Raw genomic sequence first — 72,089 nt, 5'->3', positions numbered from 1 at the left:
TGTATTCCTGCTTCCAGATTGTCTCACAGTCCTCAACTTTCATTCAATAGTCCATTCTCTTCCAACAGAAAACTAAAACCAAGAATTTCCTTAAATAGCCACCTTTGCTTCTTTATAGGCTGAAAGTAGGCAATACTGCTTCCATCTTGAAGACAAATCCAGACTGACAGCCTAGCTAAAACAGTCACAATCCCCCCTAGCCCAACGTCTGCAGAGCTCCCAAGCCTATCCATTCAAGCCAGTGTTTAAAAGTTTACCACATTCAGTTTTAAATTTTCAGGTTTATCCACCAATTAATTTTTTTTCGTTTTTGTCATCTTTACTATCTTGTAAATTCACCCACTTATTCAGAAACATATGCCTATTATGCCCCCAGGAACTGGGACAGACACCAAAGATTTGGCAGCAAGAAGACTCTGCCTGAAGGCAGTCCTCAGCGCAATGAATGTCATGCAGAGGAAAGACATTAGGCTCGGGTTTTTCAGGTACTGCTCTGGCCATTATGAGGAAAATGAGGAGAGAGGATTAGAGAAAGTTAAGGTAGGAAGATATTCCTACATCCAACTATATAAAGTGGAAGTAAAAGAAAAAGAAGAAGATGGGGTGAATCAAGTTACATTTACACAAGGCCCACAGACCCAGTTAGTGGATTGAATTGGAAGGAAAACCAAGATGACTTAAGGCTGACAAATGACTTCACATACACAAGTGCTACCTGCTGAGGGAAACACTAGATACAGGGCAGGTTCAGGAAACCCGCAGGACTAGAGACTTGGGGCAGATGGGAACTAGTCAGTTGAGAAAAAAACAATAAGGACACAATAGGGCAACAAAAGGACTCAACTCTTAGTGGAACCCCTGGGGTTGTAAAATTGAAGCTACCTACTAACCTGGGTGCTGAGAGACTTGGTGTCATGAAGTAAATGAGACCTCAGTTCATGGATACTGACTGATAAGATGGATACTGACTGATCAGATGGATACTGACTGATCAGATGGATACTGACTGATCAGATGGATACTGACTGATCAGGATGGTGGGGACTGGGTTGTGTATGCATGGGTCATCACAGGAAATGTTCAATGACAACAACTCTTTTTTTTTGAGATAGGGTCTCTCTCTGTACAGCCCTGGCTGTCTTGAAGCTTACTTTGTAGAACAGGCTGGCCTTGAACTCACAGAGCTGCTCCTGCTTCTACCTCCTGAGTGCTGGGATTAAATACGAGCACCTCCATGGCCCGACAGTGACTCTTGATGCCAACTTTTTCAGAAGCAGTACAAATCTTACACATTTTTGTCATTGTTAACTATCCAAAAAAAATCTTCCTTGCAAAAATACAATTTACACTCTAGTAAACAATTGAGAACTTCGATTAAATGTAAGTAGTGAAGCACACCTTTAATCCCAGCACTCGGGAGGCAGAGGCAGGTGGATATCTGTGAGTACCAGTACAGCCTGGTCTACAAGAGCCAGTTCCAGGACAGCCTCCAAAGCCATAGAGAAACCCTGTATCAAAACAAAACAAAATAAATGTTAAGTAGTAGAGTTGGAGAGATGGCTCTTCCGAAGGCCCCAAGTTTGGTTCTCAGCACCATGGCCAGTGACAAGTGTCTGTAACTCCAGCTCCAGGGTATCTGATGGCTCTGGTCTCTGAAGGCGCCTACACTCACATGTGCATACCCACAAAAAGACAAGCATACACATAATTAAAAACAATAAAAATAAGTCTTTTTAGAATGGCGATAGTAGGAATTTTGGTAACCATTACAGATTATATGTAACAAATACATTTAGTACATAAACATCTCCACTCTTTGCGGGGGGGGGTCCCTCTGAGGCCACGAAAGCCATCAGAGTGTTGATCAGTGAGAGGCAAGAAGCTCAGGTCAATATAACTCAGTAGCCAGTGTTTATGAATTTGAGAGTCTGACCCTAACTAGTTTATTTTAGGCTCGCTCTCTCTCTCTCTCTCTCTCTCTCTCTCTCTCTCTCTCTCTCTCTCTCTCTCTGTTCTCAGTTGGCCAACACCTAACCCCACCCCTTGTTTCCTTCCTTCCTCCAATAAACTCCACATGGGTTAATAAGTCTCTTGGTTCATGTTCCATCTGTTTAAACAAAAGAACAACATTAAGCACACTTCATTTTGATGAAAAAATTTCCTGGGGCTAATTAACTAAATTCTGTGTGCAAATAAAGCTTGAGATATGACTATACTGAAACCCTTTGTAAAGTACATGTGACCTCTTCCATAAAGAGGGGTTCTATAGATTGAGAACAATAAGCTCATGATAAGGGTCTGGGTGAAAAACAGAAAACAGGTTATGCATCTGTTTGTTTGTGTGTTTAACACTCCTGGCTCCCTTAGTGCTTATCTGTTAGCACAAGGACCTCTGTGCCTTCCACACCTCCTAGTCACATTCAACTTCTAAGTGATTGTTCAGGAAGAAAGAGACTAGCTTTCCTGTTGTTGATAACAAAATAGCACAGACTGGGTATGTTATAAATAAAGAGTTTTATTTTAGCTCAAGGTTCTATAACAAAATTGAAGGACCACAGCTGCTCATGTACTTTCTGCTGGTGGCATTCTGAGGCAGCAGAGGGCGTTACATAGCAAGAGACAAAGTGTCCTGGAGACCTAGCTAAACTGGATTATGATAATCCTACTATTAAGATAACCTATTAGTTCATTCCTCTACTAAACAAGGACAGAGCCATGTTGCCTCTTTAATGTCCCATCTGACTCCATTTAACAGCATCTCATGATGGGATCAAATTTACACATGAGTCTCAGAAAGAACAAACCATGGCAGCTCGTTTGGTTCATGGATGTTGAGATGTCTCTGCGTGTGTCATATATACTCCGTATTTGTCACTGGTGAGTCCTAGATGAAAGTTGGTAGGTAGGTCATTTTAAGCCATCATGGTGGGGATGCCCCATGGTGGAACTGAAGCAGATGCTCACATCATAATGACACTCAGAAAGCACAGAGAAATGGATGCACACCACTATTCAATACCTTCTCCATTTACATTGTCCAGGGTCCCAGCCAAGAAATGGTGCTACCTGCAGAAGGCAGGTTTGCCCAACTCAATTCATATAACCAAGCTCTCTCAGGAGCCACATCCTGTGGCTAGGGAACCAGAGAGATGTGGGAAAGTCTTAAGTCTGAAGTACTTTTCCCTCCCCGGAAGGTGTATTCAACTCCCACGCCACCCTGTGAGGTCTGTTTGCTCTTCTGACCATTTTACTTTAGGAAGCTTTGATTTGAAAATGAGACAAATGGTTTCACCGTTGTCATCAATAGCAAGAGGGGATAAAAAGAAACCTATTTAAATGACTTTTAAATATGCACAAGGAGAACCATCGGGTCTGCCCTCTTTCTCTCCTCTGTCCATCTTGTGCAGATAGCCTGTCACATCAGTGTCATGGCCACAGGCAGTGCCACATCAGCAGATGCCAAAGACAGCCCCAGGAAGTGGGGCCAACAGTGGCATGAGCTCTTGCCCTCACACAATCTTGCTTTGTTGGGAAAGTGACTCAGTAAAGGGTCTTTAAGGTGGCTTTCTCCAGCAGCCCGAGATGGGATACTCTGGGGAGCAGCAGACAGAAAGAAGTGACAATCCAATTTAAAAGAAACCTGCAAGAGGGTGTAAATTGGTATAGTCTCTTCAGATACATTTTGTTTTAATACACCAAAATTTGAAATGTAGGTTCCTTTTGACCTAGCAATTTTCTTTCTAGGACACTCATTACACAATTGTCCAGATATATCTGCAGGTATAATTGCAGATACACTTTGTAATTTGACATTTGCAATATGGAAAATGGCAAATTAAGCATGCATCAAGAGGAATGTCTAAATAAATTATGATTCATCATTACAGTGGAGAATACTGTTCAGAAAGTACAGAGCATGGAGAGCATGCCATGGAGGAAAAGGTTCTGCAAACACTGCTGTGCTGCCCGTATAGGGTGCACACCACTATAATCCTAGCACTCAGGAGGCAGAGGCAGGCTGATCTCTGAGTATGAGGCCAACCTGGTCTACACAGAGTCCCAGGGCTGCTATCTCAAGGCTAAATAACAGAGATCCTCGTCTTTAAAAATAATACAGGGCGTTTATATAAAATGGACAGATGTATAACTATGTTTGGATGTAAAAGACAAGAATAGTATATGTCAGGCTGTTCATAATTCTGGGGAATGGGCCGGGGTTGGATCTGGCACAGCATAACCCTTCACTCATTACTATATAGTTTTCTTTCATGAAAGCTCTAATTGAAGTACATGGTATTTATAGTTTTTGAGACTAGTTGGTCTCATACTTTTAAGATATTTCTTATAGAAAAATTGAGCAAATCAGACACAGACACTCTAGCAAACAAAGTTTTAAGCATGTAATTTCATGTTGCATTTTAGACCTTTCAGAGAAATAAAATTCAATGTAATAAATGAGAGAACTGTGAACATTTTACTTTGAGATTTATGCTATCCATTTGATCTTAACTTATTCTACCTCATAAACACATACTGGGTTTCAACTTTACCAATATATCCTTAGTTATCATTCCTAGTCTGGTCCATGATTTCTGTCCATGATTTCTGGACCCCTGCCTGATTGGCATTTCAATCAATGCTTTTAACCCTGAGGTTGGCATCACATGAAACACCTGCTTTTCTGCGGAGAGCCCCAGTCTCCTCTCTTGAGTGCATCTGGAATCCATCATGCAGTGTTCTTATCAGGCTCTATAACTGGTGGGCAGGGGCTCTGTGGTGTGTCACACTGTTTGTAAGTTCAGGCTCCCACTCAGGTGGCATCATCCCTACTATACCACCTGTAATAATGGTCCTGGTGCACACCATGGTGGTGGCTGTATCTCCCCACACTCCACCTCCTCCTTTCCACAACTCCAGTAGGCCATAAGCTCTTCAGATCCAAGATTTGGGTTTATTCATCTCAGGACCAACATCCTGCCACAGTACAATAGGTACCAATAGATTCCTATTTTCCTGTGAACAAACAGAAGTAACCAGTCTTATTTCTAGAAGGTTCTCTTCTTCCCGTCCTCTCACCCACTCACCCCCCATTCTCTTCAGTATTCCTCCCTGGTTGATAATTCAGTTGAAGAAGCCTTGGCATAGCTAATTTGCCACTTCTCAGATGAGAGCAGTCTTTTCAAACTCAGTCATGAATGGAATTTAAAGGACTTTATTTTGATATATTCAGTGGTTTTCAAAGAAAACTTGAAAAATTCAAAACTATCAGAACTGAATACTCCAGTGGGCCCTAAAATTCCACTGGGCTCTTACCAAAACAGCAGACATGAGCATTTATGAATCACTGGAGGGTTAAAGACCAAGTCCCTTAATTATCATTCTTAAATATTATCTCACAAGGAGTGCACAGGCAGTAGGAACATAATCATGTCATTTATAAATCACTTTGTAATAGCTCCCTGTGATTTCAGCTTATTAGGGCTGTTATTATCCTGTTACTCAGAGGTCATTAGCACATTCTTCGAGCAGTATAGATCACATAATTCCAAGTGACAAGGGGAGAACATGAAGCATCTCCATTATGATGTCTTTTGAAAAGGACTGACACAACCTTCTCCTAGCGTGAGAACTAACCCTATGAAGTCTGAAGATGCCAGGCCCCTTTTTCCACTAAAGGAACTACTGCAGGTATTGTGGCTTACTTAAAGGGAATATTAACATTTGCAATCTGCTTTCCTCTGTGCCAGGCACCATACTAAATAAAGCCTTTACTATAATTTGCAAAAGCCCCTTTGAAATAAGCTTATTTTACAGATGAGAAAATTGAGACTCCGCGGAAGTCAAGTAACAAATGTACCTAAGGTTCCCTAGATGCTGAAAGGGGACCGGGACATGATGAATATGAAAACATCCCCAGCAGGCCTCCTGTGAGGATGGCCTCATGCCAGATGATACCACTGGCTGCAGAGAGACTGAGAAGACCACACACCTCTTTCAGGACTGTCAGACCAGTGACTGGTGACAACAGAACTCTGAGGGTTTCGATTTGGGGTCTTTCTGAGGGACAGTTGACATGTGTTGTATATAATTCCAGGGTTCCCCAAGGGGTGGGCCACGACTTTCCTGGACCTCTGATCCTACATTTCAGTTCCTTACCCTCATCCCCTCCAAGCCTCCTTCTTCCTGCCTCTCCTGTTCACAAGGTTGATGACTATAGATTTCTCTTCATGCCCAGCTCTATCCTGATGCCAGGTGTGGTACCCTGAGGCCAGCCTGTGCTACCTAACAAGATCCTGGCTCAAAACAACACAAAAATTCTGCTGCTGAGACCCTATGATAGCCAGATTGGAACCAAGTCATCTGACCTCATAATCTTCCTTCTTGGCACACTGCTCCTTTTCCAGACAGAACAATGGATAGAAGATGTCTACATATCACTGTAAAGCTCATCTCTTCTTACACCAAACGTCTGCAGAGCTATTAAGTACAAACCACATTGTACATGCTTTGGCCAAGATTCTGAAGAGAAGGCAACCTGGGCTCTCGCTAATAATCTACAATAGCAGCCTCTACACACAGCTTCTGCACTTTGGGCACTGAGACATTTACTTATTACTCTTAACTCTCTAACCTACTCTCCAGCTCACATGCTTTTTCTGCCTGTTCATGGCACACTGCCTACTACTTAAAATGGGACTTGAGTATATCCATGCAGCACTGTTAGGTGAATGTGGTCATCACCATTATCGGGAAATTACATCATGTTGACATACTGCTACTGCAGTAGGGACTTCTACTCTACTGTAGGGTCTCCTTTCTCCCCGAATGGCTACTACAAACTTCATGTCCTCCCTCAAGGAACTTTATGCTTTTAGTTTCTTATGGGAAAATATAGCATATAAAAAATACAATAGTGAACTTACCTCTCTAGGATTTCTTATAGTACATTAAAAAAAACACTTTAGAAAGCTAGGGAGACCAGAAGAGCTCAGAAGTTTCTGGAGAGTTTGTCACTGTATTACAAAGTCATAGGCAAAACACTAACAAGGCCTCCCAAGGCCTAATGGATATATCAAATGAGCACAGACTGGTGTTTAAGAAGTACATCAATGAGAACTCCAAAACATGCATTTTAGACTATATTTCTGTTTTCATAGTAATAAAACAAATGCTGAGATAAATATTTACTCTTTATGCTTCACCAAGAGCATTCTCATAGTCATTCCTTCTTCTGTCTCCTTACTGACAAGCTCACAGCAGATGTCTTCCCTGTGAGGAAGGGATGAGTCCATGCCCAGGGCTTCTGTAGGAGTCAGAAGCTCAGAGCTAAATGTCTTGACCTCACAGACCAAAAAACAAATAGTAACACTACAGAAAATGCACCAAGATACAGAAAATAGCTAATGTATTTTTAAAATAAAATACTTTCTAATAGCAGGAAAGAGAACAAAGGTAACAGCAGCTAAGGAGCTGTAGAGATGGCTCATCTGTTAAGAGCATGTGCAGCCTTGGGAGAAAGGAAAAGGCCTTGGGGTGGGGTGGAACTAATATGTATCTTTTGATATGTTGAAGATCTTGGGATATTCCTACTCAACATTTGTCATATGGAGTATATATATACAGTTGTGGTTTGCTGACTGGTGAGGACACTGGGCAATTCATCATGAAACAATTCCACAGAATAGACTTATGTGACCCTACACAACGCAAGTCAGTCTCTTAATGTAGTCAAGAGATGTGGTAAATAAAGCATGCTAAGCCACAGCAAACTTACCTTTACAAGTAAAAGTATACACTAAGTAATAAAAATGTACAGTGATAATATCATTCTCCAGTTATTAGGTACTGTAACTGTACCATCACTCTTGTATCTACCTGGAAGTATGATAAGTTTGCATATATGAATATAACATCAAACATGTGAGGGATGCACTGAGCTATGACACCATGGTGCCTTTGTTGTCAGTAGGGAATTTTGAGCTAGCTTTGATTCTTTTGGAACCACTGTGGTAAGTCATTGATCAAATAGCTGTATATGCCATCACAATGCTGTCCTTAGCAGATGATGGCCTGGTGAGTTAACTACAACCATAGCCAGACCCCTTCCCCCAGGGTGTGACACCAATTTCTAACCCCACACATAAGTCACATAGTAAAATTATTTTTCATAGATTATTATTAAATATATATTGACAGAGTTTATAAAATTTGTGTTGACTTACATAGGGGTAGGGTATTGTAGTGCCAAAAGTTAGAATAAATTATTATAGATAAGTTACTTAAACATATATTAATATAGTCAGGGTTAGTATCCTACCTATAATCCCAACACTCAAGAAGTAGAGGCAGGAAGATTGTAGATTTAAGGCCTACAAATTCATGTCTCAAAAACAAAACAACCAGTTGTGGGATCTCTCTCTCTCTCTCTCTCTCTCTCTCTCTCTCTCTGTATGTGTGTGTGTGTGTGTATACACTGAATTGGTTACTTTCTGTTGCTATGATAACATACAATGATCAAAAACAACCTACAGATGAAAGCATTAGAGTTTATAATACCAGAGGTATAAAAGTCCCAAAATGGAGAAAACATGGCAGCAAGCAGCAGAAGCAGAAAGCTGAGTGGCCACATTCCAACTACCAAGAGACACACAGAAGAGAGGCAAGCAGGAAGTGTGGCAAAGCTAGGAACTCTCAAAGCCCATCGCCAGTGATGTACTTGCTCCACCAAGGCCCCACGTCCTAAAAGTTTCCAAACTTCCCCAAACAGTGCCAAGAAACTGGGAACTAGGTGTTCAAATACACAAGTCTATGCATGCATCTGTCATTCAAATGAACCACCACACACATACATTTATGTATAAATACAAAATTAACTGTATGTGTCCTATGATTTTATCATTATAAAACTATAATAAATTTCCAAAGTAAGTACAACACAAGAAAGAAAAATAGTTTAAACGCTTTTAAGTACAATGAGAAGCAGAGAATAATTAACTTCCTTTGAATTAATTCCATATTAAGTTTTTAATAGAGCTTCTAAGGATTTGCCATGAGGAGAACTATCTTGGAAAGACCATGGGTTTACTATGCTCAGGTATTTGAAGGATGTTGGGAAGATGAAAGAACTAGGATTGGTAAACTGAAATCACCACAGCAACAGTAATGACACTACAGGACTCCTAACGCACTCCATCTGTGCTAGGCTTCAACCTCTGGTCCAATGACGGATGCTAGGCCACTAGAAGGCTATTGCTTTTCGCCACTGCTGGCATCTCAGTTTCATTGATCTGAAGAGTCAAGTGAGAATCCATGGGTAAAAGCTCTACAACAGTAGCTCTTTCAGCCATTCTTGCTTTCTAATGTAATAGGCTGCCTCTGGGGAAAGTGATGGTGTTGGCAGCGAAAGTATTCAAATTGAAGCTGGGAAATATGAGAGAGTCAAGCTTGCCTTAAAGTCTTCCAGCCATTGGCTTCTACGTATTGTGGAGTGGTGACATCACATGAAACCAAGGGAAGATTCACCCAGATGTGTAAATAAATGGCTTGAGGTAAACAGTTGCACTTGCTATAAATACTTATTCTAGAAGAAGAAATCAAACTTCATTTTAAATAATGTTGTGTTCTTTTCATCACCAGGATGATACATTACAGGGGATTGGGATTTCCAAGAATGCACAAATAAATGCCAAAGGAAAAAGTCTTCACTTAAGAAAAACTTTAAGTGAAACCTCAAGATGCAATTCTATAACACCATCAAAAGAAATTTTTAAAAGAATAGGAGGATGGTAGACCTTAACTTAGATGGGTGCGTCCACCTTAAGATATGAAAAAAATCACCTGGTGGGACATAAAATTCAAGGACGCAGCATAAGTATACTCAAAATCTTCCAATAAAGAAGCTGACACCAAATCATCCCCAAACTGAACCCATAGTAAAACTGCTCCTCTGTGTTCCTTTCACAGAGAGCAACAGCACCCATGATTTCATGCTATCATTGCCAGGGCAGAAGTACGTGGCCACTTTTGACAAACTTCCTTCTTGTTGTTCAGGGCATCCGCCCCCTCCTGACACTGTTCATACTCTCCCTTCACAAAGAGCATGGTAGTCTCAACCTCTGGCATTTCCTCTTTAATAAACAGCAACTTGTGAGTAGCAGGAAAAACATCATTACACTCATTTCCTTTAGTCATGAAGTAATTTAGTTGCCATGGTAATCTTTGGGAAACTTGAAAAGTACTTTGGATGGGTCATTTCTAAAGCTCATTTCTAAGATTCTAGAACTTTAAAAAGTCCTGGAGGACAAAAAAGTGAAAATGCTTTCCTGTTCAATATAACTTCAGACTCAGCAACTGAAGTCAAGCTCTTCAAAATGTGACATCCATTACCTGACAATGACCGCTTCCTCACCTCCTATCCCATAATCATCCCAGTCTATCCAGACCTACCCAGCAGAGTGAAAGCAGTAACTTGAGTCTCTTTGGCAGTGACAAAATTCATGCATGAGATAAGCACTTTCCCATAATTGCCCCCAAAGCTTTTCACAATGAACACAGTCATTCTTACCAGCAATGACGCTTTAACAAAGGAACAGTGGCAAGTCAGAATTCAATACATTCAGACTGCTACCTCAAGGAAGCCACCATCCAACAGGAGCTTCTAATGATTCACAGTTCTAACTTCTCAGGGTTCAAAGCATTTCAGAAACACTCAAAAGACTTTTTAGCAAACAGGTACTTTGACAACCGACCTTTAATCTTCTCTTCACAGCATCATCCAACCATTAGCCATGGATAATATGTGAGCATTTCTCAAATATGATTCCATGGACCAAAGATTGTCAAAAGGCTTTTCATTTAAAGAAAGACTATTGTTGAATTCACAGACTTTGACTATACCCTGGATCCTTTGTGAAAGAATTTAAGTAATTAAAATAAATAGTTTTGTTAGAGTTGAATGAGTAGTCACATACCATTTGTTTCTTTCTTTCCTAAGGGTCTCTCTTGGCCATGTCAGAATAAGATAACAAAAACCACAGCAGAAAAGGCTTCATGGTAGAAAATGTACTGCACTGAGAGACAGGAGACTACTTTAGTCTTCTGCAGACCACATGTCCACTCTGTTGCTTAATAGGAGGACTGAACTACATAAAGACGTTGGCTCAAGTCAATGGACAATACAAGATGAAGTTGGGTGAAGTGAGGCTGCCCAAATCATGCTTTATACAAATTCACTCCTAGGAGGAGATAACCTACTGAGAGATCTAAGCAAATGAGAGAGAAGACAGTGATATATTTTGAAAAGTTCATTGAACTATAAATCAGAGCAGTGACTTGGAGGTCAGTCAATGGATCAGTGGCCTTGATGCTCAGCAGAGTGAGAACGATGAAAAGACTAGGATGTCTTTAAGTGGTATTCCAGATGGTGATTTAGGCTATTTGTGCTGCTACTACTACAGAATACTTGAGGCTGGGTAACTTATAAAAAGGAGAATTTTACTTCTCATAGTTCTGAAGGCTGGGTATAAGACCAAGACACCAGAAAGTTTAGTGTTTGATAAAGTCCTGGTCTTTTCTCCTATCATGGAGTTTTGTTATCTTATCTCCTAATGAGAAGTTGTCAAAACAAAGCTACAGGGTTATAAGAGATTTCTATACCACTCCCCTGAGGCAATATTCGCAAAGAGAAGGCCAGTGGATTTGTTAGAACAGTGGAGGGATGGGGGGGGCGGCTGGCATCTTTCCTTGGCGCGGCATTATGCTTCCTTTTTTTCAGTTCATAACATGGATCAAATGGACAATGGCTGTGGTTGCTGTTGGTGAGGGAGTTGGCTTTAAACAGACACTTGAACATGATGAAATTACCTTGGAAATGATACCACTTCCCTCTCCCAAGTTTTCCCTGGCAATTCTTAACAGTCATTCATTCACTCATTCACTAGCCTCTAGTCATTTACTTACGTAACATGCTCTATGATTAGTAATGGAAACTTGCTGGTGAGCAGGATAGGACTGGTGCTCCCGGTGAAAAGCTCTTGATAGAGGCTCTCTCTCCCTGTTTGAGACATTTTGACCTATACACACCTTGGAGGTCAGAAGCCTTGACTTCCTGGAATTCAATGAGAATGAAGACACAACGTATCCAAACTTATGGGACACACAGAAAGCAGTGCTCAGAGGAAAGTTCACAGCACTAAGTGCCCACATGAATAAACTGGAGAACAGTCACACTAGAGAATTAAACAGGAATGCAGGGATGGTTCAACATTAGAAAATCCATCAATGTAATCCACCATATAAACAAACTACAAAAGAAAAACCACATGATCATCTCACTAGATGCTGAAAAAGCCTTTGACAAAATCCAGCACCCCTTCATGATGAAGGTCCTAGAGAGATCAGGGATAACAGGAACATACTTGAACATAATAAAAGCAATATACAAGAAACCAACAGCTAACATCAAGCTAAATGGAGAGAAACTCAATGCAATTCTTCTAAAATCAGGAAGAAGACAAGACTGTCCACTCTCTCCATATCTCTTCAATATTGTACTTGAAGTTGTAGCTACAGCAAGAAGACAACAAAAGGAGATCAAGGGGATACAAATAGGAAAAGAAGAAGTCAAGCTTTCACTATTTGCATTATATGATAGTTTACATAAGTGACCTGAAAAACTCTGCAAGGGAACTCCTAGAGCTGATAAACGCCTTCAGCAAAGTGGCAGGATACAAGGTTAACTCAAAAAAATCAGTAGTCCTATTATATACAGATGACAAAGCGGCTGAGAAAGAAATCAGAGAAACACCACCCTTTACAATAGCCATAAACAGCATCAAATATCTGGGGATAACGTTGACCAAAGAAATGAAAGATCTGTATATCAAGAACTTTGAGTCTCTAAAGAAAGAAATCAAAGAGGATACCAGAAAATAGAAAGATCTCCCTTGCTCTTGGATTGCTAGGATCAACATAATAAAAATGACAATCTTGCCAAAAGTAATCTACAGATTCAATGAAATCCCTATCAAAATTCCGGCACAATTCTTCACAGACCTTGAAATAACAATAATCAACTTTATATGGAAAAACAAAAGGCCCAGGATAGCCAAAACAACCCTATACAATAAAGGAACTTCAGGAGGCATCACCACACCTGACTTCAAGCTCTATTACAAAGCTATAGTCCTGAAAACAGCCTGTTATTGGCACAAAAATAGACAGGTAGACCAGTGGAATCGAATTGAAGGCCTGATTTTAGCCAACACACCTATGAACACTTGATTTTGACAAAGAAGCCAAAATTATACAATGGAAAAAGGAAAGCATCTTCACCAAATGGTGCTGGCATAACTGGATATTGGCATGCAGAAGACTGCAGATAGATCCATGTCTATTGCCTTGCACAAAACTTAAGTCCAAATGCATCAAAGACCTCAACATAAATCCAACCACACTGAAACTCTTAGAAGAGAAAGTGGGAGATACTCTTCAACGAGTTGGTACAGGAGACCACTTCCTGAAAATAACACCAGTAGCACAGACACTGAGATTGACAATTAACAAATGTGACCTCCTGAAACTAAGAAGCTTCTGTAAGGCAAAGGACACAGTCAACAAGACAAAAAGGCAGTCCACAGAATGGGAAAAGATATTCACTAACCCCACATCTGGCAGAGGCTAATCTCCAAAATTTACAAAGAACTCAAGAAGCAAGTCTCCAAAACACCAAAGGATGCAATTAAAACGTGAGGTAAAGAACTAAATAGAGAATTCTCAATAGGGGAGTCTAAAATGGCTGAAAGACACTTAAGAAAGTGCTCAACATCCTTAATCATCAGGGAAATGCAAATCAAAACAACTCTGAGATACCATCTTACTCCTGTCAGAATGGCTAAAATCAAAAATACCTAAGACAGTTTATGCTGGAAAGGAATGTGGAGAGAGGGGAACATTCCACTGCTGGTGGGAGTGCCAACTCGTACACCCACTTTGGAAAGCAGTATGGAGATTCCTCAGGAAAATGGGAATCAATCTACCACAAGACCCAGCAATTCCACTCTTAGGCATATATCCAAAAGATGCCCATTCATACAACAAGGGCATCTGCTCCACTATGTCCATAGCAGCATTATTTGTAATAGCCAGAACCTGGAAGCAACCTAGATGCCCTCAACTGAAGAGTGGATAGAGAAATTTGGTACATTTACACAATGGAGTATTACTCAGCAGAAAAAAACAATGGAATCTTGAAATTCACAGGTAAATGGATGGCACTAGAAGAAACCATCCTGAGTGAGGTAACACAGTCACAAAAAGACAAACATGGTATGTACTCTCTCATATATGAATTTTATACATGGATCAGGATAGTTCCAGTCTGCAATGCCACTGACAGAGAGTCTGGGAAACAGGAAAGAACCTAAGAGAGATATGCATTTTATCCCAAGAGAAGAGGAATGAGGCAAGATCTCCTGAACAGAATGGGAACACGGCGGGAGGTGTGTGTGGGGGGAGTGGGAGCTGAGAAGAAGAGAGGGGCAGAAGAGGAGGAGAGAGTAGGCCATGGGGGAACAGGAAGGTTGAGTGGGGGTAGGATAGGGGAGAACAGGATGAGAAATACTATATAGAGTCAGTCATAGGTTTGAAGAGAGATCTGGCACCAGTGAGACCTCTAGCGATCTAAAAGGATGACACCAACTGGCAAGCTAAGCAATAGTGGAGGGACTACCTTAAATGCCCATTCCTGATAATGAACTTGACATCTACCTTATATGCCATCCTAGGACCTTCATCCAGTGACTGATGGAAGCAGAGGCAAGCACCCACAATTAAACACTGAACCCACAGAATCCAGTGACAGAGAGAGAGGAATGATGAGCAAATTGGCAAAGAATGGGCAGGCAAAACCAGCAGATACAGATGATCTGAACAAGGAGGAGCTCTTGGACCCCAGACCGATAGCTGGAAGGCCAACATGGGACTGATCCAGACCCCCTGAGTGTGAGAGTCAGTGAGGAGGCCTGGTCAGCCTATGGGGCCCTGTGCAGTGATAGATCAGTATTTATCCCTAGCATACAAACGGACTTCGTGTGTTCATAACACAAAGAGGGATGCTCTCTCAGCCTGGACTCTTAGGGGAGGGCCTGGACCATGCCCTGAGCAAAATGACAGACTCTAGATATCCCATATGTGGAAGGAAGTGGGTATAGGGTGGGAGGCTGGGGAGGGGATGGTGGGGGGTGGTGCGGGAGGAGGGGAGGGAGAGGGAACTGGGATTGACGTGTGAAGCAAGCTATTTAAAATTAAAGTAATAATAAAAAATGAAAATGAAAAAAAAGTGGCCAGTAGGAGGTTCATAAAACTGTCTGATTTCTGTTTCTCCCTGACTTTTACCTGAATTCTTTTGGTTGTGGAAATCTTAGAATACTTACGTGCCACTAAGGATCCTACTAGAGATTCAAGACCTACAACAAATATTACCCTGGACTGTTGGAGCCTTCCTGTTCCCCACAAAGCAGGACAGTGCTCCATGTCCTGTTAGAACACCAGCCTGCTTGGTCTTAAGAACTGAATCCTGAATCTTAGTCTCCATTTAGATGCTTCCTTAGTCTGTGAACTAAGATAGGTTGCTCACCACAGCCTTAGAGTCTGACCTACAAAAAGGGGGGTGAGGATGATCAAATGGGATGACACACTGGGAGCCTTTGAAAACCAGGGAGCATTTCCTAGGTCCTCTTATGATACTTGTCCCCAGGCATCCATCAGACTGTGGGCTTGGACATTCTACCTGTTCTACTGTGATGAACGTGAATTGTGAACTCCATTCTGAAATACTAACTAAATAAATAACTCCTTCTTCAAACACGTGAATCCAGCTATCACATCACATAATAGCCCTTCCAGGACGTGTCCTCTGGTCTCCATAGTTAGCAACACTGCCTCTTAGATATTCTTTGTTTGTTTCAATAATGGCACTGTCTCACACAACCAGCTTCAGATTTTTCCTGATTACTCCTTCCATCCTCCTCTATAATCTCCCAGTGAGCTGCTCTAATGCAAATGCTGCTTCTACAGGAAGTGAGGCAAGGAGGGCAGGTAGAGGCTATAGAGTTCCATGAGGGTTCCCGGGACACATGCTCCATGAAGAGGGCACTGTTGCCTGAACAAACCTCATTAGCTTTCCAGCTGCCTCGTGTGTGGATCTTTCTATTGACAGTGATTATGCAAATGTGGTATTTGTTTTAATGAGCACATCAGGTGTGTTTGGCTGTGTCATTATATATGATTGACTGTGGTATTAAAGTAACAACTTGGTGACAACTGCATAAGACAATCTAGAGGTGTGAAAATAAAGATCTGGCAATTTTCTAACAGTGGCACAACCACCCTGGGCAAAAACATCCTAATTCTGTAAATTAGTTCCCATGGCGTGAAGTATAAATTCAGATATTCAGAATTCACACCTAGGGATCTCTTCTGTCAAATTCCCCTGGCAGACTGAGAATGGCTTGAGACTCAAGATAACTACAGGTTTGTTTTGGCTCATGGTTCAGGGGTTTCAGCCATGGTTAACTGACCCCCCTCCCATTTTTACTCCTACAGCGAGTCAGAAACATGATGGTGGGAGGAGACAGTGGAGGAAAACTGCTTTCTTGTGGTGACTAAAAGGTAGACAGACAGAGAGTTTGTCAGGACAGGGTCAGGGCACAGAAAAGATTTTCAAAGGCATGTCCCCTCACACTCCACTTCCTCCATCCAGGCCCTACATTTACCAGCCCACTCAGCCGAAAACTCGTCAATGCATTAAACTAGAGATGAGATCAACATTCTTAGGATTCAACAAACTGTCAGTTATACCACTATATATGAACAAAACTTCAACACATGGACTTTTAGACCATTTCATATCTAAGTCACGACAATGGCCATTTGCCTTAAGAGAAGCTAAATGATGATGAACAATGATACAGTGGTGTAAGATAATAAACACTTGCCCCCAACTAGGTTTGTGTGTGTGTGTGTGTATGTGTGTGTGTGTGTGTGTGTGTGTGTGTGTGTGTGTGTGTGTGTTTGTTTTGTTTGTTTTTTTGGTCATGGTATTTCATTGCAGCAATAGAAACTGTAACTAAACCTACTTCATGGAATCTTTTAAATTTTTAATGAGATACAACCCTTAAAGGACTTAGCATAGTACACAGACCAACACATTATGTATGTTATTAGAGGTAAGGACCACCAAATATGTTTGCTCCCTGTTCTTTGTCCTATTTGACCAAGAGAATGCTTGGCTGTAGATTCAGCTTCCTATTTTTCTCTCGTCTCCTGCCTGTCTCCCTATCAACTCCCTCTCCAGATGTATTCTGTAATTAAAGATTCACACAACAAAACTGCTGCATCATCTTCTTGCAGACTTTGACAGCAGTCTGGCAGGATCTTCAGAGGAAATGATTAATATGGAAGATCCTTTGTCCTTTCATCACTTATGGATGGGTATGGAGGAAGGGTGGCCCAAGGTAGGAGCAGCTCCGGCCATTCTCTGAAACACAGACAATGAAAGAAATACCTTGTGACTGACTCCATCACCAAGACAACAGAGTAGGCTCATGTCCATTTATGTCCATTTTCATGTCTTCAATTCCATCCCATCTCCTCTTTGTTGCCCTCACCCTCCCTGCCACAACGCACAGTAGTTGATATCTCATGAAAACCACATGAGGTTGCTAGTGAAGGAGAAATAACATGGGCTACCACATGACCATTTGTCTTCCTATTCCTGACAGCAGAAAAAGATACAATGGAAAATGCACTAACAACAAAACCGACGGATCCTCTTCATCCTTGTGGCGTGTTGTGTCCGAAGGGTTATTACAGCTCCTGTGGTCACACAGACACACTCAGACCCATCATCCAGAGAGACTGAGAGCTAACAGGGCAGCAAGCCCACCTGACCTTTAGTCTTATCCTCCTTCCAACTACCTCCAAGTCCTTTATAGCTTTGTGGTGAGTATTGGTAGAAATGGGAAGAGAATGCCTTGATCTTGACAAGTTCTTGTGGATAATTTCTGCTTGCTTAATTCACTTTATAAGATGGCAGACTTTTCATGTCTACTTCCCTATGAATTAAGTCATGGACTAAAGGGGAATCCAAGACTGACCACCTGTGACTAGGCACAAATTTAGCCTATCCCCTCCTGGGTCATTCTGTTTGTTCCTTACTTAGGTTTTACTATATTTTAGTGTAAATAATAAAGGCTTTATTGAAGCTAGAAAATCTGAAAGTTTTTAGTATAGTTTGTCTTTAAGATCCATAGGTAATCAAAATAAACCTTTTAATAATTAAAGGTATCAACCTCTCACTCACAAAAACTTTAATCAGTATTTCTAATGAAATAAAATGATTTGATTGTTCACTTACATGTCATAGGAGTAGATGTTTTCAAACTAGTTTGTTCAAAAACATGCAAAAGGTCAAAATAACTCACTGACAGTTGCGAATCAGATATAATTTCCAAATGCCAACAAGGAGTTGAAGTGAGCAACCATAGAAGTGATACAATGTGAAGTAAGGCCTGGCCTGGCGAGGCCTTGCCAAGCAGGCAGTGAAGTGACACCCCACCTCTCATGGCACAAAAGCAGCTCGTCATATGCTACTACGTTCTCAATCTAAGAACAGCATCTAACAAGCTTATTTTAGAATCTGATTCATTATCATTTTTAGGAAATTTAATGGTCTTAAGCCTTTTCTATACCATGTGTGACTGCAACTAATTAAAGTTCACATCTTTCGCAGAAAGGTGGGACATCGGTTCTAATTTTATGTGCTAGTGCGATCGAGGACACAAAGCATCAGATTGTAGATCAGGAGACCTTGGTTCTATTCTGAGCTTGGTCATTGACTTCTGGCTTTTCTTAATGCCATGATTTTTCCACTCATTATATATGGGTATTAGTGCCTGGCTTTGTCAGGTGTCATTAGAATGAAGTATGCCATCATTATTCATTTAAAAACCACTGGGTGGTTTTGGAGACAGAGCCATCAGCAAAGTGCTTGCTGGACAATAAGGACTTGAGTTCAACCCCTGCCACCTAGATTAAAGAAATCCAAGCATGCCAGGACAGCCGTTGTGCTTCATCTGATTCTTTGCAACTGTTTGGTCTTCCCCACGACAGCTTGCATAGTGCCCTCCAATACTATGAGAGCCAGCCCTCAACTTATCCCTAGTGGTGCAGTAGCGATGCTTTTATCTTGGTGGTAACCAACAGCTATCTAATTGGACTAAAGCTTCACTCAATAGTATGGGATTCATGTCTGATGCTGTAAATCTAGCTAACATCCATGGCTGATGAGATCATGGACGCTAGAGGAGAACTTGAATTCTCACCAGTACAGTTACCTAAACAAGACCCACACAGTGATCATATTGGTCAACATGCCAGCACAAACAGGAGGAATTCCACGAGGATCTACCCCTAGACGAAGAGCCACCGATAATCAGTGGATTTCAAAGGGAGAAGGAATCCTTTTTTCCATAGATTATCCAAGCCCAAGTGGTCAGCCCTAAACACATGTACATACAAACAACACAAAATGAACTCAGGTGGTGTATGATAGATGGCAGATAGATGTAACCCACACATACACATACAAACATAGAAACACATTCACGGAAAAAAAGACAGGGAACTGCTGAGTACATATTGGGTTTTTGCTTTTTTGGGTTTTTTTTGGTTTTTTTTTTTTTTTGGTTTTTACGAAACAGGGTTTCTCTGTATTGTTTCAGAGGCCATCGGTCCAGCCCGGCCTCGAACTCACAGAGATCCGCCTGCCTCTGCCTCCCGAGTGCTGGGATTAAAGGCGTGTGCCACCACCGCCCGGCTTTAAATCAATATCTCATTATTTTATATGTATGAGTGTTTTTGCCCATATAATGTCTTTGTACCACCTGTAAGTCTGCTACCTGTGGAGGTCACAAGAGGGCATTGGCTCTCTGGGAACTGGAGTTATAGAGACCATGCAGATGCTGGGAATCGAACCTGGGTCTTCTGGAAAAACAGCCAGTGATCTCCTGGGACACCACTCCAGCACTCAAAATATTTTTATTGTTCTAGGAGTACTCAGTGGTAGAACACCTGCATAGTATGAAGGAGACCCTGGATTTGATCCCCAAATTCTAGTATCCATTAATTTATACATGTTTTTCCGAAACTACTGAACTATTTACTAAATATTTATAGTATGTAAGAACTATACTAACTATAATGACAAACAAAAATATCCTTCACCAAACCCATGGCATAGAAAAAGATAGAGGTCATGTTCATCACCTCATCCTGTTTCTAAGCCTAGCATAGGACTCAGTGTGAGCCCCCCAAGGCACACTAGAGAACAGACCCTGTCCCCTGACTTCTCTAACAGTCATAAGGGCAGTTTCCAGCCCTCAAGAAGCAGGTGACCAAGGAGAATAAGCCCCAAGATGAGGCCACAGAATCCCACAAACCCTGAGCTTGCCCCAAGATGGGCTGCAAAAATCCCACCAATCCCAGTCCATTCTGGAAAGTTCTGCCCACCCCCCAAACTCTATAAAAAGCCTGCCTCTACTCAGTGTTCTGCTGCTTCTGTCAGGAGCCGAGACAATGCCATTCTCCTTGGTTCCTGCCTCCCAATATATCTCTCGTGTGAGGTTTGTTGTGCAGTGTGACTTCGTGGTATTTCTTGGTTCCCAACTGCCATTCTGCTCAGAGCTGTAACACTTACACTCAGTACTCAGTACTTCTATGTATGAGTTGTTAAGGAGTGTGCATTTGGTTTTGTTTCAGGCAGGATTTTGTTATATATACCAGGCTGGCCTTAAGCTCACTAGGTAGTCAAGCAAAATTAGTGGCTATCCTGTCTTGGCTTCCCCATGATGGAATTACAGGCATGTACAACCATGCTCAGCTCTCATTTTTGCACATAGGCATGTGTGTGTGTGTGTGTGTGTGATGTGAATTTATGCACACACATTTGTATGTGGGAATGTGGGTGTATGCATACTATAGCACATACATCAAGTCAGAAGACAATCTTACATACCAGTCCTTGACTTCTACTCCATTTGAGACAGGGTCCCTTGTTCACCACTGTGGATGCCAGGCTACCTGGCCTGAAAGCGTCTGGGATTCTCCAGCCTTCATCCCCTGTTCATCCCCTGTCTATCCATGGAATTCTGTGACTAGAGATGTTTGTTCTATACAAGCTCTGGAGATTTGAACTCAAGTCCTCATGCTTGAGTGGCAAATGTTTTTACCCATGAACCACCTGCCTGGCCCATCCATTCACTCACTTTGAAGAATTTCCTGCAGACATTTGAAATGGGAATAAGCCAACGTTTGTTAAAAGTACAGGCAGTGATTGTCATATACAATCAGACCTGAAAACTACCCATATAACTCTGGGCACAGAGCTCCCTTGTTTATACGATGACAATTTGTGTAAGTCATCAAATAATAGCCTCAGGCTAGTGCATGTGAGTGGGATTTCCAAATATTTTAAAAAGGCATTTTTCTGGGCAAGCTTCTGAATCATTTCCTGCATCATCTCCAAAGCAACCCTCATCATTTACCTTTGAGATGGCTCTGTGTTGCTCTGAGTTGTAGGCCTTTGGTTTGGGTAACCAGAGTGCTTCCGGATACACTGCTGTTTTACAGCTCTGAGGCTGCAGCATCAACATTTTAAAAACCTAGGTTCCCAAGACACCAAGACATCTTCCCAGTTTTCTAACCTTGATGTTTGCTTCTTTCACTATTCTTTTTCACTTGCCATACTATTTTGACTACTCAAACAGACACATACACCAAAAAATTGAAAGATTACCCAGGTTTCCTTTCAAGAAAGTGCTGGTTCTAGAAGACAGTAGAAATACATTAACATATCCCTTAGGAAGTTATTTAAGACTCAGGTTAACCTATAATTACTAAGTAGTATTTCTAAAATCTTCGGCGTGGGAAACTATAAAACCAAAGACTACAAAGAGCCAGAATGAGCTGCCCCTGAAGACTGGCACTCCCCAGCAGCAGGGACCGTCATGTTGGCAGGGGTGGGAGTGGCATCTCACAGCAGTGGCTAACTGCTGGTCTGGCCAGGTTCACGAACATTTCCTGCCTGGACATTTGATTCTGGAGCTTGGATTCTTGGTTTTTTTGTGTTTGTTTGGTTGGTTGGTTTTTGGTTTTTCGAGACAGGATTTCTCTGTATTGTTTTGGACCCTGTCCTGGAACTTGCTCTGTAGACCAGGCTGGTCTCGAACTCACAGAGATCCGCCTGCCTCTGCCTCCCGAGTGCTGGGATTAAAGGTGTGTGCCACCAACGCCCGGCTGGAGCTTGGATTCTTACAACCATGGGTTTCAGGGCTCTGATCATTGAAGCTACATTCTCAGTCTACTTTGCTACAGTGAAAGGGGAGAGAGGGAGATGGGAGGGGGAGGGAGAGGAGAAGAATGGGAGAAGGACAAACAGTCATGATTGCCCAGGGAGAATTTGATTAAAGAACCCTAAGAAAGTGTCTTTACCAATTGTAAAAAACAAAACCCCCAACTTGTATTTCTAGGCCTAACCCCACCACTACCACCCCCAAATCCTCAGTATTTCTGACTTCCGCTTTGCTAGAAAGAGATTTACATTTAAATTGTAGAAGTCACTCTTCATTGGTCTCAAATTCTAAAACAATAATCGACTACATTTAGTAATTTGAGCATACAAAATATTAATATGCTTGATTTATAGGTTGTGCCTAAGTTCAGCAAGAGCACATGGGGAGTGAGAGCCCCGCTCAGATATGACATCAGAGAGGAACCTTGTGGCTGCAGCCTGAAGCCATCAGACCAGTGAAAAGCCAAACTGTTCTCAGACTTGCCTGAGAAGGGACCCAGAGGCATGGGACCCAACAGAAGGGAAGGCAAATGGCAGAGTTGAGGGGACACTCTGAGGACATCCCAGAGCCTCTGCTCTGGTCTGTGTCTGGTGCTGGTAGCACACAGCCCAGACCCGGGTTAGAGACTATAACAGGAAGACCTGGTTTTCAAGCGAAGCTGGGAGTCTGTCTGCAAACCAGAGGACAGCAGCTTCACAGAATGAGGTGACAGCGCTTACACGGGCTATTTAAACCTTCGTGCTGAAGGTTTTCTTACTGGAAACTGAATGTGAAGGCAGCAAGCTGTTGTGGTTGGACATGGTTTGGTGTGCCCTGTTTGGGTGCTTTGGAAATGTGGTTCCTAACACCACCCTCCTGAGAAACAGCGTGGGGCCCCCAAGAGCCTGGTGGAGGACTACTGGTCACTGTTGTTGTGCTCTTAAAGGAATTAGTGCAGCTCTACCTAGCGAGTTCTCCTGCAAGGTTGCTACCCTGTCTGGTCACAGGCTATCTATCCCCTCTTAACTGAGTTGCCATCAAGACGATGTAGCTGGAGGGTCAGGTATTTACCAGAGTGGAGCTGCTGCTAGCAGCATGTTGCCAAATATCTGAAACTGGGAGCTAAATAAACCTTTATTCTTATAGGTTACAGACCTATATGTGGTTATAGCAATCGAAGGTTGGTTTGGCTTGGCTTTTAATTTGCTGGTTACTACTTGAGCATATCAGAAAGGATTTCATGAATATTTTTGCTCCTCATTTTAGCTTTTTAAGGAACTTATTTTTAGATTTCTTTGTTCTATTTTACATGTACGAGTGTTTTGTCTGCATGTTTGTCTGTGTACTACATGCATGCTTGGTGCCTGCTAACTTCAGAAAGGGTGTTACATCTTCTGAAACTGGAGTTACAGTAGATCATGAAATGCCATGTGAGTTCTGGGAACTGAAGAGGAACGAGTGCTCTTATCAGCTGAGCCATCTCTCCAGCCCCCACTCCCTACCTTCTTTTAAAGGGTAATTCATAAAAACTGTCTCTCTCTGGAAGGTCTTCAATTTCACTTCCAAAATATCAAGGCATATTGTTACTTTTCCTTCTTTTAACACAAAGGTCAATGATAGGAACTGGGATTGATACTGGGGTTTATGGGAAGGGAGTAAATACATGGACCAAACTGTATGACAATATCTGGAGTGTTCTGCCATACCTTTCACGACATCTGCCTTCCCATGGTGACGTGTTGTCTTTTCAATTAGACTAACAGTCTCTGCACTATAGTCATCTTGTCTCTCCGTGGCACCTGTGTTGCACTGCAGTAGAGACTCACCAAGCACTTGTTGAGTTGTGATTGACACAAGTCAGACAGGGGAAAATACTCTATGACATGTCCATTTTCAAGGCAGCAAGCAGCATGCGATACTGTCACGGAGGCTCACAAAAGCAGCTGCAGTGTAGTTCACACAGATGGCTAACCTGGGAGCTACAAGATGAGAAAAGTATAATGGAACAAAATATTCTTAACATTTATTTGCTTAGGAAAACTTGAGAAATCGAGATGCGGAAGATATTGATAGTGCCTGCTGAATTGTCTGTTATTAAATATATTGTCGAGGGAATAAATCTTTTAACAATGCGCTGAAAGTAGGGAAATAAGGGAAAGGATGCTGACAAATGCCCTTTCTTAAAACACCAGTTGCCATTTCCCTCACTTCAATCCTATTAAAAGACAACAGTGACAACAAAAATTAACCGAAGGGTGTGCTGCTGTTTTCACAGCACTCATATGAAACAATTTACTGGACTATCTCAAAGAAACTGTGTTAGTAAAAGCTTACAAAATTATCCCTCCACAGGAGTATTTCCAACAAGTCAATCATGATACAAAAATAATATAAGATGCCTAAGCCTGGCATACACAAGGATAGCAGCAATATGGATGCCATGCCCCTCCTCCTTTCCTTCCTCCCTCTGTCTCTTCTGTCCACACAAATCATGTGACTGATTCACCTCTCCAGGTCCAGCCAGCTCCACCTGTTCCCAACCCCTCCATGTCCATTGTATCTTTCCAGTCAACTGCTACTCCTCTGCATGGTCAAGGCCCACTCCCCTCAAACCACACTCCCACCCCACCCCAGGCCCCAACTACTGCAGCCGTCTCCTGTGTGCACTTTCTGCTCTGAGTGTCCTCTGCTTCAACGTCACCAGAGTCAACGCTCCACCAATCTACAGACATGGTATTGCCATTCTGCCAGCCGCTCAACACCTACAGTATCAGGAAGGCAGGAATGCTGTCTTATATGCTTACAACTCAGCACAGATTCTGCCACACAGCTAAAAAATTTTGGAACAAAGGGTGTCATGAAGCCTCTTTGCAATCTGGTCCAACCTGCTCTGTCTCATTTCCCACTGCCTCTCCAGATAAGCCTGCAGCTCTGAACTGTTCTGTGTCCCAGATACATGAGACATTCGTACATTTCTGATCTTGCATAGAGCCATTTTGTATTTAAAATGCAAACACATCTGGAGAGATGGTTCAGTGGTAAAGAGCAGTTGCTACTCTTGTAGAGCACCCTAGTTTAATCCCAGGCCCCACATTAGGTGGCTCACAACAGCCTGTAACTCGAGCTCCAGGGAAAGTTGATGACTCTGAGGGCGTGTATTCCAGCGTGTGCACACACGCACGCGCGCGCACACACACACACACTTCACATAATTAAAAATAAAATACAGAACTTAAATATATTTCTTTTATGATTTTATTTTTTCATTTGAATTAAAAAACAACCTTATTTTACATACCAATCCCAGTTCCCTTTCCTTCCTATCCTCCCATTCCCCCATCCCATCCCCCATCCACTCCTCAGGGAGACTGAGGCCACTTGGGGGATCATCAAAGTCTGCCACCATCTTTTGGGGCAGGATGTAGGCCTTCCCCTGTGTATCCAGGCTGAGATTCCCTTCATAGGGAATGGGCTCCCAAAGTCCATTCGTGCACTAGGGATAAATACTGGTTCCACTGCCAGTGGTCCCATAGACTGTCCAAGCTCCCCAAATGACACCCACATCCAGGGACCTGGAAATATACATTCTTGATCCGTTTTTATCCTGCCTCCTCCTCCCCAGTTACAGATGTCTTCTGAATCTCAGATACTTGTGTTCAGTTGTGCATATCTGATGAATGAGTGGAAATGAGCTAACAACTCTCCTCAGCACCTGCATCACCTTAACCAGACTTCCCCATCGACATAACTCCAGACTCACTTCTTCAAGATGACACTTGTGTTACATCAAACCCTAACACTGCTCGGCACAGTGGAGCACACCTTTAATCCTAGCACTCATTAGGGAGAGGCAGGAGGATCTCTGTGAGTTCAAGGCCAACCTGACAGCAAAGACCCTGCCTCAAAATCAAACAAAGCGATAGTTGGTTGAAAGATGCTGGGTCCACATTTCTGATACTCTTACAGCCTTTTTGCCCACCTTCTCACATATATATAGAAATGAGAAAATACAGCATGTGTTTAAGAACAGAAGGAAAACTCAAAAGATGAAACATTCATGTATGAAGAAGAAGAAAGAGAGGTGTGAGTTGAATAATGAGTTATAGTGTATTGTGCTTCACCAGGTCATTTAATAAATAAACAGTGCATAAAAGTGTGTGTGTGTGTGTTGCACTGCTAAGATAGAGGCAATCCTACTTATACCTAAGACACTTAGTTCCCAAGAAAACAGGAAGAAACAGTTAATGGAGACACAGCTGGTATCTTGTTTAAAACTTCAAGAGAACCCACCTGCTACAGCAAAAACTTGTTTCCTACCCAAGCCTAAGGCAGTGCCTGAGGTTCTCTGGGAGAGGACAAGAAGATGGACACTTACCTCCTCAGCATTGAGGACAAGCTGCTCAGAGACCCCAAATGCAGTCAGTCCTCCTGGGGTCCCGCTCCCTCCAGCTGACATGAGGAGGCATGGAAAGTGTAGACTATACTACATAGATGAATACAATCTAGCAAATTTAGAGAGAACAATCTAAAACGAAGGGGCTGGAGAGATGCTCTGTGGTTAAGAGTACTGGCTGCTCCTGCAGAGGACCTGAGTTCAATTCCCAATACCCACACGGCAGGCAGCTCACAGTCTGATGCTCTCTTCTGGTCTGCAGGCATACATTCAGATAAAGCACCTGTGTACATAAAAAGTAATTCACTCACACACACACACAATGACAATTTGGGGTAGATTTATTTAAAGGAAAGAAAAGTTTTGGCACATTAAAAAATAAACTTTACTTCTGGACTTAAATACTAAGAAAGGGATCAACTCAAAGACACTACTGCTGAAAACCCAAGGAGTTTCCCCGGTTTCAACAAGTGAACTAAGCAGGAGCAACAAGGTGGAACCCAGAAGCTACAACATGGAGAGAAAGCACAGAAGGGTGCTCACGGGGAAGAGATCTGGAAGCAGCTCTGAGGAACACACACACAACCAAAATTAAGGTTTACAGAGCCAAGAAAAGGCAAGATGCCAAAATAAAATAAATTGTCTTCTTTCCCAAGCAAAAAAGAGTCAAGATATTTCAAGTTGCAGGAGGACAGGCAGGATTACTGAAAAAATGTAGGCACTTTCTGTCAAAACATCTGAGCTTCAAAAATGAGAAGAAAACATACATACACACCAACACACACACACATATATATTCTTTTAGGAATAAGTTAGTTACCTTAAAAGGAAAGAAAGAGCTGAGGTGATGGTCCAATCAGCAAAGTGCTTGCCATACAAATTCTAAGTTCTGACCCCAGCAAGCACATACATAGTGACACTAGCATATTATTCCAGAGCTGGAGACATGGAGTCATGATTCCAGTAAGTCTAGCCAAATCAACAAGTTTCAAGTGAAATGAGAGATGTAATTGAGAATTTCTGGAGCTGGAGAGATGGTTCAGCCATTAAAGGCTAGGCTCACAGCCAAAAATATTAGAGAATTTCTGGAGAAAAAGCTGTGTCTGTAATGACTGACTGACTGACTGGTTAGAACCACGGTGATGCGGGGAGGTTGTGGTGTTGCAGGTCCAGAGCCATTCTCTGCCAACCTGTGGGTCAGGACTGACATCTGTGACTGTACACATAAAAACAGTTTGCAATTTAACTTAGTAGACTCCTAGCTTTCACCATCCAGAGGTGAAGAATGTGGGCCCATAGTTGAGCATAGTTGAGGTGCCCCCATCCTGCTGTAACCACAGCAGGGAACAAGATTCAAGGTCCTCCCTCTCTCCTTCCCTCCTTCCTCCCTCCCTCCCCTCTCTCCTACATACACACACCAACATGTCCACACACAGAACAGTCAAAGCTAAATGAAAAGGAAAGCGAATTAGGATTGTGACACATTCCTCACTGGTAGTGTTAGATACTAGAATCCAGATGGAGGAAAGGGATTAATACTGAGGCCAGAGGATTGGGCAGAGTGTACAGAGGCCCTGTAGTGCCTGAAAGTGACCAATGACCGCTGATATTAAAACACACACCTTGGAGAAGATGCAAGATGCTAATGACACACACAGCATATACTGCACATGACCACACATGTGCAAGAAAGCCTGTGCTTTGCAAATGGCCAGGAAGTCGGATATAGAAACTCTCACTTTCTCGCAGCTCTGTCCTTTAAGCTACTGACCCCGTCCCCCATGTCTGCTACTTGCCTTGGAAGTGAATCTTCCTCTAATAACAAGTCTCTGCTTCCACCCATCTATGTCCAATTTCTTACTCCAGGACACAAGAACCTAGAACTCTTCCAGAGGCATCCACTGAACCCAGATACCAGTATGTAGAGACTTGAAGATTCAAGAATCCTGTGTCTGATCAAAATAGCATTTATCTGGATGTTGAGGTGGCCCCCTCCCCGTGAATGCCTTGTTCTTATGGCCACTCTGTGACTGAGCCAGTGATAAATCTGAATGCCTTGTTCTTATGGCTCAGACCACAAAGTCAAAGATAACTTTAAGATTTAAAATTTTTGATTTATCTGTAGATGTGTCTGTGTGAGTGCATGACACATCTGTGCAGTGCCCCTAACTGCCAGAAGATCCCCTGGACCTGGAGTTACAGAAAGCTGTGAACCATCCCACAAGGATGCTTGTTCCAAGGAACAGGTTTTGAGACCTCTGTGACAGTAGTACACACTCTGAATAACTAGGCCATCTCTCTAGCTTCAAGAAATACTTTTAAACATAAAAGACACATTTTATCTTTTTATATATAAAACTTATATAAACATAAAACATATTTTTAACATAAAAGAATTGTAATTTTTTGCCATCCATACATCTGCCCCACTGGAAATAATTTGAGACAGAAACACTTCAGTCAGAAGAAAATGTAGTCTAAGTATTCATGGACAAGATGAAGTATAGAAGGAATGGTGGAGATCTGTAAAACATTTGTAAGTTCATAGTGATATTATTTTATAGAATTAAAAGAAGAAAAATGGAGCTCACTTCTCAAGAACAGGAATGGAAACAAACACTTGAGAGTGCAGCAAGAACTATTAGCATCCAACTAACCTGCTGAAGTGTACTACCTATAGTGATAATTATGTCTAGTTTGAATCACTTTGCATTGTTTTATTTTGGAGACTGATTCTCACTGTGACCCAGACTGACCTGAACTCACAACCTCTTGCCTCAGCTCTTGAACACTGGGATTATAAATTGTGTCACCAGATTCAGACTTAATTTGTAATGTTTTCAAAATAAAAGTAAAGTACTAGCTAATAATAGTAAATAGCTTGATGAAAGGACGACCATTCTGTAGAGAGTTAAGGCATTAATCTTAGCCTTCACTAAACTAAATACAAATGAAAACCTTTTAAAAATGTCTAACTTCAAACAATTAGAATAAATAAATAATGGGAAGTAAATTCTCATTCAAAATAAATGTGGAAAGAGATAGGAATGGGGACCATTCAAATAAAAGACAGTAAATTCACACACATCCTAAATTCCAGGGACTACTAATGACTAGACTATCCAGACAAAGACAGAGATTGTCAATAGGCTTTTTAAAATATAGCTACTTCAGGGACTGGGAAGCACTGTGCAAGCAGCCCATTTGTGTATGGGGCCTGCAAAGTCCTCTGCAGGTATTCTAGAAGACACAGCAAGACCTTTGCAAGAAATGGTTAGAAAGACAAAAACACATTTTTCTCTTTGCAAATTGATAAAAAGATTCTTGTAGGGAGTTTTACTTTTACTGGTTGTCTTAGTTAGGGTTTCTATCGCTGAAAAGACACTATAAGCATGGCAACCCTTATAAAGGAAAACAATTTATTGGGGCTGGCTTATAGTTTCAGAGGTTTAGTCTATTATCATCACCGTGGGAAGCACGGCAGACATGGTGCTGGAGAGGTAGCTGAGATTTCTGTATCTAGATCAGCAGACAGCAGGAAGAAAGTGACATTGAGCCTGTCTTGAGTTTCTGCAACCTCAGAACCCACATCTAGTGATACACTTCCTCCATCAAGACCAAACCTAGTCCTAGAAGGCTACCCCTTTGAATAGTGCCACTTCTTGGTGGCCAAGATTCAAATCTATGAGTTTATGGGGTCATTCCCATTCATACCACCACATTCCACTCTCTGATATAGCTTGGAGCTATAGACTAAAATGCAAAATGCATTTAGTACAACTTCAAAAGTCCCCAGTCTGTAGCAATCTCAACACTGTCCAAAGTTCGATGTCTCTTCTGAAACTCAAGGCAATCTATAATCCCTGTAAAACCAAAATCAAAAGGCAGATCACACACTTTCAACATACAATGGCATAGAACATACATTACCTTCCAAAAAAAGAGGAAAGGGAGCATAGTGACCATACTGGACAAAAGCAAGACCAACAGTCAGCTGGATAAACTCCAAACTCTGCATCTCCATGTCTGATGTCAAAGTGCTCTTAGTATCTCCAACTACTTTCAGCTTAGTTACTGCAACATGCTTCTGTCTCTTGGGCTGGTTCGACTCCTTGTTAGCTGCCCTGGCATCTCTAACATTTTGGGGTCTCCAGTGAAATTCAAGCTTCACTTTTACAGCTTCACACAATGGTCCCTCTAGGCCTCTATGTAGGGACACACCTGGCCTCAGCAGCTTTCCTTAGAGGGAGATTCCATAACCCTTTCTTGTGTCATTGACTCTAAAGCCAGAACTGTCTGACTGAAGCTGCCAAGTTCTGCTGCTTGCTCTCCCCCAACCCCCCATTCAAATACATCTTCACCAGCTTTCCAGGTTTAATGGTTTCCTTCACTGCCTAAACTGGAACTCATTGTTGACAAGGCTGGCCTCAGACTCAGATGTCTACCTGCCTTTGCCTTCGAGTGCTGCAATTAAAGGTGTGCACCACCACACCCACACTAAGCTTTTCTTTAATTCCTTTTCACATGTTGGAAACTTAGCTGGATGGGACCTAGCTTTGAGATCACCACCCTTTATTCCACTTAGAATCAGGCTTTTCTTTCACCTGTTTACACTTCCTGGTGCCCCTTTTCTCTTCAAACTGGACATTGTATAGTTTTCCTTGCTCAGCTTGCTCCTTTTCATTATAGATCTGCATAAGACTGGCTACAAATAACCATGTGACAGCCAACACTAGGCTGTTTCAAAGTCTCCTCTGCCAGCACAATTAACCCAAAACTCTTTAGCTTCAGGTGGACTTTTTTGGACAAGGGCAAAAAAACAGTCACATTCTTTGTCAAAATATCACAAGAATGGTCTCCAGGCCACATAATAACATTCTTCTCCCCTGAAATCACTTAAGCGAGTCCCACCCTCAACATCACTGTCTTCCATGGTTCACTAGTACAGCCCATTAAACACCACTCAAAACATTCAACTGCTTTCCTAATGAATCCAAAGTTCCAAAATCCACACTGCTCTAAACAAAAGCCTGGTCAGATCTATCACAGCAATAGCCTAGTCTCTGGTACTATACCAGCTTTATTGTGTTTTCTCTAGGAAACCTTGTTCTCAACTTGTGGGTTGCAACCCCTTTGCAGAAAACATAGATATTTGCACTGTGATTCACAGCAGTAGTAGTAACAGTAGCAAAATTACAGTTATGAATTAGCAACGTGGTCACCACAACATGAGAAACTGTATTAAGGGGTCACAGAATTAGGAAGGTTGAGAACCACTGCCTTAGAGTATGCTGCGTTTAATTTACAACTTGTTACGGTAAGTGTGCCTCAGGGTGCCAGCAATGGTGTGGGTATGGGAGAGCCAGCCCTGCCCCAGTCTGGCCACCTCAGGGTGCTTCTCAGCTGATGACTTCTGGTGTGGATACAGGCAGAGAAAGACTCATCCTTCCATAGGAGGTTGGTCACTAAGAATTTGACCATGTTCCTCTGAATATATGGACAATACAAAATGGACTTGTTTTGGGGCGGGGGGGGGGGTTCCTGGGGGAGAAGAGGTGGACATGGAACAACTGGGAGATGAGTGTGATCAGGGTGCATGATGTAAGATTCCCAAATAATCAAAAAAATTTAAAAATTAAAAAAAAAAAAAGCAGCAGCAGCAGGGTGGTGGTGTCACACACCTTCAATCCCAGCACTTGGAATGCAGAGGCAGACGGATCTCAGTGAGGCCAGCCTGGTCTACAAAGTTAGTTCCAGGACAGCCAAGGCTGTTACACAGAGAAACACTCTCTCGAAAGCCAAAAAAAAGTTCAGTGTGCTTCCCAGGAGAAAGTGATCCTTACTGCTGGTTTGAAGGCAGGGACACTTTGCTCTTTTAATAAACAGTTCCTTTAGCTGATGGCGTGTTTTCTGTTAGACAATGGTGTCACTAAAAAGTTTTAGGATGACAGAAATTAATTGTAAATGTCAGGACAGTGTTCTCAGTTTTGGCAAAGATATCTTCAGATGAATGGCTCCCATCTGAGCAGTCGCCAGTGGTGTTCAGAGCAAACGTTGCAATAATAAACATAATCTAAGATAAAATCTAGTTGCTCACCATAAACAGACCTAAAACACAAAGGCAGAGAAATGCTAGTTTAAGAGAATATTAATTTCAGGAAAATAGAGAGAAGTGTAAAAAAAAGTATACATGCAAGAAGCATGAATATTGTTGCAGAGAAGACATAATTCTAAATACATACAAACATATAAATATACATGTATATACACTCATACATACACACAGACATGTTCAAAGTCCAAAAATTGGTGAAATTAAAATGAACATGTAAAAGCTTTATTTAAAAATGAAAAACAATAATTGAAGGAAAATGCATTTTTTAAAAATTAGGTAATAAGATGGAAAACAAAGCTACAATGAGAGGTATCAACTGGACAAAAAAAGAATCTTTGAAATAAAATTGTAACAGAGAAAGTATCATGGTAAAGCCATTAAAAAAAAAAAGCAAAATAAGGAGGTTGGGGAGATGGTTGTCCATAAGGTGCAAGCTTGAGGACCTGCGTTCAATCCCCAGCAATACATTATAAAGCCAGCCAGACATGTAACTTGGACTTGTAACCTAAGCACTGAGGAGATAAATAGGGTTATCCCTAGGCCTTGCTGGCCAGCCAGCCTAGCTGAACAGATGAGCCCCAAGTCTCAGGGAAAGATCCTGTCTCCAAACAACCAAGCTAGATGACTCCCGAGGAACACCCTGAGGTTGTCCTCCACACTCAAGCACACACTCAGAAATGGGGACAGAGACAGAGAGATAGCAGAGATAAAGAAGAGAAGAGGACACAAGACAACCCAGAATTGTCAGGGGCAGAAGACAGACGTAAACAGAGGTCTGTGACGTCGGAGTCTAAACTCATAAACACATCACCACTGGTCCCTCGCTCTTTTCCCTGTCTCAATGACCTTAACTCAATTGCTTTACTCAACCATAAATTCCTTGAAAAAAGGCCCATCCTTTCAATATCAGACACACACCTTATCTCAGAAAAATAGATGAGCTTTCTAAGTGAGAATCACCAGTCATCTCATATAGAAAAGTCTATTCATGACCCAGGGAGAGGACATCCAGAAAAGAAAGTGCTTTATAAAAAAAATAATATTGGAACACCTAGGGGGTACAGGACTGCAACAAGAGGAAAAGATGACAGAAGTGAGTTGTAAAATCTAACTAGTTAAACCCTTCATTTTCTACATGAATAAGGTAGAGCCTGAAACCTAAACAGCGCTCCCATTGAAATCCCAAAGAAATCAAGAGCGCCCTTAAATTCAGTCTGTTCATCCCTAATCCACATATGCTAGATAATGAGACAAAAAGCCTGGGAAATGGCAAGGTCATTGTTTACACATGCCAAGCCACGGGCTCTTCTGCAGCTTAGGAGGCACCCAGAGCCTGGGAGGCTGCTGAGGCTCAGATGTCCAAGGACACAGTGACACCTACTTGCCACTAGGAGCTTCTTGTCCTTACTGTCTGTCTCCCATTAGCAAGTGAAAGCACCTAGGAAAGAAACGTGTAGCCTACAACAGTTTTAATTTCTATTGTTTTCACTTTTCATGGTAGCCTACAAAATAATGGGTCAATCTTTAGAAATAAACCATTGTTAGCAGGAGCCAACAGCTAATGTTTATTAGTTGTCACCATAGCTTCCTTGTATTTTTAATGTTGCTAGCACAGAGCATTTAGAAGAAAAATTTGGTTGGCTGAAACTTCTATTGCCAAGGTTAATACATACTTACACAGGGCCTATGACTATAATGAAAACTGGACATTGCTTTCCTTAAGACAAAGTTACTGAGGACTCAATTGCTGGGTCTTAAGTGAATCTACTCTTTAAAAAAGTAAAAATCCCCACTCATACACATACACACACACACACACACTTGAAGGCTACTTGTTTATTTTGTTAGGTGAGATACTAGTCTCAAATCCAGAATGCTCCTGCATGCACAGACTATAAGTATACACTCCCATAACCAGTTAGAATTTCTTCCTCACTGCAATCTTGCTTTCATAAATTTAAGTGTAATTAAAAATAATTAGTAAGTAGACCTAAATGTTCTATCTTACTAGATACACTGAGTATAAATACCTCAAAAATTATACAGCTTTTCTTTATACATGAATCTCTCAATCTCTCATCTATGAATTAACCTCCTTCTAGAACTAACATCTCAAAGCTAACACAAATCTTATTCTCTTGGGATATGTTGTCTTATGATTTAAAAAAATCATCTTACAGATGGCAATAAGATTATGGCAACCACAGAAAGCTTCACTGATTAATTTTTAGTAAACAAAGAATATTAACCCTCTCCAGACAGCAAAACAAGCTGACTCTGTTTCAGTGTTAAAATCCAAAGTTCCTTGTAGACAAAGGTAGTGTGTAGTAGTTATCCTATCTGCTTTTCCAAAACTACAGAAAATCTAATAGATACGCTTGCTTGGTTTCTTTTTAAAATAATGGATATTTAGTATAGGTTTCTGACTAAAACTGAAGCCAATTTTGTCTATAATTAAGAAAGTTTTCTAAAGAAGGGCTGTAGAGATGGCTTACGGGTAAGAGCATTTGCTGTACAAACATGAAGACCTGAATCCAAATACTCAGACGGACTTAAAGGTCAGTGTGGCTGTTTATGTCTGTGATCTCAGAGCTGTGGGAAGCATGGATAGGACCCTGGAAGTCTTCTGGTCACCCCCTAGATCCAGTTCAAGGACAAATACTGTCTCAGGGGAACACAGTGGAGACTCACAGAATAAGACACCAGTGTCTTCCCAAGGCAGTGGTTCTCAACCTGTGGGTCATGACCCCTCTGTGGGTCCAATGACCCTTTCACAGGGGCCACTTAAGGTCATCAGAAAACACAGATATTTACATTATGATTCATAACAGTAGCAAAAGTACAGTCATGAACTAGCAACAAAATAATTTTATGGGTAGGAGTCACCACAACATGAGGAACTGTATTAAAGGGTGTAGCATTAGGAAGACTGAGAACCACAATCCTCTGGCCTACAAACATACACACACACAAATACAGACATGTACACACACACATACACACATGCCCCACATGCATGCACACACACAGACACACAGACACAGACATACTCACACATGCATGCACACACACAGACACACACACAGACATACTCACACATGCATGCACACAGGATGCACAGAAAATTTAAAAAATTCTTCATTGAAGTACCTCCAACATAAAATTATGAATCAGTAAAAGAGAACCATGTGGAAATCACTTAAGTAGTTTAAGATCCCTTAGTTGATATTTTATCAAATTAGCTGGTATACTGGGTTTCTTGAACAAAAATAATCAGAGAGAAAAAAAGTGTTCACTGAAGGAATTAAAAACTGGCTGGAGCATCCTTAATAATCAAAAGGATCAGCGTTGAGAATCGAGGGCCAACAAAACGGCTCACTGGGCAAAGGCACTTGCTGCCAAACCTCACAACCTGAGTTCAATTCCCAGCACCCAAATCAAATTGACCTCTGACCTCCATGTACGTGCAACAGCACACACATGCCCATACACCCAACAAATAAACCAGTTACTTAGCTTAATATCTTAAGTAGGAAGTAAATCTAAGTTAATATGATACTAAAGACAGATGAAACTGCTTTAAGAACTAGTTGTACTGACTAAAGTAACCACACATTGAGAGGTCGTGAGGCATTCATTTCAGGCCTTTAACACTCTTGCCTCTCTCTTTGGGGTGAGGTTGGAACAAAACCCAGAACACCTCTCTTTACATCTGTTCATGAGAAATTCCACAGAGCTGTCACAAATCTCTAATGGCGGCTGTTGTAATTTTAAAAAGCCATGCACCAGAGAAAGACGCCACGTGACAGAGCTTGGGTGGAGGGGTTTTTATTGGGGGAAAGTGAATGGGAAAGGGGAGAGGGGGAAGGGAGACCCGACTCTGGGGACAGGAGGGGAGGAGGGAGGGAGGGAGGGAGGGAGGGAGGGAGGGAGGGAGGGAGAGACTTGGGAGGTGGGCAGGGATGTAGTGGATGCTGAATGCACCCAGGCGGGGCTCTTGGTGGCTGCAGCTGAGGGCTGTATCCTGACAGACGTCTGTATACAAACAAACAGCTCTTTCTTCCTTGCATCTCTTTTTGCCTTTCTTGAGGAAAAAAACTTATTTGTTTATTTTTCGAGACACAGGGTTTCTCTGTATTGTTTTGGAGTCTGTCCTGGAACTCGCTCGGTAGACCAGGCTGGTCTCGAACTCACAGAGATCCTCCTGCCTCCGCTGGTCTCGAACTCACAGAGATCCGCCTGCCTCTGCCTCCCGAGTGCTGGGATTAAAGGCGTGCGCCACCAACGCCATTCCTGAAGCTCTGGAGACAGCTAACATGGAAAGAATGGGGTTAGCAGCAAATCTGAGGAGGACCATTCTGACAGAATTTCTCGGAGTGACTTGAAGCTAGATGATAAGCATACAGGACCAAGACTAACCATGACTCCGTCATACGCAGAAGAGTTTGCTTGGGCTAGAAAGTTTGCCAGTGGAAACAACAGTAGATCTCGTTTACTGAGTCCGTCCTGTGTACCAGTTACTACTTAGGGTTTCACACTTATCAGCGTACGAACAAGACTGGGGTAAAATAGCCTATCAATACAGTCGATGGCAGGCTGTAACACCGCCTCAACTCCGCCAGCCACCGTGACTGCTGACTACAACTTACTTGGCTTTCACCGACTCTACGCCTTCTTTAAAGTGTATCAACTCATTCACCTTTAAAACAGTCCTGGATACGAAGAACTATTAAGATTTCATGATTTTCCAGGCCTAAATAAATACCCCAGGATCAAACAATAGCACCGCCAGAATCGGAGCCCAGGCTTTGCAACCTGCAGAGTTCAGCGTTCTTTCCAGAGAGGAATGCAAGTCCACGGACGCTCGCACCACTCAGCACAGCCCAACTGCCAGCCCTCCGAAGTCTCACAGCAATCAATCTTCTATACCTGCCTACGTGTATCCGTGGGCTGTGCCTCCGCTCACGCCTAGGGCACAAAGAACGGGCTCTGGCTTCGGGGGGCATTGCCTCCCCCAGGATGAGCGGATTAGCCAAACACCTTAGGACTGGATCTACCAGCAGACAATATTAAGCATGCTCCTAGGAAGCTAAGACGCCTGCAGCCCCGGGAGTTTGAGCAGCCCGCGTCCTACCGCGACCGCCCCCTGCCCCGCAGCATGCTGGGAAACGTAGTCCAGCCCGACCCAGAGCTTGTTAGCCTTCCTACAGCCAACCCCCAGCGCCAGTCCGGCTCACATCCGCTTACGAGACCGGGTCCCGCCTCTAAGCCCATCCGCTCTCCAATGCCGCCCTCTGCCGGCCTTTCCCCCAGCCTGCCCCTCGTGAGCCGGTTCCGGGTAACCCGGAAGTGAACGTTTATCTTCCGGATTTCGGCTCCGGACGTCCGCACGTGGTTGCCGGCTTTCGGGTGCTGCTGTAGACGGGGAGTCGGGACCCCCGAGCCGCGGCGGGGGCCATGGAGGGCCCGAGCGTGGAGGAGCTGCTGGCCAAGGCCGAGCAGGAGGAGGCGGAGAAGCTGCAGCGCATCACGGTGCACAAAGAACTGGAGCTGGAGTTCGACCTGGGCAACCTGCTGGCCTCGGACCGCAACCCCCCGACGCTGCTGCGCCAGGCCGGGCCGTCGCCCGAGGCCGAGCTGCGGGCCCTGGCGCGCGACAACACGCAGCTGCTCGTCAACCAGCTGTGGCAGCTGCCCACCGAGCGCGTGGAGGAGGCGGTGGTGGCGCGCCTGCCCGAGCCCGCCACGCGCCTGCCCCGCGAGAAGCCGCTGCCCCGGCCGCGGCCGCTCACCCGCTGGCAGCAGTTCGCGCGCCTCAAGGGCATCCGTCCCAAGAAGAAGACCAACCTGGTGTGGGACGAGGTGAGCGGCCAGTGGCGGCGCCGCTGGGGCTACAAGCGCGCCCGGGACGACACCAAGGAGTGGCTGATCGAGGTGCCTGGGGGCGCCGACCCCATGGAAGACCAGTTCGCCAAGCGGATCCAGGCCAAGAAGGAGCGCGTGGCGAAGAACGAGCTGAACCGACTGCGGAACCTGGCCCGAGCGCACAAGGTACAGATGCCCAGCTCGGCAGGCCTGCACCCGACGGGACACCAGAGCAAGGAGGAGCTGGGCCGCGCCATGCAAGTGGCCAAGGTCTCCACCGCTTCGGTGGGGCGTTTCCAGGAGCGGCTCCCCAAGGAGAAGGCGCCCCGCGGCACCGGCAAGAAGAGGAAATTTCAGCCCCTCTTCGGGGACTTTGCTGCCGAGAAAAAGAACCAGCTGGAGCTGCTTCGAGTCATGAACAGCAAGAAGCCTCAGCTGGACGTGACGAGGGCCACCAACAAGCAGATGAGGGAGGAGGACCAGGAGGAGGCTGCCAAGAGGAGGAAAATGGGCCCGAAGGGCAAGAGAAAGGGGGGGCCGGCCAGGACCTTCGAGCAAGAGGAAGGGCGGACCGCCGGGCCAGGGAGAGAAGAGGAAAGGCGGCTTTGGGGGCAAGCATCCCAGGTCTCCTGCTTTGGGTGGCAAGAAGAAAGGGGGGGCCGCACCAGGGTGGGAAGAGGAGGAAATAGTCTTCTTCCCGCTGGACCTGTTCTGCAAAGCCGGGACGGTCTGTGCTGAGGGTTAAGCTGTGCTCAGTGCAGGCCGCGGCCCTCGTTGAACTTGAGATGGCAGGGACAGGTTTGCCTCCCCTCGGGAGAGTCAGTGCGGGACTACGAATTCATGCCTTTCCCACAATGGAGACACTGACTGGAAATTAAGGACGTATTTTGAGAATATGACAATTAGAGAAATGGTATGGTCAGAACCAGGAGTAAGTTGACAGCTTGCTTTTTTACCTTGACTTTGGATCAGATTTCTGGGGTATAGTAGATGGGTTTCAGTATTTTTGCATTGTTTTGTAACAAATCTTGTACATTTATCAAAGCAGGGAGAATGGAGAAGACCAGTGTTTTACAAGTGTTGTAAAGGTTACTTAATAAAAGTATGCCGGTACCTGGTGTTGCTTTTAGCTTTTATTGTCAGTACAAGTTGTAAATGAAGCAAGAGACCTGGGTGCCAGTATAGAGTGTGCTTGAAGATACACAAAGTAGTTAAACAATGGTTACAGGAAGGCCACTTGTATTAGGAAAACTCAAACGTTCTTTTGGCGTTAACTATACTATTAAAAGCATAGTACAAGTGATGTTTTTCTTAAAGCGGTGCGCTTTGCCAAATGAACGTGTTACTTTACATGGTAAATTGGAACCACACTAAAAGGTAATTAACCTTGTTACTTCAGATACTTGTCGTATTGCTTATAACCTGTGTTTTTTGTTTAAGTGGCTTGGGTTTCAGTTTTTAGCTGGTGCTGGCCTGGAACTTGAGGACTTGTCTCCCAAGTGCTGAGATTATAAATGAGCAGCCACACCAGCAGATTTCATGGTTGTCACTGCCCTGGGTGTTTTTCCTTTATCAATGTCTTACTTTCATCTTAAACTTATCTTTACATAAATACCTCCTAAAAATTATTAACAGCAAATCCAAGATTGAGGGAGGGTGTTTTCTGTAAAGCGGGTGGCCACCCTACTCTTTGATCGTCAGTTGAAAGCAGTTTGGGGATTTGGAGTTGGGCTGTAGATACATTTCTAGTGTTTCATACTTATAGGGTAAGGAAAGCTCGGGCTGTTTCATAATGACAATACTCGATCGCTTGGCTCTGGATAATGTTCTAATGAACTTCACTGGACTTTACCATCTTCAGTGAGCTCTTCCACTGGGCATGGCAGATGGGGCACTGCTTGGCCTAAGTGAGGCTAAAGGCGTATTGAGAACTTTCTCAAAACTAAGACTGTTCACAGAGAACTACTTGCTTTGGGAGTTTTGATTGGTCGCGTTTTCGTTTGTTGTTCTGTTTTCCTGTGCAGCAGCTCTGGTTTTAAAGTCCTCACAAGACCCTATGGAGTTCTTGCCGCTGAGGCGTTTCCAGAGTTGGCAGCTGGGGCAGTTGTCTTGGAAAACGGGGTAAAGTTGGGTCAGGTGGCCTTGCAGAGCGAATTGGAGGCAGATGTTTTCCTCTTGGCGTCCAGCGCCAGGATTGGCCGGCAGTGGGGGTGGAGCAGTGAGGACCAAGAGAACCGCCATGGCCGCAGCTGCTCGCTCTCGGGTCGCTCACTTGCTGAGGCACCTGCAAAGCACAGCGTGAGTACAGGCCGTACCAAGCTCGCCGGTGTTTGGCAACCCCCGAGTGCACCCATCCCGGCAGGCAGGCAGACCCCAGTACGTAAGAATCCAGGAAAGCAGGACCACAGTTGGGCTGTGCAAGGCCTGACACCAGGGGATGGTGCAGTGCGGTATAGCTTGCGTTAAGAAAATGCTCCCAGAGAAGCCGCCTGGTCCCACACAGTGTGACAGGCAGTGTAGAACTTGACATTGTCCCTAGGACATTTAACGTCAAAGCAACACACGTATGCTGGTTCTGTGTGCAGAAACTGCTCCTTTCTGAGAACGCAATAATGGGAGGCAGAAATGCACGGGCTACCTAGGGATCTAGTAGGGGTAGACACTGTGGCTTATCCCAGCAGAGTTGCAGTTACCCTCTGACCTGATTCCTTCCAGAAAGACTGAGAGCGAGCCTACGTGAATGCGTGTGTGCCAGAGTCAGCTTGGGAGCCGAAGTCTGAGCTGATGAGTGGAGGAGACAGGCACTGGAGAGGAATTCTGGCAGACGGAAGAGCCACACCACAGAGGGAGAGTTGTAGTTCCAGGACCCAGAAGTGTAGTCTGGGCCGGCCTTCGTAGTAAGGACTGAGACATGAGTAGGAAAACAGCTGGTGCATACTAAGTGGCATTCAGTGCGCGTGCACTATTGGTAGCAGTAAATAATCTTTATGGTGACTCTGCCATACTGATTGTTATCCTCCAGCATAAGCAAAACATGAAAATAAAGCGTTCTGTGTCACATAGCTAAACAGTGACAGCCATGGGTTGAACTTTGGCTTTGCAATCCTTGTCCCCCAGCTTACAGTAAAATGGTAAGTTGGCATTCTGTGAACAACAGAGCTACTAAAGCCAAACTGGTGCCTGGTGATAAGATAATTCCATGGCCAAGTAAATTCAGGGAGCCACTTACTGTATTGATGTCTGTGCTGCTATGTAAAGCGCTTTTATTCGTCCTGCAAGAGAGGTAAGTACATTCTTAGGTGTCAAACCTGTGTGTTCACACTTAAACAAAAACCTACCATAGCCCTTAGGACCAATGTCACCCAGGACACATTTGGGACAACCCCGTGGGAAGGGAATCGGGTGGGTGCAGTTAGCATACTCTGCCGGTGGGAACGGGAGGAAGAGCAAATGTGGAGTGAGTTTTGAAGCAGGTTATGCATATGGCTGTCTTGCCTGCCTGTTTGTATATCTGTGTTATCATCTTTTGTGCCTGGGAAGGATAAAAAGGGCATTTGATTCCCTCAAACTAAAGTTTCAGAGGGTTGTGAGCCACTTTGTGGGTTCTGGGAATCAAACCCAAGTCCTCTGGAAGAGCAGCCAGTGCTCTTAAGCACTCAGCCTTCTCTTCGTAAGGAAGTGCCGTCCATCAGGTCACAAAGAAAGGGTTCCTCCCTGGGGCCTCCAGACTACCTGAGGACTGACAGCAAAGGCACACTTATCTAGAAGAAGGGAAAAAAGGAAGGTGGGTTCCAGGCAGGGAAGTAATAGGGCAAAGTTCATGATGTGGGAGGGAGGGAGGAGAAAGGGGAGATGGTTAGTTTTTCAGGAGCTAAAACCCGAAGATGGAGTAAGAAGAGGCAGGGCTGGTCTGAGCTTTATTTCCCATGGAAGCAGCTTTGACGGGGTGAGGTCACTGGGAACCCCTGCCCCAGTGGGGACTAGAGCTAACAAAGGTGCAGCCAGAAGCCAGTTTGGAAACTAGGAAGCATCTGAGTGAGAAATGGCTGAAAGTGCACCCTGACGGAGACTGGGCAGAAACATCTGGGGCCTTGGTTTGTGAGACTACAAAGCTTAAGGGAGAAGGAAGGGTCAGACGGCTGAAGGCAGCCCAGGCGCAAACCGAATGTGTGAGGAGGGATGGGCAGAGGGAGGAGGAGAAGCTACGGTCCAGGTCCGCAGGCAGGGAGCCTTGGACCCCAAGAGAGCGCCACCTGCCCACTGGGATCCTCTGGAAGAGCTGTACCCGAGTTAGGCTGAGCCAGCCTCCATTTAAACCTGCACTTGGTTATCAGAACCCTGGATGACGGACTGGGGGGAGAGCAGTCACTGGAGGCCCCTTCCCAGTTCAACCACATTGAATAAATCTCTCTGCTTTTGACTCTTTAATTGGCCTATTGAGGACTGGCCTACTTAAAGCTGCCTGAGCTCAGGCTCCCATGTGAAAGGCTCAGTAACGAAGTAAGGATCCACCTGGAAGCTGTGACTTGACTTCAGGGACCAGGGAGAGTGCTGGAGTAAGGAAACAGCTGCAAATGTAGGCTGGGGGGCAGGATGGGATGGGACAGGACGACGGGACGGAACAGGACAGGAGGAGGGAGCTGAGGAAATCAGCACAGGTGAGGACAAAGCGGGAACCCCCGCTAAGGGTTACAAGTGAGTTATTAGTCTTAGAACCTAAAATAGCACAAATAGTGGGAAGGGCAGCCGTGTCCTCGGCATTATCTCGGATGTCTTTCTTCCATGTGCTTCTCGTGTCCTTAGAAGGTTTGATTCGGGGCAGGTTTTGGAAAGAAAGCTAACTGTCAGCTGGGCCTGGGCCTGACCACCTTTCCTGTGCCTGCAGGAAGCAGGTGGCCACTAGGTGGCAGCCTTGCTTTGCATTTTGTCTTGACCTCACGAAGTTCTGACATCCTGATACCCACTGGGGCAAAACCACCCTTTTCCTCCCTCTACCTTTTCCCTCCTTGGGTGTTCCAATTCCAGATTTGAATTTTGGCGCGGTGGGGAGGAGGCTATGCAGTCCCGCCGACACCCGCTATGGCAAGGTCCTGTGAGTCATAAAGAAACAAATGAATATAGGAGAAACTGAAGCCAGAAGGAGGGACTGTCCAAGAAATAGCGCATGTGGCAGGGAAGGAAGCCTCCAGAAAAGAGAACGTGGCAAGTGCATGGGCGAAGGACTTCAGGAAGGAGAATGTGCTAGGTGTGTGTGCTATAGAGACAGGACCGGCTCTCAGAGCCGGGGGCTGCAGGACATGAGTAGCTGACCCGGGAAGCCAGTGGGCTGAGAGCTTCTGGAAGCTCAAGCGCATGACCAGTTTGAGGATAAACTAAATACCTTGAAGAAGCCAGAGAAAGTTTCCAGGGTTGAGAGCGGAGTGAGAAGAGTCACGTGGTTCAGTCAAAGCCCCTGACCTGTCAGGGCTGGAGCCTCCTGAATCCAGGTCCCACGGTGTGCGGTGTGTGTGTGCCCTCAGAGCTGCCTGCAGGCCTTGCCTCTTCAATAAATACCCTCAGGAAAAGGATTGCCGGTGCTGACAGACAAGACGTGGTCCATGGGCTGGCTTTTGTCTTTGGTGTTATCTTGAGTTTGGAGTTTTTGCTGCTTTCTGTTCTTTACTCTGCCAGCTGTGGCCCCATTTAGTCCCGGGGGTAGAATGTAGTGTAAGTGTTACTTTAAGGCTTCTTGTTTCCTGCTTCTGTTTATATTTTCCTTTCTTCTTGTCCCTAGATGCCAGTGCCCAACTCATTCTCACACTTACTCCCAAGGTAATGCATTTGAGTTTTTACTTCAGCTTCGGTTCTGCTTTCCACACACTAGCCTGTGTATTAGGGTCGGCTGTGGAAAGGGGAAATCAAGGCACGGGGTGAGTAAGCTGATGAAAAAAAATAGCGTCTCTCACCGTCACACCGGCAATACATAGCTCCAAGCGTGCCAGGCTAACTGAGTGCATGATATTTCGTGCTATTTATGCTTTCAATTTAAAATACAATATTTTTCAAAACTGAAAACACACTTAGGATATTTTAAGAACGCTTAGGTTCTTCAAGAACAAGACTTTGGGTTAAAAGACAACTCTAAAAGCTAAAGTAAGGTGATTGCTAGAAGGAAAAATTTTGCCCATTATCCATTTTTAAAATAATCTATTTCTTAATCATTAAAAGTAGTAACAAAAGCTTTCAGCTGCCACCACCTTAGTCCTTGTCAGACTCCATGGTCCATAAAGTTCACTGTAGCTCCCACCTGTCCCCAGGGTGTCACATGAATTATGGATTTTCTTCTTGGAAGGAGGTAAGCTATCCAGAGGCAAGGTCACCCCAAGCTTGCTCCTGAGAAGTAAAAGGAGGTCACCACCAGGGCCTTTTCCAGCTTTGTAAGAGGTTCCCCCTCCAGGCAGGTGGGGCCTCTAACCAACAGCCATGAAGTGGAACCAGCTTTAAGGCCCTTGGGAAAACAGGCACAATTTTGTGTGTTCCACTGTTGTGCTGATCTTTTTTGGATTTTTTTCTTATAGAAATAGCTTAGAGAGAACTCTGTCTTACTCTTTGACCTAAACTTTAGCAGTAGAAGTAGCAGCGACACTAGCAGCCTTAGAGTTGTCAGAAAAGTTTGGATGTTAATAAGACGTTGCCTTTGCACTCAGGGAACAATGTGGTGGTATTGGTGGTGGTGGTGACTAGTTCTGGTGTCTTTTTCTTTAACAGAAAAAAAAAACAGGTAATACAAATTATTCTTTTGGCTTTCCATTATCTTATGGCTGACCAGAACTGATTATAGATAAGTAGATTAAGAGGAGAGATAAGGGCCCAGGGAGATGGCTCAGCAGGTGAGGATATTTGACTGGAGTTAGATCCCCAGACTTTTCATGGGGATGCACAGTCACCATGCACGCACGCACATGCTCATACACAGCAATAATAAGTTCTTAAAATACGAAATTCATTGATGGCACCCTGTTGCCCCAATATTACAACTAACTTTATACAGAAATTTTAAGTCAGTTTGTGTGCTTTTTTTGTAAATATTGATTTACACTTTATGTACAACCATGAAATGCTAAAAAGGTAATATTTCAGGAAGATATTTATGTTCATGGCTGGATTCTATTAACAACAACAACAACAAAAAGAACAATGATTTAGGCTTATTTTGTGATGTGTCCTTTGATACAATTCTCTTTACTTCCAGCCCCCGGACTCTCACCTTCTGGAAAAACAACAGATTATGCATTTGAGGTAGATTTCATCAATTCATTCTTTCTTTTATGGGTGGCCTGAAAAACAATATAGTATTCGCTGATGCGTTAGTATTTCATCTTAAATCTGTTGTTAACTGGTGTTCTACAGTCTCATTCTGATCAGGCACTGTACAGCAATGTGCATTTGAAGATCGTGGAATATAGTTTGGAAACAGGAATAATGTTTAAAATGCTCTCTTTTATGTAGTTATTAAAATATGGCAAACCCCCAGTTCTGCAGACTGTCCAAATTCTGTGTGTTATATATTGAGTCTCTGAAAATTTGCCCTGGGCCTTATTTAACAAAAGAAGTCATCTTTTGGAAGAGTGAAGGAACAACTTATTCTGATGCAATTTGCCATGCTAGTTACTTTAAGTGTTTGTTTAACTCCTGGCCCCTCCTGGTTTAGGAGTTATAAATTAGAAGGTCACTAGGCGCCCTCTGACAGCCCAAACCACAACTGATTGCTGATGCTTGAAAACTGTGTGGCGGTTTCTAGATCATTTGAGAGTGAGAAGAGATACAAATGACCCTCTCAGGTTTTTTTAAATCTGTATTTTAAAGAGTCATTAACCTTTTTTTTTTAAGAAAGAAAAGAAATCTAAGCTTGTCGTGAATCAAACTGCGGTTGTTTTGTTTAATTGAAAAGTGGCCTGTGTGCATTAGTGTGAAAGCTCTCCTTTTGTGTGCAAACACAGAGGTCAGTGGGTCTCTGTTTTAGAGTCCAGCCTTCAACAGAGCGCTCCTCAGTGATGATGGTGAGCGGGAGGCTACATGGATAAATGAAGGGGCAAACCCTGCCGAACAAACGTTTAAGTTGGAAAGTAAGAAATTGGAGAGTTAGTTTTGATGGAGAGGTTAGGGAAGACAGACATTTGAAGCTGAAGGAACAAGTGGGAATTTATTGTGGGTTTGGGAAAAGACAAATACGCGATTTCAGTGTGACTGGAGCCGAGGTTTGCTTAAAGAAGCTGGGAAACTGGAAGGTGAGAGACCTGGAGGGCCACGCTAAAGAGCGGACCACTTATTCTCTAAACGATGAGGAGTCATTCTGGGTTTCAGCAATACACCTAAATCTTCTTTCTCTTTTTCAGATGGCTGTTTCAAATATTAGATATGGAGCAGGGGTTACAAAGGAAGTGGGCATGGCAAGTATTTGAGATGTCTGTAGCCTCTGACTGTCTTGTAAACACGAGCATTAATGGACAGTAATTGAATTCTTTGTTCTTAAACCCTCCCAAAGTATCTAGCACAGGGCTGTTGTACTCAGGCCTAACTCATGAGTTAACTTTTACTATAGGATCTACAGAATATGGGAGCTAAGAAGGTTTGCTTGATGACAGACAAGAACCTCTCCCAGCTCCCTCCCGTACAAACAGTTATGGATTCCCTAGTGAAGAGTGGTATCAGCTTTCAGGTTTATGACAGCGTGAGGGTGGAACCCACAGACGGAAGGTAAGGTCTTAGTGAACTTCATAGTTATGTAAGCAGAAGCCAACAAAAATGGCTGCTGTTGAAAATTTGTCCCAGGCCTTATTTGACAGCATGACAGTATATATATGTACTTTTGTTTTCTGTTCTCTAAGCTTCATGGATGCGATTGAATTTGCCAAAAAGGGAGCCTTCGATGCCTATGTGGCTGTGGGTGGGGGCTCCACCATGGATACCTGTAAAGCCACTAATCTGTATGCGTCCAGCCCTCACTCTGAGTTCCTTGACTATGTCAATGCCCCCATTGGGAAGGGGAAGCCAGTGACTGTGCCTCTGAAACCTCTGATTGCAGGTAAACACTGCTCATTTGCTTTCTTTTACAACTGGCCGGAAGGGAGGGAGAGAGAGGAGAGAGAGGAGAGAGAGACAGAGAGAAAGGAAAGAAAGGAAGGAAGGAAGGAAGAAAGGAAGGAAGGAAGGAAGGAAGGAAGAAAGAAAGAAAGAAAGAAAGAAAGAAAGAAAGAAAGAAAGAAAGAAAGAAAGAGCCCTGTGTGCTATGCCAGCTATTAATTTCAAAGTCTACAATTCCAGAACCTCTGCTTTGTTCGTTTTAAATCAGTGCATTAATTAGAGAACAAAGCAGGCATCAGTTGCGTACTTGAAAACTCTGGCCTTCGTCATTGCACAAATAGACAATTTGGGTCAGAGGGAGGAAGCTTGCAGTTTCAGGCATGATGTCACTGTGTGGAGGAGGAAAGATCCTCATTGACATTTGGTGGGTCCCTCTGTTGGCAGCCTTGTCCCCAGACCCATCTTCTTTGTCTCATCTCCCAGACACCAGGGAGTTTGTGGAGAACAATTGCTGTTTTCTCTCAGCGGCTCGACCCTTTCTTGCATATAACGGCTCTGCAGCTGACCTGAGGCTTTGTGTCTTCCCTGGGACATGTGGCCAGCGTGTGCATGTGCCCAGTGCTCGACTCCAAACCAAAAATAGCTTGAACCTTCCACAGGGGCCTTGGTATTTTCTCTTTTCTTCCCTCTCATTCCTACAGCCGTCAGCACACTACTTACAGGAGTTCTGTAGTTAAAATACACTAAGTAGGAATAGGGGAACGTTATGTTTAAGCTTCGTCCCGTCTTCTGCCCGTTGTAAACAGCCATGGTAGGGACTTCAGGGAGTCAGTGGCAGATGAGCCGCTGTGACATGAATGAGTGATCAGTGGGGAGCAGCATAATTGGAGTCTGGCAAATGGAACCCACTGGTGAACCCGTGTCGGCGTCACACAGAGAGGTGATTAGTACAGTTTAGAAACTTGACAGAACTGCAAAACCACAGGGCCCAGCAAAAGCAGCTCGCTCCTGTGCCCATTGCCAAGAGGGAATAAAGATGTCTTTTAGAGACACGATGTGCTAGCATTCCTGCCCGAGGGCCTGGACAACTTGATCTCTGGCTCTAGCGAACCAAGCTTCCCAGAGCTCATCACTGTTAATATGGCACAGACTTCCCACACAGTGTGATTAGCATAAACATGTTAGTACTGACATAGATATCACATATGTATTACAACAGAGATCATCTATTCAACACAGTTGCATGTGAGCACAGATACAAACCACATATGTATAAAACCTTTTGCACAGATACAGAGCATGCGTGTTAAATATGCATGCATGTTAACCATACATGTATGTTAACTTATGTTCGATATAAATTCACAAAACACATTTCTACATCTATAGGTAGCATGCATATTAAACATACATTCATGTTAACCACACATACATGTTTATGAAGCCATGTATAAATGTGAGCAGATGTAGAAGCCATGTAAATGTTAAGTAGACCACATGTTAATACAGATATGATATACATTAAACATGCATGTACATTCAAACATCAGAATGTATGTTAAACATATATGTGCTAGCACAGATACAAATTGCATGCATGCATGGTCACAGATATCACATGCTGATGAGAACACACAGGGGTGTTCATGCAAGCATGGACCTCGCATGACTCCTCAGCACATGTTACACAGATGTCAGACAAACAGCAAGGTCAGAGATGCTCCTTTTCTACCATTGCTGAGGTGGAAGTAAGTGTCTCCACTGGCCTCTGTTCAGATCCCTTCTAACACTAGTATCGTTTTGTTCAAGTTCCAACGACCTCAGGAACTGGCAGCGAAACGACGGGGGTTGCCATCTTTGACTATGAACATATGAAAGTAAAAACTGGTAAGAATTTTATTCACAATTCTTTTGAAATTCTCCCTCACCTTTCTCCCTCACTCCCTTGTCTTTGAGGCTATCAGTTAGAAATCAAGGAATCAAGGGAACGCAAACACACATTTTCTCTCCGCAAGCAAAAATGTAAATGGGCCTTAAGCTTCTTGCTGAGAATTACCTGAAAAGTCTTTCAAAACGCCACAGATCTTTTTGCATATATATATTTTTATTCATGTGTGTGCATGTGTAAATGTATTCCACCACTGTGGGAATGTCTTTGGGGACTAGAAGGTGTCAGAGCCCCTGGAGCTGGAGTTATAGTCAGTAGTGAACCCCTTGACCTAAGAGCAATAATTGCTCTTACCCACTGGGCCATCTCCCTAACCCTGAATGCCATGAGTTTTAATAGGCCATTGTCCTGCCCATATGAGTGGTTAAAGCAATGATAAATGGGTGTTCCCTTTCTTTGACATTTTGTAACATTTTAAATCAATTTATCAAAACATGACTTTGCACAATAAGATGCATACTTTTCAAGATATTTCTAACAGCAGCCAGCAGATTTTAGACATTCCCATAACTCCACAAAGTTGCCTCACGATCCATCCCAGCCAATCCCTACAGACCCATCCCCACCCCACCTCAGGTCTCTTTCCCATCTCCTTTTCATTTGGGGGCCACCCCTTGACTCTTGGCTGTTGTGGGAGAAATGACCCTCCCCTTCGTTTTGGCTCAGTGTACTTCTCCTGGCCTCTATAGCAAAATAAGCTAATGTTCAACTTCACATTTAAAGTAACTTCTTCATTTTAATTACATTCCATGACCCTTGGCATTGTTAACAAAAACAAAAGCAATCAACATTTACTTTTAGTCTTCGGGTTTTAAAAAGCTCATATGCATATTATCTAATCGTATTCTTACAGCTTCAAGTGTTGTTGTTGTTGGTGGTGGTGGTGGTGGTGTGTGTGTGTGTGTGTGTGTGTGTGTGTGTGTAAGGCCTAATCTTAGGATAACTCCGAATGGTTAAGTGACTTGTCCAGTGTCACCTACCCAGGTGTTGGACAATGGCCAGTGACACGCCAGTAAACGTTTGAGGTTGAGTAAGAAATGAACCCTGGTGTGTGGTTCTTGTCAGCTTCTGTGTCGTAAGTACTGCCAGCAGGACTGGCAGTGTCACTCCTCCAGGCGGCTGAAAGAGCTCCTCAGACCAGCTCCTGGGATCTGGGAAGCCAGCCAGCGCCACTGAAAGCAGAGGTTCTGGCCTCTTTCTGCCGCTCCTTGCCTCACTACATGGAAATGAGCCTTTTCTCGTATTTTTGTTTTTAACTTTGTTGTCCTAAGGTTATTTTTCAATGGTGCCACGCCTTTAATATACTAAAATTCCTTATGTTTTAGGCATTGCTTCACGAGCCATCAAGCCCACGCTGGGACTAGTTGATCCTCTGCACACTCTCCACATGCCTTGTCAGGTGGTTGCCAACAGTGGCTTTGATGTCCTTTGGTAGGTATCGGTGCCACCTGGAGGGGCTTTCAGGGCTGGTCTGTGAGCGGTACTCTGCCACCCAAGGAGCTTGATGACTGACACCATATAGCGCCCCTCATATTGGCTGCCATTGTCCCCTCTCCTAGACAGAAATGTCGACAACTGGATGCAGTCGAATTGGAGCCCACAAGCCTACCTCAGGCAGACCACTCCACCCTAGACAACATCTGTGGTTAGGGCCACAGATAAAGGGTCAGTGTAAGATGACCTCTGGACTGCACCTGTCTCTATGGCCACGCAAGCCAGAGAAGGGTTGAGGCTGCAGCCAAGGGAGGTCAGTAAGGAGGGCTGGCCAGTCTCCACGGTGCAGGACCATCTGTGTCCCCACGGTGCAGGACCGTCATGTGTGCTCTCAGGACCTCGCACATCACCTCTCCGCAACACTGCAATGTGAGACTCACTAATAGAAAAGGAGGTTGGGTTCCCAGGGTTTGGGAACTTGCCCAGGCTCACCCTAGGCTCCTGTGGTTTTAGCTGGGACGCGCCAAGATCCCATGTGTATATCTGCTGCAGATCCTATTCCTACGCTAGGCCATCGTTGCCAGTGTCCTCGAGGAGCACCCCAGGTTCTTCACTTTCAACAAGTCTCAAAGCACCACAGTTCATGCACTGGTGCAAGAACATTTTGCCACATTTTTGTGTCCTTGAAATCAGAATATTTTTTTCTTTTTTAATTTTGAGATAAGGCTCTCTGTGTAGCACTGACTGTCCTGGAACTCACTGTGTAGACCAGGCTGGCCTCAAACTCATGGAGGTCCACCTGCTTCTGCCTCCTGGGTGCTGTCAGAGCATACCTTAACATCTGTAACTGGTGTGTATTTTTTATTCTGGAAGTGTGTTTCAAAAAACTGCCTCTTAACATAGGCATCTTACAATGCGTTCATCGGTGCCTTTTTAAAAATGGTGGCACGTGAAATGGGTCAGCACCACAGCTTCTCCTGCATCACCACCTCCTCGGGAGGGAGCCGGACTTGGTGTCAGCACCCCTCTTCTCTCATAAGCTTCCAGAATATGCACACACAACTCTGTGTTGTGGGTTGAGTCTGAAAGCGTTTGAACACCTGGTCCCCAGCCATTGGTGCTGTATTAGAAGACCATGCAACCTTGAGGAGGTGGAGCCTGGCTGGGGCAGACTTTGGGGCCTTACTTGCCGCCCTGTTCTCTGCTTGCTGATGCGGTCAACACGCTAGACGCCCTGCCCTAAGTCCTGCTTTGTGAGCCTGGTTTCCACCACCATGCCCTTCCTTTGCCCATCTGCCCTGCTGCACTGTGAGCTTGGTGAGGCCAGGGTCACCTTACTCTCCTCCCTGGCACTACTCTCAGGGCGTGTGACTGTCATCTCACAGGTACCCACCGCTGTCGAATGATGCTCATATGAGCCAGAAGTGACCGTTACTCTGTCTAACCCCTGGTCTGTGTTCCTGACTGTGTTCTATGGCCTAGACAACTGTCTGACTCCATCCTGTTCAGTATTATTACAAATTTGATGAGAGGTCTCCCAATTGCTTAGAATCAATGGAAATAAAGTTACTCTCCCTGGCAATAAAGTACATAATGAGTCTACCACAGTCCAGGCAATAATGTCTAAGGGGTGACTCGGTCCCAGACCTCACTGTCTGAGGAGGGAGTGGGACAGAGGGAGATGGCCACAGTTGCTTGTGTTGGCCAGCTCTCTATCACTGTGACAAGATACCTCAAATAATCACCTGAAAAGGAAGGCAGGCTGGGGCTAAAGGGAGGGCCCAGTGCTTCAGAGCACTGGCTGCTCTTCCAGAGGACGTTGGTTCCATTCCCAGCACCCACATGGTATCTGTAACTCCAGTTCCCAGCCACCTGACACCTCCATATAGACACAGCAACAATGAAATAAGTCATTTTTAACAATTTAAAAGGAAGAAAGGTTATTTTGGCTTGTGGTTTCCATAGATCTATGGTCACTTGGCCTTACTGTTTTGAGTCTGTGGTGACACACTGCTTCATGGTGGGAACACTTGCAGTCAGAATTCTAAGAGGGACACAGAGTGTGGGGCTCCACTGTCCCTTCCCACACATGCCCAGTGGTCTCCCTTCCCTCCACCAGGCCTCACCTACTGAAAGCTTGGTGACTTCTCAAAAGGGCCTTTGGCTAGGAGCCTCTTTCACACGTGGACCCTTGCAGACCATGTCAGATCCAACCACTCACACTGCTCTGTCCTCCTGCTATGTGCACTTGAGTCTTGCACATCTCCTACAGTCCCTGTTGAGAATTTCCAAGTGCATTTTTCTTAATTTCCAATGATTTGTCCAAAAGGTGTCTTTCTGCTTCTCATGTGGAGAAGAGTGAATCCTTCAGCACTGGGAGCTACACCATATAGACTATATACAGCATATATATGTACACTATATCATTGTGTTCTGCTGAGGCCCTTGGACATCATTAGCTAGGTGCCTCTAGTTGCACCTGCAGCCGAGGCACAGGCCAGCAGGTGGGGTTAGCCCTGAAACATTTAGAATTAACCTTGAGTTTAAGGCACATTAAAAATAGACTCCAATATTTTTTCAGGTCAAGAATTTATGGCCAGGCAGTGGTGGCACACATCTTTAATCCCAGCACTCGGTAGGCAGAGGCAGGCGGATCTCTGAGTTGTGAGGTCAGCCTGGTCTACAGAGCGAGTTCCAAGACTGCAGGGCTCCACAGAGAAACCCTGTCTTGAAAAACAAAAACAAATCTAAATGTAGTTATAATCGCAAGCTTTGTGAGACACGAAGGGTGAAGAGGAAGCAATGCGCATCCCATGTATTTTAAACATTTTTCTTCAGCCACGCTCTGGAGTCATACACAGCCATTCCCTATAGCATGCGGAGTCCCTGCCCTTCCAACCCCATCCAACGACCAGCCTACCAGGGCAGCAACCCAATCAGCGACATCTGGGCAGTTCACGCACTGCGGATTGTTGCCAAGTATCTGAAGAGGTATGTCACCCCAGAGATGGAACAGACATTCCCGAGCTGTTCTGTGAAACCTAACGTGCCTGATGCTGACCCAGTGAGCGGACATGGCGACAGCGTCTGCTCCCCACGGCTGTCACTAGCGACCTCTGAAGGGATCTGAGGACAGGCAGGTGAAAACTGGACCTGTCAGTCCAAAAAGGCAACCGTTTCAGGGACAACTGGAGCATCTAATATGTAAAGGAAACAGATAAAATTTAAAAACGGTTTGCTTACCAATGCCCCCAAACTAATCAGACATAGTGGTACACACCTGTAACCCCAGAACTTAGAGGAGCCCGATACAGGAGGATGGCCATGAGTTTGAGGCCAATCTGTGCTACATAGTGAGCACTAACCCAGCCAGGGCTACAAAGAAAGACTCTTTCTAAACAACAGCTACAGCAGTGAAGGGGACATGTTTTGGAGCCTGAGCAGCATTGAGAAACACACAGGCATATGTTGGCTGTGTCATCTGTACCTCCAGGGCACGCAGGAGTCACCCATTGAGAAAACTCAGTGAACTAAAGTCAAGAAAAAAATGTAGCCACTCAGGAGACAGAAAAGACGGAAAGTGTAGAAGGGTTCCTGGGAAGTTTAAAAAGATTTAAAAACACAAACTGGGTGCAGTGGCAACACCAGGAGTCCCAGCTACTGGGGAGACTGAGGTAGAGGGTCACTCGAGTATAGGAATTTGAGACTAGCCTGGGCAATAGAACAAGACCTTATGTCTAAAAACGAAAATTTAAGTATTTTAAAAGTTGACTAACCTTTACACTTTTTAAAGAATACAAATATATAAGTATGCATTTTTACAGCCTGAAATGGCAAAAACGTATAGTTCAATTTGGACCAATGTCACAGAGAGAATGATGTCTAGGCTGGCTTGGCCTGCAGGTAGCCTGAGGTGACAGGGCTCTGGGTGCCCTCTGAGAATGCATTCACTCTGAGGCTGTTCACAGGTCACCTCCCTAGAGCAGCACTCACGGAGCTAGGTCAGGGCTTTGTGTCCCTGGCACCTTCCTACTAGCTGAGTGGCTGACAGCATGTTTATTATGCCCTTGGTGAAACCACTGATGAGAAAAATATGTTTGCCTTCAGTTTTCACTGAGAAGACAAGAAGCTGTTTGGGTAACCTGCCTAATCTTTCTTCCTGCTGAGTGACAGCCCCCCTTTCTGGCCTTTCCCTAAGGCAGCCCATTACTCAGGGGACAATGCCAGTGCCGGTGTGTTGCTCTGTATTTATATAATTCACAGGGCTGTCAAAAATCCTGATGATCTGGAAGCAAGGTCTAGTATGCACTTGGCAAGCGCTTTCGCTGGCATCGGCTTTGGAAATGCTGGTGTTCATCTGTGGTAAGTGAACACTCAATTTATTTTCTTAACTCAAGATACTGTTCCTAAATTTTAATATATGTATTTCAAGACATGTGGCAAATTTTAACTATGCTATACAAGGAAGAAACCTAAGATTTCCCAAATATTTTCTTAACTTGAATTCAGTTTATTGGGTCATGGAGTTTCTTATAACAGATTTAAAAATGCTATTCATGTACTATAAAGTCTACTCATTTGAAACATAGATAATTCAATAGTTTTTAGTCTATGCATGAAGTCCTGCAACCTTTAGTTTTAGAACAGTTTATTGCCCCCATAAAAAAATTCTCACATCCTCAGCTACTGCTCACCAAAGCCCTCACATCCCTCACTGCTTAGAGTCTACTGAGCAACTTTCCATCTCTGTGGAATTCCCCATTTGGGGCATGTCACATACATGAACACACGTGGTCCTCTGTATCTACCATGCTTTATTTAGATACTGCTAGAACATATTTCACTTCATTTTACCCCCAAATAATATTCTATTGTATGGGGATGCCACTTCTTTTTTTTCCTGAGACAAGGTTTCTCTGTGTAATCCTGGTGGCCTGGAACTCACTCTGTAAACCAGACTGGCCTCGAACTTGCAGAGATCCACCTGCCTCTGCCTCCTGACTGCTGGGATTAAAGGCATGCATCACCACCCTCTGGTTGAGATACCACATTGTATTTGACTTGTTCTCAGTTGGTGGACATTTGTTGCTCTAAATACTATTCTGTACAAGTTTTCATGTACATTTTTGTTTCTCTTACTTGATACAAGTGAATGGACCTTCTGGATGTACAGCAATTCTGTTTGAGAACATTGAGGATTACATAGGGCTCTGCTGGTGTATGAGGCAGTGGTTAGCATCAAGGTCTGGGCGTAGAAGCATGATTTATTATACCCAAAGCAAGGATACAAAATGTATTCGAGCCCGAAAATGTTCATCTCCCTTGGCCCACTGCTTCATTCTTAGGAATCTAGGCTAAATAAATTTCTATGAAATGTGCAATGGATTTCCTTATAAAGATGTTCTCCTAAGTGTAGTTTATGACTGAAAAATCTGGATGCACATTTGATTTCCAGTAATTAATACTTAACTAAAGTAGCCGGGCAGTGGTGGCGCACGCCTTTAATCCCAGCACTCGGGAGGCAGAGGCAGGCGGATCTCTGTGAGTTAGAGGCCAGGCTGGACCGACAGCCACCAAAACAATACAGAGAAACCCTGTCTCATAAAAAAAAAAAAAAAAAAACCTTAACTAAAGTATAGTACTTAATAGAGTCATTAAGAATAGTATTTAAAGCATATTTATCAAGGAGAGTGTTTGCAGACACTATTATATAACACCGGGTATAGGGGTCATACCGTGATCCTAGCGCTTATGAGGTATAGGCAGGAGTTCAACACCACCCTCAGCTACATGGACAGGTCAAGATCAGCCTGGGCTACAGGAGACTGTCTTAAAGCAAACAAGAAGACCATTAGGCATCGAAAAGCAATGCCCAAATTATAGTGCACAGGACTGGAGAGAAGCTCAGTGGTTTGGGATCAACAGCTACTCTTCCAAATGACCCAGGTTCAAGTCTCAGCATCCATGTGGCAAGTTTACTCCAGTTCCAGATGATCCAATGCTCTCTTCCAGCCTCCCTGAGCTCTGCAGGAATGGGGTACATGGCTATACATGCAGGCAAAACACACAAAGGAAAAAATAAAGGAAGAAGAAATCTAGAAGCTATGTATATATATATATATTATCCAATTTGATAATAAATTAAATATATTCATAAAATGGCTAGAAGGAAAGATAATGTGCATAATTTTATTTTATACAAATAACATAGACAACTATTAAAAACAATTGGAATTTTAAATAAAGTTGCCTTCGAAAGCTACATGAACCCTAACACTTCTTGAAAGCTTACTAAGCAGTAACTTTCTGATGCCAAGAGAGTCGAATGCATTTTAAATTATCCAGTCACTCACAGAAGCACGAGCTACCCATTTATCTCATGTAGGATGTCTGAGAACTTTTGGATAAGTACGCTTGTAATTCATCAAAATACTTCCTTTTATTGCTGAATAAGCATGCAATCTCCCAATAGCCTATATTAAAAGAATGAGACCCTTTTGCTCTTATTGGGCATTTTATTTTTACAATATTAATCGTGAATATTACATATTGACCTGTTATAATATTTATATTCTGAACCATCTACTAAACTATAATGCTTTCCTATTTGTTCGCTAAAAGTTCAAGAGAATATAAAGTTCCTGTTTTCTGGCAAAAGCAAAACCCACTGTGGGCTGGAGAATGAGTTTGGATCCCAGCACTCGCATAAAAATCTAAAGCTGGGCATGGACACAACTACCCATAACCCCAGTACTATGGGATTCAAAGTCTCTGGGGCTTGACGCTGCCAGCCCAGCTGCAGGTTCAAAGCCCCGTCTCAGGGGAATAAAGAAAAGAAAGGGTGATGGAACAGAACACCCAGCACCTGCTTCTGCTCTGTGCTTCCACAACGATTTGCAAAGGTAAAATGCAGGCACATGAAAGTCAATTAAATAGAACTGGTTAGCCGAGCTTCGTAGGCTAGGCTAGTCCTTTCTAATTCAGCACCATTAATAAACAACATTTGAAACATATACATAAAGCACTTCAGTTGTTGTCTGGGGCTAACATGGGAGTCTGCCTGCAATGAGACACTAGGTAGCTTTCTGAGAGGAATGCTTGATAGCTTGCTGATATATTGACTATATGAATATATGTATATGTACACATACATGTATATTTTTCATCAATCTAGGTATTTAAATGCATTAAATTATTTTGCATAAATCATAAGAAATAAACGACATTTGAAACAGTCTGTCAGTTATTTGCAGAATGGGTCACTAGGGGGTCCCACTTGCATATTGTCCAATGCATGCAACTCTCTGACCACTGGAGTCTGACCATTTCAGAGGTTTTTGTTAACGAATACACTAAACTTGGAGTGCATCACAGTACATCTCTGCACCCAAGAAATGCATCATGTAGAACTCCATGAGTTAACAGTGCAGGCCAGAGACGAGAGGAGCAGTCCCATAGCAGTGTCCATGTTACTGATTTCAGGCATCTGTGTGTCAACAGATTTTTTTTTCTCTTCCAGCCATGGCATGTCTTACCCAATCTCAGGTTTAGTGAAGACATATAAAGCCAAGGAATACAATGTGGATCACCCTCTGGTGGTAAAAATATTTAATAATAAATTACTCAGCTAAATCTTAGAATTGTCACGATTTCTCTGAGTGTACTTTTTTAAGTGGGGGTGGGACTGGGGATGGAACTCAGGACCTTGGGCAAACTGTCAAGAACTGTGCCACTAAGCAGCACCCCCGTCCGTGCTGCGAGTTCTCGACTGTGCTGTGTACTCCGTCTAGAGTATTAAGGAAGAAAGCTTCTCTGTCCATCTCTTCCCAGCCCCATGGCCTCTCTGTGGTGCTCACATCCCCAGCAGTGTTCACCTTCACAGCCCAGATGTTTCCGGAGCGGCACCTGGAGACAGCAGAAATATTAGGTATGAACCATTACTCCCAAGCATGTGGCCCTCCAACGTGGAGTGTTGTAGTTGTGTTTTCTTTGGGACACCAAAGTCACAGAGACTAATTATTGATTATGTTCGGCCTGAGCTTAGGCTTGTCCCACTAGCTCTTTTAACTTGACTTTTACCTATTTCTGTTCATCTAGGTTTTGCCTTGGGGCTTTTTACTTTTCTTTTATTCTGTATGTCCTACTTTCCTGCTTCTTACATGTCTGGCTGGCTGACTGGCTGGCCCCTGGCATCTCCCTGGCATCCCCTTTTCTTTTTTCTTCAAGCCTAAATTCCTCCTACTTACTCTCCCTGCCCAGAAGTTCTGCCTATACCTCCTCCATCCCTATTGTCCATTCAGCTTTTTATTAGGCCAATCAGGTGCCTTAGGTGCAGGCAAGGTAAAAACAGCAATGCATCTTTACATAATTAAACAAATGCAGTGTATCTTTACACAGTTAAACAGATACTCTGCAGCAGAGTGTTTCCCAGGAGCAATAACAAAAACTATCTCTTTGGAATAGCTCAGTGATAAAATGTTAACAACTTGCCTGAAGCCCTGGGCAGCAGGCGTTAAATACTGTAATTTTAAGATTCTAAGGACCAGTAGTGAAATGGAACCTAATTTGGGGTGGGGGTTGGGGGAGGGCATGGGAGGAGGGGAGGGAAACAGAGAGGGACCTGGAACTGACTTGTGAAGCAACCTTGTTTCTAATTTAAATTTAAATTTAAAAATAAATAATAAAAAAGAAAAAAAAAGAAATGGAACCTAATATACTGATTCTATTGTGTCCTGATGCTATTTGCTCTGCTTTTGTCTGTAATGAAAGTATTGTTGGTACACAAGTAATGCTGAGTTGCTGATAAAATAAGTCAAGAAAGCAGCAATAACCAATCACAGTTTTAACAGATCCAAATGAACAACCTATTTGCCATACTGTCGAGTAAGTAACCTCTCTAATGAGATGCCCACTGTGCCTTTTGACTCTTACAGAAATGAAATTATATTCTGGATACCCATAGTAGGAGGTAAAATAAAAAAAAAATCTTAGTATTTTATGAAACAAGAACTCTTTTTTAGTGACTTGGAGAACTTGATTGCCTTGTAGAACGTCTTAGTCCCCTGCTTGTATTTAGGGTGGGCGGGAAGAGAAAGGCTGTAATGAAAACTCCATTCTTCATTGTGCCCTTGTAGCCTGAGCCGTTGGAAAGATTATTCCCAAGGAGGCAGGAGCGACCGCAGACATCCTCCCACAAGGCCCTCCCTCTCCACCAGCCCCTGTGTGCCCCACAGCTCCAGGTGCTGTGCTGGGAATGTTAATGTCAGAAACCCAGGACTTCGAGCCAAACCCAGGCTTCAGTTTGCAGTGTGTACTGTGTGAGCACACTGGCAGATTTACCAGGGTCTGTATCCCTTTTCCCTTTAGGGAGGGGAATGTGCTGGGATACAGCTGCAGCCTTTGTAAATACGAGAATGGTGAAAATTAAAGGGGGGTGTGTATGTCCCAAACTGTAGGTTAGATCTACTGCAAATGGGGGAAACCTTAGTGAACTTACAGGGCATGTTCCAGGCAACACAGGCATTAGGAGAAGGCAGATCCTCTATTAAAACTGGGAGAAGAACACAGCAGTTCTTCCTAGCTGCTCAGGGATTTCAATATTACTCCATATTGCCAGTTAAATATGTTAATTCTCTATGAAATCTTAGGTTGTTTTTTTCTTAGCTAGACTGGTTCATTTTCTTTCATCTTTTTCTTTTCCAAGAAAATAAAATGCTTCATAGGAAAGCGTAGAAGTTTGTACAGTGTGTTCAATGGCAGCTATCCCAGGATCATAAACCCGTAACCCCATATCCTGTGTCACGCCTCTCACCTAATCTGCTCTTAGCTGCCTCTGGGTATTGCAGACGGCCTTGCCAGGCCTGGTTCACCTTTCATCCTGTTGCTGTCCATCTGGCCCCGTGTCTGCTTCTGTTTACCTGTTTCTGGAACTAAAGCCGCTCTGACCCTCACAGAAGGAAGAGGCTTTGATCTGACTTACAGTGTGCTACGGCGGGGAAGGGGCGCCTCTCCTTTGCAGGCATTGCTAGGTCCAGTGCTACGCTCGTTTGCAGTCTGCTAGCCTTGTGGGCTGCACAGGCGGCGTTCTGCTTAGATATATGAGCGGCAGGGTGGGTGCTAAGTACGGGTGGGAAATCTGTTCCTTTCCCCTGGGAAGTTCCACACTCCCCTGCCTAAGAGCAGAACTCCATGCCCCTTCTGCACGGACATCTCTATTATTGTTTGTGCTATGAGTCACTAAACTTCTGTCCTTCAATCTCCAAACCTTGGCAACCTTCTTCGCATCGTTATCTTCACAGGAAGCACTATTCCCAGTCTTCGTGCTCTTTGTTCTGCCTGACTCGCATTGAGACATTTACTAAGAGGAACATCCCCATCCTTTGGCAACACAGACCAAAAAAAAAAAAAATTAGATATGAAGCAGGAAACTTTTCCTTTCCTAGTCACATGTGACCCAGTTTTGTCATTGTATTTTCTTCCTTTTTGGTGGTCAGCATGTGGCATTTGTAACTCTGTTTGCAAAAGCCTAGTGTTTTTCTGTGTTCCTGTTAGAAAACATCGAACATGCACACCTCTAGATGTCAGTAAATACCAATTCTTGAGAGTCCTATAAGCTGTGCCCCCAAAAAACATGCCATTCCCCACATCCTAGCACCAGCCATCTTTCCTGCCCTCTGTTCAACCCCTCCTTCCTTGAACCTGTCACTCTGCTCCCCCATCACATGGGGGGGGACAGAGAGAAGTGAGAAGTCCCCAAAACTGTGAGAACCGAGTGCCCCAGCCAGGCTTAAAGAGCCTGGTCTTGTTAACGTGTCATCTGAGGGCTTGACTGCCGACCACAGAGATAGCTCAGGTAATCCTAGCAGTGCCCTGAACCCTGGTGTCTGGAGGTGGCATTGGGATATAGTAGCTGAGATACACCTAGAAGTTGTTTCCCTCTCTTCCTATGGTCTGCATTTTCCTCCTAGGAGCCGACATCCGCACTGCCAGGACCGAAGATGCTGGGCTTGTGTTGGCAGATACCCTCCGACAATTCCTGTTTGACCTAAATGTTGATGACGGTCTTGCTGCCCTCGGTTACTCCAAGGATGACATCCCTTCATTGGTGAAAGGGACACTGCCCCAGGTAAGATGCACAGCGTGGCCTTCATGTCTGCTACACACAGAGCTAGTGGGGGCTGCCAGTGACCTTGCGACACCCCTCTCATCCGCTAGAGAACCCGAAGCGCCTGGTCCCCAGGCCTTATTTTCATCTATGTGGCCAAACTGAAAGGATCCCTTGTGAAAGATCCAAGATGCAAACTGCCAATCTGACTTGAGCTACGTAAGCCCCTCCCCTTCCCTCACTTCTGCTGTTCCCCATAAGACTGAGCAAAGCCATTCCAGAAGGACTGCCCATGTTATTTTCCACCATAAATCATCACAGCTTCCTACTGTTCTGTAGAATACAAGCGTAGCTCTTAAGCTGAAACTATTACAAGTTTGCATTTGGATCATTTGAGGAAATTGTATATTTCATATGCATTTGTGTCCCTCTGTACCTTAATTCATTTATTCAGAGTTTGCTAAAGAATATACATTAAATTACTCACATTTATAAAATAGAATCATTATGACTATAAAGCTCCCTCTTCCAAGAAGCATGTGAAGACATGATCTCTGTACTCTGAAGCTAGTACACCACATTGCAATGGACCAAGGTCCTGATTTGTTGCAATGTACTACTAAGTAGGGCCCTCGGATCCACAAGCACCGGGTCTGTGGACTACACCATGCTTGCCATGCACAGTGTACTCCGTAGTCCTTCTAGTCAATATGGAAAAGCAGGAAAGCAGGGTCACCATGTGGCTCGTGTGTCCGGGGTTAAGCCCTCACAGATCACTCCCTGGCTCTGGGACAGCGGGCAGCTAGAGTATCCACATGTGCAGTGGTACCCTACTTACCACAGGCAGTGGTGCCCTTTCCTCATCACACTCCAGGAAAGCAAGGGCTCCAACAAGGGCCCCGTCTTCCCCAGCCCATCACTTTTCAGACCGTTGATGACCTCACCATTCACAGATGTTTGCACAGTTCCAGCTAACAGGTTCCTATGTCCACAGAAGCAATGAACAAAGCAATTTGGGGCAACAGAGCAAAGGGAACCTCAGTAAACTGGAAACACATCAGTAATTGGATGAGCAACCTTTAGCAACAATTATTATCCTTAAGTCTAAATTTAGGTTCCTGTGTGGGTTGACTTTCCTACTTTTAAGAAAAATCGTCAGCTGAGCGCTTCTTGCTCCCAGTTTCTTGGCTTCTCAGTATACTAGTGAAAGATGGCCCATGGCCACTGGTTTCCCTGACTTAGATTCAGTGGATCCGATCGCATCTAATAGTGTAAATGAGTGAGAAACACAAGTGTCTCGAGATACAGCATAGGTGCTGAGCCAACCCACAAATCCACAGTTCTAACCTGCTGAGTCAAATTGTAAGACCATGGGAGGTCATTGTAGCTATTCTCGCCAAGCCTACTGGTGAAGGCAGGACTCCGCTTTGCTCCTCCATCCTCTGTGGCACGCAGAGCAGGCTAGCAGACATGTTGAATGAACCCATACCTGCATCTTCTCCTTCTAAAACCACTGTCCAGGTGATCGAGCGGTTTGGTGGTGGTAACTATAGCTAGGTGTTTCCTAAGACTGAGTGAAACCAAGACAGCCATGAAAACTAGTCCAGGAATTCCACAGACCTAGGGGCCACCATGATTTCAATGTGGCTTGTGGCTTCTGGCTTCATGGCACTGTCTCGGGGATACTGTCTTTTCTGAATTTATCCCAGGACTATGTTCAAGAATGTAAAAACTTTAAGGCCAGTGAGGTCAGCAGGTGAAGATACTTGCTGCTAAACCTTGCTGAGTCAATTCCTAGGACCTACATGGTAGAGAGAGGTGACTGCCGTAAATTGTCCTCTGACCATCACACATGTTCCATGGGACACACACATACGCATAATAACTAATAATGTGATTTTTAAAAATAAAAGAATATGAATTTGCTTACTTCCAAGAGTTATTATGCTAGTTTTTGTAACTTGAAACAAACCAGAATCCCCGTGGGAGGGAAAATCCCAACTGAGGAATCGCCTCCATTGGAGTGACCTGTGCTCTGGTCTGTAGGGCTTTTTTTAAATAATGGGCCCATGCCACTGTGAGTGGCGCTACCCTTGGGCAGGTGGCCTTTGTTGTATATAAGAAAGCAAGCTGAACAAGCCCTGGAGAGCAGTCGAGTAGGCAGCACTGCACGGCTTTCTGCTTCAGTCCCTGCCTTGGCTTCTCTTGATGATAAACTATAACCTACAAACCTCTGGATGATAAACTATAACTTCCCCAAGTTGCTTTTGGTCATGGTGTTTAGCACAGCAACAGGAACCAAACTAGGGCAGAAATCTGTACCAGAGAATGTGATAGTGTGGTGATGGACGCGATCATATTGTTTGGGGAGAATTATGGAAGAATTTGGGAAGTTTGGACTTGAAAAGGCCACTGGGTACTCAGAGCTTATGAAACTGTTATGGGAGTTCAGAAGAAAGCAATGTTAAAGAGAAATGACGGAGGATTGGCTTCTGAAGTTCACCGGGAAGATAGAGTACCCCAAAGAATATTGGGCCACTTGGTTGAGACTTTGAAGTAAGAGCCCATGGTTTCTGGTCAGCAGGGACTTAATCAGCTCTCATTAACAACAGGCCAGGCCAGCACCATCGAAGTGAAACCTTTGCTTTCCTGAAATAATTGATTCTGGTTAGCTAGGGCTGGAAATCAACTGTGATTAACATCAGAGACCAACATCACTGAGAGAGACCTCCTGGGGAGTGGTCCAGAGAAGCTGTGGTCCAGAGGGGGCCACGGCTTCATCTCAAGCTAGTAGCCCAACTTGGCAGTGTGTAAGAGTCTCCCACGCGGTACTGATTTTGACAGCATGGCAGTAAGCCATAGTTTCTGCTCAGTTCCTGCCTCCAGGATCCTGCCCTGAGTTCCTGCACCACCTTCCTGCAGTGTTAGACATGACCTAGGGAGCTCTTAAGATGAGGAAGCCCTTCCCTCCCCTGAGTTGGTTTTGGTCAATGTTTCATCGCAGCAACAGAGAGCCCTCACTAGAACAGAAATAACCTGCAGACGAGGAACTGGTGTGGGGGCTTTTGTTTTGTTTTTTGGCAGCAGAGAACATTTTACAGGAATGCCATGGCAACCTCAGAATTTTACACATACAGTGGGCCAGTCTTCACTCATTAATACCTACCAGATTTAAGGTTGGGACATACTGGTCCCTGCAAAGGGCCTGGCCAGAAAGTTTATTTTACATAGTCTGTGTTTGATAAAGACTCTTTTATGTTCAGCAGCCAGGGGTCAGTTTTCGCTCGAAAGAACGAGCAGGCCAGTTTTCTTAACCAAACACACAGCCTGTGCTAGTGGCAGCGAGTGGCAGGCCTGCATGCAGAGGCTTCTAACTGCATGGACCAGCTGCAGAGGGAGCAGGCAAGAGCAGGTTCATCTTTGGAGCTAGATTTCTGAAACCTCTGGAAAGAAACATTTACATTTCAAATGAAAGTATTTCATTACCGGGGAGAGCTGTCTGCCCAAATGAGCACTCCCACTCTTGGTAGACGACCGGATGAAATACTGTCATTTCATGAATGTGCTAAAAGTAGAAGGACTTATTTCAGTGCCCATGTTAATCAGTTGTTCTTTGGTCTTCATGTCTGTAAAGAATAGCATATTGCTTAACATATCTTCATTCTGAAATCATTTGGCCTTTATATGGCACAGGACCAGACGCTTTGTCTCTGTCTGTGTTTGCTCAATCACTGGGTTTGGAAATGGAAAAATGAAAGCTAAAGAGGCTTGCATAGCTGCTCCTCAAAGTCCAGAGCTGCCTCCCTCAAGAGGAACAGATCCTGGTGAAAGATTCTGAGCTCATCAGAGGACTCTTCTTTGTTATAACAAAATGCTGTGGAAGCTGTTACCATCATCACCATCATCTCAGGCCATAACATGTACTGAAGGCCAACTCTTCATCCTGCCACAAACTGGATGGATGGATGAGTGATAGATAGATAGATAGATAGATAGATAGATAGATAGATAGATAGATGATAGATAAATAGATAAATGATAAATAGATAGATGATAGATAAATGATAGATAGATAGATGATAAATAGGTAAGCAGATCATTTATATGTAGATGATAGGTAGATTGACTATAAATAGGTGACCATGGCACCTCTTATAAAGGAAAACATTTAATGTCCTTAGACTAACAAAAGGAAGACATTTCATTGGGGCTGGCTTACAGTTCAGAGGTTTAGACAATTATCATCATGGCCGGAAGCATGACAACATGCAGACAGACATGGTGCTGGAGAATGAGCTGAGAGCTCTACCTGGATCTGGAGGGCCTGGCTTGAGCAACTGTGTCTTTGTTGTCATATTCAAGGAATCATTGCCAAGCCTGATGTCATCAGGATTTTTCCACAATGCATTCTTTCAGGGGTTTTAGAGCTAATACCTGGAGCTTACCTTCCTTCTCCAGGGGAGAGACAGGCAATGCACATCTACAAGTGAGATGTAAGAACTTCCGGACGATGGTCAGTGGTGGCATGGAATGCCTAAGTGAAGAGATAGAAAGAAATCCCGTGGGGACCATGTGGAGGAACTCCAGTGAGCGTAGTCAAGGGTCTTTTGTGGCATCCCCTACCCAGACATGGCAGCCAGGGAAAGACAGGATGAAGAGAAAGGCTAAAATGTAAACGGGATGGTGGCTCTGGGTATGGCGGTACACACCTGTAATCCCAGCACTCTGGGAGTAGGGGCAGAAGGATCAGTATACACACCACTGCTACAGAGTGAATTTGAAGCCAGACTGGGCTCCATAGGACCCTGTCTCAAGCAAACTAATAGAGGAAATGAGGGGGGAGTTAGTGAGGAGGCAGTGAGCCAGGGGGGTGGGGAGAGTGAGCCAGTGAGGGGGGAGGCTGAGGGGGTGAATCAGTGTGAGGGTAGGAGTGAGCCAGTCCGGGGGGGTCAGAGAAGGAGGAGGGTAAGTGAGGTAGTGGGAAGGAGGGGTGAGCACGTGGGAGGAATGGGGAGGGAGCCCGTGGGAGAAGGGTGATGTGAATGGGGGGGAGTAAAGGGGGGTGAGCCAATGGAAGAGGGAGGGTTGAGAGACAGAGACAAATTGAGGAGGCATCAGACATCATGATTTTTTTTTGACCTGAGTCTCATCTGTCCCAAGATGGTCTCAAATCCAAGGATGGTCTTGGGTTTCTGACCCACCTGCCTCTGTCTCCTGAGTACTAAATTAGCAATAGGAGCCACCGTACCTAGTTTTTGTTGTTATGGAGACAGGATCCAGGCCTCTCACATGACTAGGCTGGTACTCTTCCAGCTGAGTTACATGGCAGCCCCATGATGTTGTTCTGATCCCAAAGGGACGTTTATCCAGAGTTTATTAAGCCCAGGTCTCTGCTAGGACAAAAGGAGAGCTGGCTACTGTTAAGAGTAACCTCTAGGGGGCGATAGTGGAGCAAAAATGGAAACAGCCCATTGTAGGCCAGGGCGTGGTGGTGCCTTGGAGGCCGATTATTTAAAGGATTGCGATTCATCTTGAAGGTGGCTCTAAAAGACTTGCAGATCCACAAGTTTATCCTTGAGATGTTTTGTTCTCTGTACTACCTACTGGGTGTCATTTCTGAATTGAGGAAAATGAGAGAACTGGACAGAGTCAGCAATCTGTCTTGTGTATGGGACCTACCAGACGCCAATATCTCCTCCCTCACCATCTTCATTAACTCAACAATCAATTGCTGATAATACGTTTACTGTATGCTGAGCACTATGATGGGTACCAGACCAGAGCACCAAACACAGGCCTTTGTCCTGTGCTTGCCTGCTAACAGGGTTTACACCCAAACACCTGCTGTAAGATGTAGTGTTTATTCATCTGGGGGGCAGATAACATTATTTTTCAGTCCCTTGCCCCAGAAGGACCATGGAGCCACTGAGAGAACACATAGCCACAGACTGTTGACATCACCAACTCCACCCATAATGAGCACTGGAGAAATTAAGTAAACTGATAAACTGATTTGGTAAAGTAAATATGAAACTTTGGTTCATAAGGGGAAACATGGATTCCTGTCACGCATAGCCTAAAGGGCTGTGTCCTACAGAAAGTCCTTTTGGGTGCGTCTTAAGACCCAGCTGTAAAGCAAGTGGTCTTGAGTCAAGGACCAGCAGTTACATTTTTCTTGGCAGCCCTGCCATTCAATACTAGGGACAGCGGGCACAGGCCATTGGTGGGTCCAGCTTGATCAGTGGACAGGATGGTTTGTTCTGTACAGTTGAGCAGAAGGCAAAGGCTGATGGCTTCCCAAAGCCTCATGAGAAAGCAATAGTTCTTGAGAAACCAGTGCTAGGAATTAGCCGAAGCCAGTCAAGAAAGATGGTTTGGGACCTGGGGGCGGGGAGTTTCTTTGCTCATCGTGTTTTTTGTTTGTTTGCTCTTATTTTGTTTTGTTCTTAGCAGAAGATTTCTATATAGCTCAGGCTGCCCTTGAATTCATTATTCCCTGACCCACAAGTGCTGGGTTACACCAAGGTATTTCTATAGGATATTTAAAGTATCTAGTCACTATTTCTAATGACCAAGCTAATTTTCATAAGCACTTAGCATTGACACTGTCACTTCCAAGTCCCGGATAACCCCTTTTCTTTACTGTCTCAGGAAAGGGTCACCAAGCTTGCACCCCGTGCCCAGTCAGAAGAGGACTTGTCTGCCTTGTTTGAAGCATCAATGAAACTGTACTGACCGTGGAAACGATCACTGTCGCCTTTGTAACAGAAATCACAGTTAGCGGACGTGGGTCAGGCTTGTCTTTGTCTTTTATCTCCACACTTGATTCATCTGCTGCTGGTTTGAATGTGACACGATTGTATCCTTGGGAGATTCCTTGATGTTCATTATGTAAAACCTGGAGGTCACACTCCAGGGGTCAGTGTTCCTGCACCAAATCCTGATGAACACTCTCAGTCCATGTGCCAAATGGACAAAAACTGTCTATTAGATATACAAATATGCATAGCCTATGTCCAGACACTGCATGTCTAAAAGTTTATCCTGTGGAAATACTAGTATTAGTGTGCAAAAAAATGACAAGAATATCTCTGACAGTACCTTTTGGGGTAATAAAAATTAAAACAATCTAAATATGGTAGAATACTGTGGTATTATTAATAAAGATGAAGTAAATCTCTTGGAAATATGTGTGTTTCATAAAAGATGTCAGAAAACAAGTGGAAAAATTATACATTAGTATGGTTTGACTTACCTTTTCAACTAGATATAAATGCGTCTACATAGAGAAAAAAATATAAAACTAAAAGATATCATTGAAGAAATGAAATTGGGTTACAGAGAATTAAGGGGAAATGTGTGCTTAAAGTTTTATATTTTCAACTTTTTATGGTGCTGAGTTCTAATGAACTCAGAGCTTTGCACATATTAGACAAGTGATCTGCCTCTGAGCAGCACCCTCGGCCGTTGGCTTTTAAGGTAGAGGCTCGCTGTGTAGCTGTAGTTTAAGGCTGGCCTGAACTCACGATAGCCAAAGCTGGTCTTGAAGTTGGGGTCTTTCTGTCTCTGTCTTCCCAGCACTGAGATTATAAATGTGAACCACACCTGGCCTATTCTCTCTCTTTATATTTTATAAATGCCTATGTTGTCTGGGTTTGTTAAAGAAAGCCATTTGTAATCTAAATGGAAGGCAGGCTTGGGAAGATAGCTCAGCAGGTACAGTGCTCATCATGCATGAGTACCTGAGTTCAGACCCTCCCCATCCCCATCCATGCAAATGCCAGCCGCAGCCACCTACATCTGTAAACTTGCCACTGGGGTGGCGTGTGGAGACAGGCAGTTGCCCAGGGCCCACTGGCCAGCAAGTCCAGATTCACTAACACCCTGTCTCAGAAAATCAGGTGGAGAATAAAACGAAAGTGTCAACCTTTGTCTTCTACATACATATATACGCATGTACAGTGTGCAGCTACACACACCGGTGCACATACATACACCACACACACGAAGAGGAGGAGGGGCTTGGGATATAACTCAGTGGTAGGATGCATGCTTAGCACATGACACACACATGCACAAAGTGCACGCACACACCCACCCACACACACACACACACACACACACACACACACACACACACACACACAAGTGCTTTATATCCAGCACCCAAAGGCAAGCACAAGGTATACCAACAGAATGCCAGCTACACCTTGTTGGCCATGTCTACCTAAAATTACAGAAGGTAAATAATGGAGTATGAGTAGAAGCTGTATGTGAGTGAAGCAGAGAAAGGGTCAGCTCTGCCAATCTGAGTAACATTCACTAAAATTTGTCAATTAATGAAAGTTCATTTGGCATAGCAAGACATGGGGATTCTCTGATTGCCACCACCACCCTTTAAAAAGGTCCAAATAGGTTAGGTCAAAGAACTCTTATAATGTCCTGTTCCTCTGTGTCCTTAGGCAGTTGGTTCCAGGACTCCATGCAGATACTGGAACCTGTGAGCACCCAGTTCCTTCATACTCATAAAATAGTAAAAGTGGGCCTGGTGGTGGTGTCACACTCCTTTAATCCCAGCACTCAGAGGCAGGCAGATCTCAGTGAGTTTGAAGCCAGCCTGGTCTACAAAGTAAGTTTCAGGACAGCCAGGACTACAGAGAAACCCTGTCTCCAAAGACAAAAAAGAAAAAAGGTAAAATGGTACAATTCCCAGTACCACACACACACACACACACACACACACACACACACACACACACACACACACCTAGAAGCCACATCTCCATGTAACCTATGAACATCCTTCTGGCACCTCAAATCATTTCTAGATTCCTGCTATATAACACAAAATGACAAAAGTCTGTACTTTAAATTTTACAAATTATTGTAGGTCTGACTCCACAAGAGTCAAGCCAGGCAATGCTACCCAGCGCAGGAGACAGGAGAGCTATGGAGGGACAGGTTCCTGCAGGGTGTGTCTACATACTTAATCCCCACCAGCACAGTGTTCCGTGCACAGCTGATTCAGGTTTGGTCCTTTGAAATTCATGAAGCCTTTTTCTTCAGTATTTTCAATGTTATGATTGACTCACAGATGAAGTGCCCACAGGGAATGCCTTTTCTGTTTTATATATTATTTACTCTTGAATGTGAGATTTTGAATTTTGAGAAATTTAATGAAAAACAATTTGAGATATAAAAATGAATTCTTTACCCCTCAAATATCTGACGCCTTTCCTAACAGCAGCTGCCTAGCTGTCTGGTGTTCATATTGATGGTTACTGCAAAGGGAACCTTAAAGACCATGCCTTAGGAAGCAGATTTAGGAGGCCTCTATGGTCTTTTTATCTTGAGACTAATCATTTTGCTCTTTAAAATTTGAAAACATTGAAATTTCATAACTTGCCCACTATTTTAAGTATGAGAGAGAAGATCCAGCCAATGTCTGCACATAAAACACTTTCACAGACATAACAAGTGCATTTTTCTCGTTTCAAATCCTAGTTTCCTATCAATCTCCTTTTAAAGACATGTCTGGAGGTACAGGTTCATTTATTTGACTTACTTGGCAAAGGAGGGAAAATTAAAAGAATGACGTTTATATGATGCTATGTTCATAGAATGGCCACATACGACAGCATTTTCACTTCAGCCATACTCTCTAATTACTTATGAGGTAAGCATGAAGTCTAAGTTAAGCCTCGTCACTATGACTCATTGTCAAGTGCCACAATAAACAGATGACTAGCTTTGCTCTCTTGTCCCTTCTCCATGAACAG

General features: G+C 43.9%; 2 protein-coding genes across 3 annotated transcripts; both read left to right on the top strand.

Annotated features, from left to right (window-relative positions):
* The first annotated feature begins 38,247 nt into the window (after positions 1–38,247).
* Positions 38,248–39,874, top strand: Rrs1 (ribosome biogenesis regulator 1 homolog). Its single transcript, XM_005066743.4, is given in 2 exon segments — positions 38,248–39,292; positions 39,294–39,874. Coding segments are annotated over 2 exon segments (1,152 nt in total). The 5' UTR covers positions 38,248–38,353; the 3' UTR covers positions 39,507–39,874.
* Positions 39,875–40,924: 1,050 nt separating this feature from the next.
* Positions 40,925–69,497, top strand: Adhfe1 (alcohol dehydrogenase iron containing 1). 2 transcript variants are annotated; one of them, XM_005066744.4, is made up of 14 exons: positions 40,925–41,059; positions 44,535–44,572; positions 45,993–46,039; positions 47,137–47,190; positions 47,343–47,497; positions 47,629–47,825; positions 49,634–49,711; positions 51,098–51,203; positions 54,045–54,197; positions 55,470–55,568; positions 58,726–58,804; positions 59,037–59,133; positions 62,174–62,331; positions 68,962–69,497. In XM_005066744.4, the coding sequence occupies exons 1-14, from the start codon at positions 40,926–40,928 to the stop codon at positions 69,043–69,045; spliced, it is 1,479 nt and encodes a 492-aa protein (XP_005066801.2). In that variant the 5' UTR covers position 40,925; the 3' UTR covers positions 69,046–69,497. The 2 variants fall into 2 exon arrangements, with proteins under 2 accessions (XP_005066801.2, XP_040597391.1); XM_040741457.1 differs by having other exon boundaries at positions 41,019–41,137.
* The last annotated feature ends 2,592 nt before the right edge of the window (positions 69,498–72,089 follow it).

Source organism: Mesocricetus auratus, unplaced genomic scaffold (genome assembly GCF_017639785.1).
Source record: "Mesocricetus auratus isolate SY011 unplaced genomic scaffold, BCM_Maur_2.0 Super-Scaffold_6730, whole genome shotgun sequence".
Lineage (NCBI taxonomy): Eukaryota > Metazoa > Chordata > Mammalia > Rodentia > Cricetidae > Mesocricetus > Mesocricetus auratus.
Note: the sequence above shows the minus strand (reverse complement) of the source record. Positions and strands in the feature narration are given on the sequence as shown.

Coding starts and splice junctions, on each gene's coding strand:
- Adhfe1 (XM_005066744.4), top strand. CDS start 40,926: ATGTTTTCCTCTTGGCGTCCAGCGCCAGGATTGGCCGGCAGTGGGGGT. Junction 46,040..47,136: donor CAACAGATTATGCATTTGAG/GTAGATTTCATC, acceptor TCTCTTTTTCAG/ATGGCTGTTTCAAATATTAG. Junction 62,332..68,961: donor TGAAAGGGACACTGCCCCAG/GTAAGATGCACA, acceptor TTACTGTCTCAG/GAAAGGGTCACCAAGCTTGC.